Source organism: Tachysurus vachellii, chromosome 5 (genome assembly GCF_030014155.1).
Source record: "Tachysurus vachellii isolate PV-2020 chromosome 5, HZAU_Pvac_v1, whole genome shotgun sequence".
Taxonomy (NCBI): domain Eukaryota; kingdom Metazoa; phylum Chordata; class Actinopteri; order Siluriformes; family Bagridae; genus Tachysurus; species Tachysurus vachellii.
The window spans coordinates 31,865,656-31,937,533 of NC_083464.1; the positions used below are offsets into that span (position 1 = coordinate 31,865,656).

At 38.4% G+C, this 71,878-nt stretch overlaps 5 protein-coding genes across 9 annotated transcripts in view; 4 read left to right on the forward strand and 1 right to left on the reverse strand.

Moving 5' to 3' along the window:
- The first annotated feature begins 3,492 nt into the window (after nt 1–3,492).
- On the forward strand, nt 3,493–11,597 carry LOC132846463 (C-C chemokine receptor type 5-like). The gene is made up of 3 exons (XM_060871248.1): nt 3,493–3,627; nt 3,995–4,067; nt 8,267–11,597. Exons 2-3 carry the CDS (start codon nt 4,027–4,029, stop codon nt 9,306–9,308), a joined length of 1,083 nt encoding a protein of 360 aa, XP_060727231.1. The 5' UTR covers nt 3,493–3,627; nt 3,995–4,026; the 3' UTR covers nt 9,309–11,597.
- A 7,622-nt stretch (nt 11,598–19,219) lies between these two features.
- On the forward strand, nt 19,220–23,653 carry LOC132845430 (C-C chemokine receptor type 5-like). The gene is made up of 3 exons (XM_060869397.1): nt 19,220–19,328; nt 19,571–19,640; nt 20,964–23,653. Exons 2-3 carry the CDS (start codon nt 19,597–19,599, stop codon nt 21,997–21,999), a joined length of 1,080 nt encoding a protein of 359 aa, XP_060725380.1. The 5' UTR covers nt 19,220–19,328; nt 19,571–19,596; the 3' UTR covers nt 22,000–23,653.
- A 941-nt stretch (nt 23,654–24,594) lies between these two features.
- Nucleotides 24,595–36,591, forward strand: LOC132846464 (C-C chemokine receptor type 3-like). Of its 2 annotated transcripts, XM_060871251.1 has the most exons (4): nt 24,595–24,962; nt 25,903–25,965; nt 33,330–33,406; nt 34,506–36,591. In XM_060871251.1, the coding sequence occupies exons 3-4, from the start codon at nt 33,357–33,359 to the stop codon at nt 35,509–35,511; spliced, it is 1,056 nt and encodes a 351-aa protein (XP_060727234.1). In that variant the 5' UTR covers nt 24,595–24,962; nt 25,903–25,965; nt 33,330–33,356; the 3' UTR covers nt 35,512–36,591. The 2 variants fall into 2 exon arrangements, with proteins under 2 accessions (XP_060727234.1, XP_060727233.1); XM_060871250.1 differs by lacking the exon at nt 24,595–24,962 and having other exon boundaries at nt 25,776–25,965; nt 33,175–33,406.
- A 4,918-nt stretch (nt 36,592–41,509) lies between these two features.
- Nucleotides 41,510–47,022, forward strand: LOC132846465 (C-C chemokine receptor type 5-like). Of its 2 annotated transcripts, XM_060871252.1 has the most exons (3): nt 41,510–41,616; nt 41,929–41,978; nt 44,063–47,022. In XM_060871252.1, the coding sequence occupies exons 2-3, from the start codon at nt 41,956–41,958 to the stop codon at nt 45,081–45,083; spliced, it is 1,044 nt and encodes a 347-aa protein (XP_060727235.1). In that variant the 5' UTR covers nt 41,510–41,616; nt 41,929–41,955; the 3' UTR covers nt 45,084–47,022. The 2 variants fall into 2 exon arrangements, with proteins under 2 accessions (XP_060727235.1, XP_060727236.1); XM_060871253.1 differs by lacking the exon at nt 41,510–41,616 and having other exon boundaries at nt 41,694–41,978.
- Nucleotides 47,023–62,763: 15,741 nt separating this feature from the next.
- Nucleotides 62,764–71,878, reverse strand: part of triob (trio Rho guanine nucleotide exchange factor b) — a 110,068-nt gene continuing 100,953 nt past the window's right edge. For 2 of the 3 annotated variants that reach the window (XM_060871255.1, XM_060871254.1), the window contains 9 exons: nt 71,574–71,827; nt 70,735–70,840; nt 70,490–70,517; nt 70,219–70,381; nt 69,587–69,708; nt 68,484–68,556; nt 67,833–68,033; nt 67,042–67,180; nt 62,764–66,349 (listed from right to left, as the gene is read on the reverse strand). In XM_060871255.1, the coding sequence (XP_060727238.1) occupies nt 65,804–66,349; nt 67,042–67,180; nt 67,833–68,033; nt 68,484–68,556; nt 69,587–69,708; nt 70,219–70,381; nt 70,490–70,517; nt 70,735–70,840; nt 71,574–71,827 (1,632 nt within the window). In that variant the 3' untranslated portion in view covers nt 62,764–65,803. Of the gene's footprint in view, nt 66,350–67,041; nt 67,181–67,832; nt 68,034–68,483; nt 68,557–69,586; nt 69,709–70,218; nt 70,382–70,489; nt 70,518–70,734; nt 70,841–71,573; nt 71,828–71,878 lie in introns of those variants that run through there. The other variant, XM_060871256.1, reaches the window with a different exon arrangement.

The window sequence follows — 71,878 nt, forward strand, 5'->3', positions numbered from 1 at the left end:
TTCCATTTAGAATAGATTTTAAAGTATTGTTACTCGTTTATAAATCACTTCATGGCTTAGGACCGAAATACATTACAGATATGCTAACTGAATATAAACCAAGCAGACGACTCAGATCATTAGGATCAGGTCAGTTAGAGATACCAAGGGTTCACTCAAAACAAGGTGCGTCAGCATTTAGTTATTACGCCACCTATAGCTGGAATCAGCTTCCAGAAGAGATCAGATGTGCTTCAACAGTAGACACTTTTAAATCAAGATTAAAAACACATCTTTTTAACTCTGCATTTACTAAATGATCACTGTGCTGCTTCACACTGACTGCACTTTTTATCCTAATCACTTTTACTCCTGTTTTATTCTTTTTAACATATTTTAAACTGTTTTTATTAAAATCACATTTATTTTTTTTAATTGTTCTTTGTTTTTATTATGATTTTATCTTGTCTCTCTTATTTTTACATATTTTTTTTCTCTCTTATAAACTGTTTTCTAATTTCTATGTAAAGCACTTTGAATGACCTCTGTGTATGAAATGTGCTATACAAATAAACTTGCCTTGCCTTGCCTTGCCTTGCCTACTAACAAAGGAAATGATGGAGGAGACTCTGAAGCGAGTGGATCTGAATCGGACGAGCTGAATAACTCACACTCACTTACTTCATCACACACATCTCACATAATAGACCAAATCACTGTCATTGTTATACTGAGCCACTTTGCATAGTTTTTATTCACTATTGAAATTGTGGGAAATTCAGTGAATCACTTGGAAAAACGTGTGTGATCATAACGCATTACCACATGTTTTCTTGAGAAGTCAGTTATGGTGAAACATAACCACAAGCTGAGCAGGGAAGCATGAAATAACAGCCTTAGCTGCTAGCTGAGAAAAATAAAAGATTCATTAAAGCAGCGATTTGAGCTGATATCTCATTTCTCACTTCTTTCTTTTCAAAAAGTCGGTCTTTTATCAAGTTTTGCTAATATACAGAGGCACCATATTTATGTTTGTGTTTCTATATGCGTTCATTTTATAACTTTATGATTACTTTGGTCACAGCTAAGACTAAAAAACAGACTCTGTTGTTCGGCAGTTTACTGACTCTCTCTCTCTCTCTCTCTCTCTCTCTCTCTCTCTCTCATTTTCTACCTCTTATCAGAACTACCTCGGTTTACAGGAGTTTACTGACTCATTTATCAAATTCTACAGAAAATTGTGGCTCACAAAAAACAGGTGTCTAATCATGTCAGAAGTGCTTTACCCAGCAGAATGGATTATGACCTTATATAAAAACATTTATGAGTATGAACATATCACCGCATCATATATATAATAGCAGAATATTTTATAAAGTACATGAGCTTGTATTGACTTTTAGACATAATTTTCTGTTTCTGTTTTTTAATGAGCCATCATTTATTTCAGGGTTATGTTGTGAATCAAATGAAGTAGGTACCAAACTGAATGCTGTGGGTTCGAGTCTCGGCCCGGCCACGACTGACGTGCCCTTGAGCAAAGCACCGAACCCCAACTGCTCCCCGGGAGCCGCAGCATAAATGGCTGCCCACTGCTCCGGATGTGTGTTCACGGTGTACTGTATGTGTGTTCACTGCTGTGTGTGTGTGTGTGCACTTTGGATGGGTTAAACACAGAGAACAAATTCTGAGTATGGGTCACCGTACTTAGCCGTATGTCATGTCACTTTTAATGGAGATGTATAGAGATGGTCAGAAGGAGCTGCACTGCATCTTTGTGGATTTAGAGAAAGCGTATGACAGGGTGATGAGAGAGGAGCTATGGTACTGTATGAGGATGTCAGGAGTGGCAGACAAGTATGTCAGAGTAATTCAGGATATGTAAGACAGCAGTGAGATGTGCTGTAGGTCAGACAGAGGAGTTCAAGATGAAGGTGGGGACACATCAAGGATCAGCTTTGAGTCCCTTCTTGTTTGCTATGGTGATGGACAGGTTGACAGATGAAGTCAGACAGGAATCTCTGTGGACAATGATGTTTGTAGATGAATTGTGATCTGTAGTGAGAGCAGGGAGCAGGTGGAGGAAAACCTGGAAAGGTGGAGGTCTGCTCTGCAAAAAAAGAGGAATGAAAGTCAGTCATAGTAAGACAGAGTAAATGTGTAGGAATGAGAGGAAGGGAAGTAGAACATTGAGGTTACAACATTTTCTAAGGGTACCATCATTTTTGTCCAGGTCAGTTTCATTATTCATTCATCATTCATTCATCTTCTACCGCTTATCCGAACTACCTCGGGTCACGGGGAGCCTGTGCCTATCTCAGGTGTCATCGGGCATTAAGGCAGGATACACCCTGGACGGAGTGCCAAATCATCACAGGGCACACACACACACACACTCTCATTCACTCACACAATCACACACTACGAACAATTTTCCAGAGATGCCAATCAACCTACCATGCATGTCTTTAGACCGGGGGAGGAAACCGGAGTACCCGGAGGAAACCCCCGAGGCACGGCCTGTATGGTTTTACGACTAAACATCAGAAGCAGAAAGTATGGCTAGAAAGATGGAAAAAAAGTTGATTTGTGAACTAGACAAGCGATTGTAGCGTGATGTTTCATAATAAATGAATTTTCTAAACATACATACATAAAAATGTATTCTGGAACCCAGGATCTTTTTTTTTCCAGGGCCACTTGATAGTACATTTGGTTCCATTAACAGGAGTCAAATTGCATCCTTAAGATATACTGTAAGCTGGTGGTCTCTCGTTGTCCATTTGTTTGTAAATGCGCCATTGAATCATCTACTTATCTTGAGGTTCATGATAGTAACTTGAGGTTTATCCAGTTACTCTGTGGGTTCTGTAAGATCTTCGGTCCATATTGAATTTTTAAATGTAATATTTAATGTAATATTATATTTCAACTTAAAATCTATTGTTTCCATATAACTTTTAACATTTATATTTACTATTTGGCTTGATTTTTGAAATATTTATGTATATTTATATTTAAAATATGATATAAAGCTGAAAACCTTTATATAACCTGTCATTCTGGCGTTAGCTAATTACAAACAAGTATAGAATTTGGTTTTACCGTAACATCATTCTCCAAAGTGCTTATTTATTTTATACCAAGCGACTTTTATAATGTATAGGTCACAGGGCGTGAAGTACCGCTAACCTTCAGGAGCAGTGAATAACTGAATAATTGACATACCAAACCCATTTGAGAATTTATCCATGCTGTGAATTACATTTAATGAAATCTTACTGTATATTAGACCAATCACACTTGACAGCTTTTCTTGACCTGGTACGTACATTCCTTTTTATGCACTTCTGAAAAGCTTGAGAAATTCATCATGCTTTATCTCTTTTCATGAAAAAAACAAAATTGATTCATATCTTGCTACTGTAGCAACCGTTTTTCTCCAGAAGGCAGAAAGCTAAAAAACCACAACCTCGGAGCTGATGCATTACAAACCCATTATCTGTTAGCTGGGCAAACTAATGATGTGCCAAACGTCATGCATGTCTCCATACTCGTCACATAAAACAGAAGTATGCAAACCAGAAGCCTCAAACAGCAACACCACATTCAGGTTTGGTGTTGACTAACAAAGAATTTTCAAAGTTTGTAAGTATATTAGCAGGAATTTTATTTTGTCTCAGGCAGCTGATTATTCTATTTATTTACTATCTGCGATGTTAATGCTGATTGCTGTGCATTGTTGATTTTGTTGATTGCTTTTGATCTCATTTTTGCTTCATCTTCATTGCTAAGGCTTTCACACGTATTTGTTTAACCACTACAAAAATCTGTGGTGAAAAAAACAAGTGTGTTTAAAGCAGCTGAATGATCTTTTTTATTTATTTATTTATTTATTTATTTATTTGCTCATTTATTTATTTATCTATCTATCTATCTATCTATCTATCTATCTATCTATCTATCTATCTATCTATTTATTTATTTATTTATTTTTCTCTATTTTGAACTACAGTATGACTATATAGAGTTTCCTACCGAAAGCCAATGATGTCCAACAACAGCAGTGATTTTGACACAACACTCAGGTAAGAACTTATTTTTTTTTTTTTTTTACTCAGATTTTATGACCAGTTCGATTGCATGACTTTCAGCCCTCTTTTTTATACTGTTTATTGCTGTATTTGACGTATTTCTACATTAGCCCTTCATTCTGCAGCACATTTATTTGTGAAGGATAAACAATTATTAAAGGATTTTTGGATGATTGTTTTTACTTAAGAGAGAAACTTACATGTGGGTGTGACGGCATTGCTTTGATTATGTAACAGAACATTTCATGAAGTCTTGAGAAAAAAAGGTTTGCACATTTGGGGAAGTGGATTTACTACATTTGCTTGTAAATAAGTGCAAAATAAAAAAAAAGTTCTTGCTCTAAATCTAAGGTGGTTAGATTTAGATTAAGAACTAAAGTAATTATTTCATTTGCATTTATTATATTGTGCGTACCTTATACAACTGTCTCAAATAATAGATAAGGGGGAAAAAAGAGTTTACATTAGCAGCACTAATAAATGATAATCAAAACTCTATTCTTCTTAGTAAAAATAAATCATATTTATTTATTATTTATTTATTATCATATAAGCCTTTTTACATTCTCTTGCATTGCTTTATTAGAGTTTTATTAAATGAAGAAAGAGAAACTGTGAACTTCACTTCCTGTGTTTATCAGTTTCATGAATCTGATCACCACACACCAATGTGATGAAACGTACTGAAACGGATGTGGTAAATAAAATACTTTTTTGGGTTTATTTAAGATTAAAATTAGCTGATAAGAGATTCCTCTACTTTATTTATTTATTACTCTCCAATAATCTGTTATTATTTATTAGACTTTTTCTTTAAAACATTTAATTTGAGGTTTATATTTCTTTAAAATAATGTCATTTTTGTCATAGTTAAATGTTATTCCTAAAAATAGCTATTTTTTTTAGCAAGGAAACAAGGTATAAAAGGTATTATTTAATAAAGAAACTTAAAATTCGGTGTCATATTCAGAATGTGGTGACTTAAATTGAAAAGGTACAGCTATATTGATGCCTGGAACCTTTTTCATATTCAGAGTCATTTTGAACTGTTCAAATTCAGAACTATTCAGATTATGGATGATTTTTCTTGAGTAGAAGCATCAGTTCACTCTCACTCTCATTCATCTTCTACCGCTTATCCGAACTACCTCGGGTCAAAGGGGAGCCTGTGCCTATCTCAGGCATCATCGGGCATCAAGGCAGGATACACCCTGGACGGAGTGCCAACCCATCACAGGGCACACACACACACACTCTCATTCACTCACGCAATCACACACTACGAACAATTTTCCAGAGATGCCAATCAACCTACCATGCATGTCTTTGGACCGGGGGAGGAAACCGGAGTACCCGGAGGAAACCCCCGAGGCATGGGGAGAACATGCAAACTCCACACACACAAGGCGGAGGCGGGAATCGAACCCCCAACCCTGGAGGTGTGAGGCGAAAGTGCTAACCACTAAGCCACCGTGACCCCAGCATCAGTTCAATTAAATTCACTTTATTTTTATAGCGCTTTTAACAGTTCCCTTTGTCTCAAAGCAGCTTTACAGAAGTATGGAAACAGAAAAGAGAGAGAAAAATAAAAAAATTTATATATAATAATGAAGTAGCTCCGTAAGAAGAGACAATCAGGCTAGGAACTCGGAACACTGGGAGCTTGGGAGTGGCATATATAGCTCGAGAGAGAGAGAGAGAGAGAGAGAGAGAGAGAGAGAGAGAGAGAGAGAGGAGAAAAATTGTTAGGTATGATTGTAATCATGTGATGGACGATGTACATTATGTGCAAAGTGCAGACAGGGACTCCATCAAAACTAGCTATGACAGGATAACTAAAAGACTAAAGCCAGAAGGTGACACAGACATGAGGGCTTCCTGGGATGTAAAGCGTCTCACCACTCCACAGTCTGCAAACCTGTACGATTTGTGAGGGTGTTAAGGGGCTGCTGTGTTCTCGACTAACTGGAGCTTGTTTATGCTCCTACTGGAACATATCAATCACACCGAGGTCTTTTACTGGTGCACATGATGTAATAGAAAGACCATCCAGAGTTATTCTGTAATCAGAAAGCTTACTTCTGGCTGCCCTGTGGTCCTGGTACAAGAACTTCTGTCTTGTCAGAGTTAAGTATGAGGAAGTTAGTAAGCGTCCACTGTCTGATGTCCTTCACACAATCTTCAATCTTATTAAGCTGGTGACTCACATCTGACTGAGCTGAAACATATAGCTGGGTGTCATCAGTGTAACAGTGGAAGCTAATACCATGATTACGAATGATTGCACCAAGGGGTAGCATAAATAGGGAGAAAAGCATTGGGCCTAAAACAGAACCTTATTGTTGAGGACATTACCTGAACATTACCTTAGAATGTTTAGAGTAGTCACCATTATATCTACGAACTGAAAGCTATCAGTCAAATAAGACCTGATCCAGGAGAGAGCTGTCACATTAACACCAACAACATGTTCTAGCCTATTAAGTACAATAACACAGTCAATGGTATCAAAAGCTGCACTAAGATCAAGTAACACCAGCAAAGAGACACAACCCTGATCAGAGGTCAGTAACAGGTCATTTACAACTTATAACCAGCGCCGTCTCTGTGCTATGATGAGGCCTAAATCCTGACTGATACAGTTCATGAATATTATTCCTATGTAGGTCTGAACATAACTGATGAGCTACAACCTTTTTTAGGATCTTGGAGATAAAGGGGAGGTTTGATATTGGCCTATTGTTGGACAGCTGGGTTTGGTCGAGGTCAGGTTTTATAATCAAAAGATTTTGGCACACAGCCAGTGCTAAGGGAAGAATTTATTATCTTTAATACAGTATGTGTTGAATAGCTACTGGTAATAGCTGTTTAAAGCAACACATTGGTAAAGGATCCAATATGCAGGCTGATCATTTTGAAGAAGAAATCAGCGAAAATAGGTCAGTCTCTTGAAGGGGATTAAAACGGTCTAAATACCGATCAAAAACAGAAATATTATCTACAACAATATCTATCAAATTATTTGGTATTAAATGAATGGTCTGAATTTTCTGCCTGATGTTATCAGTTTATTCCACTGAAATAATTCATGAAGTCATTACTGTTGCAAATAGATAGTGTGATAGTGTGCGCTTTTCGACAGTGTTTTTATTCCTAGTTAATTTTGCTACAGTATTAAATAAAAATTTAGGATGATTTTTGTTATCTACAATTATTCTGGTGAAATACACCAATCTAGCAGCACTAACAGATTTTTTTGTAGCTATGCAGATTTTCCTTCCACGCTAATCGAAATACTGATAATTTAGTAGACGCCATTTACGTTCTAATTTCCTAGCTGATTGTTCTAAAGTTTGTGTGTTGTCATTGTACCAGGGTGCGAGTTTTTTTCTCTCTAATTACTTTTCTTTTAAGTGGAGCTACAATATCAAGGGTGTAGCAAAAGACTGACTCTAAATAGTCAGTAACCTGATCAAGATCTGTGGTTCAGATGGCGATCTAATCGTGGATGATAATTCTGGGAGACTGTTGGTAAATCTCTCTGCAGTAGCAGACTGTAGTAAATGTACGTATAACACGGTGATTTGGCAAATTGGAAATGTCATGTTCGAAGCGCAATTTAAACGAAATGAGATAATGGTCAGAGTCAGCTTCTGATTGAGACACTGACTATATTGTCTATATTTAATTCAAGGGTTAGAACGAGATCAAGATTGTGACTTCCATTATGAGTGGATCCTATTACATTCTGGTTAACCTCTACTGTATCTAAGATGGAATCAACTGCTTCAGTGTCTACATCATGGGATCTTATCAATTTTTTGATGTTTTTTTTTTTTGTCAAATGATTAAAAAATATGATTTTGGTTAACCAGATGTTTTCTCTTTGCTGTGGTTTGAAGGATAAGCTGTAATAGTACTCATCTGCTTCACTTGTACTGTACCTCAGTTAAGAGTCTCTAGTTAAGATGCTGTCTGCTAGAATGTACTCCAAGTGAAAGGGATTTTAAATTGAAGATGTTATTAAATAATGAAAGAATACTGCAACTTTTTATTATTCTATAGATTTTTTAGTGGATTTACAGGTAAAAGCATAAACATACAGAAAGCTTTTGCACAATTTCAGTATTAAATCTTTACTTAATGGCTTTTGTCTCAAAGCTAACTCTCAATTCTCTCAACTTGACTTTCAGCATCACCCCATCAACTGACTATCCTGAGTTTGTGATTGATGGAATATTATGTGAATACGGAGCCCATGCAAGTCATTTTCTCCCGGTTCTCTACTCTCTGTTCTTCGTGATCGGCTTCCTGGGCAACATGCTGGTGTTGTGGGTGATCCTGATAGGAGCTCAGATGAAAAGCATGACTGATGTGTCTCTCCTGAACCTGGCCATCGCTGACCTTCTTCTCATCTTCACTCTTCCCTTCCTGGCTCACCATGCTAGAGATACCTGGATCTTTGGTAATGCCATGTGCTGGCTGGTCCTCTGTGTGTACTACATCGGATTTTACGCAGGAATTTTCTTTATCGTGTTGATGAGCATCGACAGATACTTGGCTATCGTCCATGCTGTGTTTGCCTTGAGAATCCGCACAAAGGCTTATGGGATTGTAGCTAGTGTTGTCATCTGGATTCTAGCCATTATAGCATCATTTCCTGAGCTACTGTTCCTTGGAGTAGAAACTTACGGGACTGATGTAGCGTGCAACGCTTATCCGAAAAATGGAAGTCACAATGTGATAAGAAGTGCAGCTTTCTTTAAAATGAACATTTTGGGTCTGCTGATTCCACTGATTATTGTAGTATATTGCTACTCGATGGTGCTCCAGAGGCTTCAGTCCCTTCGTACATCAAAGAAACTGGCCGTACGTCTTGTCGTCACGGTCATAGTGGCCTTCTTCTGCTGTTGGATACCGTACAACATTGCAGCATTCCTCAAAGCACTGGAGCTGAGGGAAATTTTCAACGTGAGCTCACCCGAACAACAATGTGAGCTTAGCCAAAAAATCCAGCTGATGCTGCAAATCACCGAAGCTATGGCATACTCGCACTGCTGCCTCAATCCGTTCCTCTACGTGTTTGTTGGGGAAAAGTTCAGGAGGCACCTCGCCAGACTCCTTCTCCGGACACCATGCATCAAAGTGCAGTGCATAAAGTACTGCATGACCCAGACCGCATCCTCTGTGTATTCACAGACCACAAGTTTAGAAGAACGCTCAGCTGGCATATGAATGATGGAGGAGCATGAAATATTTTTTTTTTCTTTTCAGCTTAGCATTAAAATTTGATTTGATTTGATGGACATTCAGTTTATATGTACTAGTAAAAATGAGAATTTCTATTTGCAGGTGTTATATATCACTGCATTTAAGTAAATAAGGAGTAAAATAATAAATGGAGAGTAATTATATTTTAGATCAACCCTCTTGGACATTTCACAAACACTACCCTTACTGTGTACTTCTGTGGCTGAAAACGTCCACTAAATTAATGTTATATAAAATTATATCAGATTAATATTTTTTCACATTTTCCTACATGAATCTGTTAATCAACCTCAGTTCTAATCAATAATACTCAATCAAAAAAAAACTACTAAATAATAATTAAATAAAAATAATTACCTTTTAAATACTAATTTGCATACGTCGTTAATTTGCATGTGTGTGTTGTGCACACTATAGTATGCTGATATTGTAAACTCAATAAGTAAAAAAACTCAATGTAAAAAGCCTGAAAATAGCACAGACCTGTGTAATGGGGTTACAGTATGGTGCCACCTTTTCAGTCAACAGTAAATAGTCATAGCCATGCACTGGAAAATTGTGGTTATAATGGCACTCAATTTTGGCACTCAAAAAATGACGAAAAGTAATTGAGGGAGAAAAATTAAAATCTGCACAAAAACTAAAAATGCATAAAGGCGAAGGTTGCTAATAATCTTTGATATATCCAAGACTGATAAAAGGTTAAAAAAATCCAGTTTACTTTTTTTATATTAAAAATAAGTAATTTTGTGTGTAAGTAATAAGTAATTTATATTTAATTGGGTAATAAAAAGTAACAAAAATATATTTTTAAAAATATATAGTAGTTTTGATTAGAACTGCGGTTGATTAACAGCTTTATGCAAAAAAAAAAATAATAATAATGTAACAGTATTAATCTGATATATTTTTATGTAAGTTTATTTCAGTGGAGGTTTCCAGCCACAAATTACATGTAAGGGTGTACAATTTGAATACAGAAAATTATAGACCTGGTAAAAAAAAAAAATTAAATCATCTGTCCAAAGTATGTTATATAAAACATTTTGTGCCAAGGAAATCCTTCCTCTGGGGGGAAACTATGCCCCCTATCGAAAACATCCTGAAGTGTCCATAAGGGCTAAAGCATGGATTGCACTTGAAGTTCGATGCAAGATTGCTTTTGATGGATTGAAGCATTGTTCGTGCATTTCCTCAGAAATTATCAACATAAATTGTGTGGACAGTAAACCTCCACATGACTAAATCTCACAATTATATACTATTCAACACATTTATTGAGTACAAATGCTAATTATTTTCCTTCTCATGTAGCATTCAAACCTACATCCCAGTATCCCAGGATTATGAATCATCTATTGATACTTTCTAATAGCAGATCGAACTAATCTGAAAACACTGATAATCTCCAGTGATAAGTTTCGCTCTGACATGCTATCTAGTGGATGTCACATTCACAAATATATGATTGTCATTCAGACAGAGTATGTGTGGTGGTACTGTAGCACCGCAAATGTGTTAAATCATTGTAATTCACCCCATTTTTGTAGTTCTTTTGCTCCCGGCTGCCATCACCAAGCCATCTGATTTGTTCAGTATTATGGACTTGTTTACTGTAGAGATGTGGCATGAAATCAAGAGTCGATCCTATTTTAGTTCCAGATTGAAACACTACAAGGAGGGATAAATACTTATGCATTGTATTAGTAAATGAGTTGCTCATATAGCTGTTTAGGAATGCATTAAAATAAACGTAGTAAAGGTTTTAATATATTGATTTAACCTTCTTTTAACAGTTTTATTTTTTTAACACAGTTTTATGTACATAGATCATCCGTATTCACGAAATCCAAGCTTTAAGAGATTTCAGACAATAATATTGTTTTGTGTGTACAGTATGTTTCTGCAGTACCTGAAATCAAACTTGTACATCGTATCGTACATCATACTTTATTTCTTCTTTTTTTTTCTTAAGGTTACAAGGTGAAAGTTGTTTCATTCCATCTGTTGAGATGTTTGTGGTTTTATGCCAGACTGTTGCTTTATGGCTCCGCACTGCACAGCATAAGCCCCGGCACTGCCAAGCTGCCACTGTTGGGCAATTGAGCAAGGCTTTTAACCCTCCCTACTCCAGGGGCATTGTATCATAGCTCATAGTACCCCCAAACTCCTCAGTTGGGAAATGCAAAGAAAAGAATTCCATTGTGCTATAATGTATATGTGGCAATAATAAAGACTTATATGCCCCAGTTATCATTAGTATTGCATTCTGTTATTTTATTTTTTTTTTCTGAAAAAAAGATTATTACTTCAGAACTGTATGTTGCACTACTTCATTTAAAAATAATAGGAAATATTTCCAAAATTATAAAGCAAATCCAAAGAACAAATGCAAAGAATTGTGAAAAAGGCTGGGTGTTATTCAAACAAAGTCGTGAAAGTCGGGAAGTCGTGGCCTAATGGTTAGAGAGTCTGACTCCTAACCCTAAGGTTGTGGGTTCGAGTCTCGGGCCGGCAATACCACGACTGAGGTGCCCTTGAGCAAGGCACCGAACCCCCCCAATGCTCCCCGGGCGCCGCAGCATAAATGGCTGCCCACTGCTCTGGGTGTGTGTTCACGGTGTGTGTGTGTTCACTGCTGTGTGTGTGTGCACTTTGGATGGGTTAAATGCAGAGAACGAATTCTGAGTATGGGTCACCGTACTTAGCCGTATGTCACGTCACGTCACGTCACATAACAAATCCACCAATAAACCTGTAAACAGGAACGAACAGCTCATGACTTAATGGCAAGGCTTTAGGAAAAAAAGATAATGTGGGTGAGGGTGCCATCTGTTTGTTGGGCAAGGAATTATCCCAGACAGATGTCAGAACTCTCACGCCTTTAACGTGCAGGCCGCGACATTCTGGACAATTAATTTAATGTCAAAAAGAACATCTACATCTACTATGAGGACTGGAACCCGCGTGATGATACCGAAAATACAGTCATGTGAAAAAAAATTAGGACACCCCATTAAATATTCAGTTCTTTATTTAAAAAATGTCAACATGTTTTACAACATTGCTTGTAAACAACAAAAAATCAACAAAAATTAGTATTTGATCTGTGGAAAAAGTTTGTACACCCTGTGCCCTAATAGCTAATGTTTCCCTCTTTGACTAAAATAACCTCAATGAGATGTTTCTTTAGCCATCTATCAGTTTCTGACATCAACTGGAAGAAAGTTTCCCCAGTTCTCCCCAGTGTGATGTTTGAGGGGTTTCTTACATGTACAGTTTGTTTAAAAATCACACAGGATCGATCTCAATAGGATTTAGATCTGGGCTTTGACTTGGTCACTCCAGAATTCTCCATTTTTTCAGCAGGTCATTGGTGGATGATTTACTGATATGTCTTTAGCCACGTTCACACTGCAAGTCTTAATGCTCAATTCGGATATTTTGCTCAGATCTGATTTTTTTGTTTGGCTGTTCACTTTACCTTTTAAAATGTGGCCTATATCAGATACCAGTGTGAACTGTTTGCTGTTTCGAACTGACCCGAATGCGCAACCGAACAATAACAATGACGTCACACGCAGCACGCTAAAGTTGGCGAGGTTATGGAGGAAGTTAGCATTTTCGCTTTCCTTTCTAAATGTTTGTGTAATGGCAGCACAGAGACGCAGTGTTTTGATAATTTTCAAAATGTCGAGGGCAACTTTTGATTATTTGATCCATTTTGTAGGTGTAGTCACGTTTGTGTGTGAACTCGCCGGCGCATAATTGTGACGAACGTCGATGTAGATTGACGTAAAAGTCACATCAAATCCGCCTCGGTTGTTCACACTGCGGGCACATTGGAAAAAATCTGATTTGGGTCTGATTCAGGACCACATATGGAAGTGGTCTAAATCTGATTTGAAAAAATCAGATCTGGGCTAGATTTGAGTGTTCACACTACTCCTGAAGAAGTCTGACCTGGTCACTTGACCCCAAAAAATCAGATTTGGGCCACTTTTACCTGCAGTGTGAATGGGGCCTTTGTCATGTTTCAAGGTCCAGTTCCGTTTCAGCTTCAATTTTTTAACAAATGGTCTCACATGTTCCTCAAGCATCTTCTGATACAATTCAAAGTGGATTTTATGATGTTGAGCTGATCAGGTCCTGCTGCAGCAAAGCATCCACAAACTATAACACAACCACCTCCATGTTTCACAGTAGGTATGAGGTTCTTTGCTGAAGTTATGTATTTGGTTACGCCAAACATTCCTTCTGTTTTGGTGTCCAAATAATTCAGTTTTAGACTCATCTGTTCACAGCACATTATTACAGACGTCTTGGCCTTTATCTCTGTTTTTTTTTACAAACTTCAGTCTTGTCATGTTTTTTCTTAGACAGTAAAGGTTTCCTCCTTCACATCTTCCATGATAATTAAAGCTGTTCTGTCTTTTTCTTATTGTAGATTCATGCATTTTGACATCAACTGTAGCACGAGCTTGCTGTTAATAATAATTTGTTCTAATAATTTGCACCTTGTGTGATACACCTGTAGGTAATTTTATCAATTTTAAGTACAATTAAATGTGAATGGTGTCCTTACTTTTTCCTCACATGAAATGGCATTATTTTAAATGATATTTTACAGATCATTTAAAAAAAGACTTTTCTTTGGTTTTATTTGTTTAGTTATATCACTTGAATCTTTCAATATTGTTAAAATGAAGATCAAATGCCCATATGTTTAACTATCTAAAAAAAACACATACTTTGGGGTGTCCCAATTTTTAGTTAGGACAAGTGCTGGGTTCCATCTAAAGACATCCTGGACAAATAACCCATTATAAAATATCACATTCATATCACCAGGCTAATGTTTTCAATATTGAATTTTTTTGCTCACATACGCAATAATACACAGTATGACATGTACTGACATTGACCTTGTTGTATAAAAATAATCAGATTGTTATATAAAAAATGAAAAATGAAAAATGGAATAAAAATGGAAATAAAGTGAATAATAATTTGTAGTACCTGTGTAGAAGTACCAAAAGGATTAATTAATTAAGTAATGACAGAGAACGCTGCAGTGATGGCTTCCGTGACGGTGTATTAATTTAGAATCAACATGAATGTATACATAACAAAAACTCATTATCTGACAGTATCAATACATGTGTGTATCGCTGCTTCTTCACTGTAGTAACCAGAAATACAAACAGAACTGACTTAACACTTCCTTAGCTCCACATGCTCTTTGCAAGAATGGAATAATCTGAAACATACATATAATCATCAAGTATGCACAATGTTAATACTTCCTCTTAAACTGAGATAAAAGAATCAAATCATCTGAAACAATATAACAATATAATTATACTTTCACTAACATTAATATTTTAAATATTCATAACTGATAGCGTCTCTCACGTTGACCACGAGGTGCCCATACTACACATGTGCTCAGCCCTGCTAGCTCATGACACATTATCAAAAGTGTAATACAAACAAGTTTTTAAACAGTTTTTAACACACTTAACTCGATAGTATCGCATTAAATAGTGTTCGTTTTTAAATAAGTGTCTTAATTGGCAACTACTGTACCTGTGTAGAAGTACCGAAAGGATTAATTAATTAAATAATGACAGAGAACGCTGCAGTGATGGCTTCCGTGACGTCATCACGCAGGTGTGTCAAATAATTAGGATACTTAATCCAATAAATGTGCCAAATTAAACACCTATTTTATGTAAAGTACGACTTGAAAATCAAACACTATTCAATGAACACTAATGTGAATACTACAAAAATAAATGTAACATTTTTATAATACATTTAAATGTGAACTCGTTTGATAACACATTCAGTATATCACAAATTCACATATATACATATAACAATATATAATGATATATTAATTTAATTTATATCTACATACCATGTTAAATTAATATAATATTTTTATATATTGTTATAAAGTGTAAAATGTACAATGTACAGCAAATTGAAAACTGACATGTGCATATAGTCTGGCTGAGGTAGAGGGCATTATGTGAAAAGTCCAGAAAGTCCAGGCTCTACAGTAGGTGTTTTCCTGGTTTTCCTGGCCACAACAAAGAAAGGGTCCATTGTTGGAATGTCCGGATCAGAGAATTCAGTGCAGATGTATTGCTAAGCTGATCACGCCACCTTCTGGAGAGCTTTGCCATCTGGAATGCGGATGTACTGGAGCATCCTTAGCACCTGAGATGTTAGTTTCAAGTCCTTTAAATGTCTAAGGTGGTAAAGACAGGCCTTCTTCACCAGGGTTACACGTAAAAATGTGGCGAGCCAGGCAGGAGTTCTGTTGTAGGACAAGCAACCATAACTGAAGGTAATTAAAAAAATGTATAACTTGACTTCACAAGAAATTATTACTAACTGTATTGTATGTATTTTGTTTTTATATCACACTTGAATATGGCTATGCCCAAATACTCAAAACTCAAAGAGTTAAGGCACCGACAAAGTTTGAGTGGCAAGCTTGGAATAGCAAGGCTTAAAAGTCGTGAGCCAAATGTTGTTCCAGCTGGCCAGAAAGTTGTCCTTGAAGGCTGTGTAAACATAAAGTCTGCAGGTCATGAACATGTTACATTACTCGAGCAGCCATCAATTTCATCCTTACCTGGTGGGATCTGCACAGATAACTGTTTGATTTCTTTACCGGAGATGTCCCCTTATAAAATTCCTGTGCAAGTAAGAAACGAGACAGATCATGACATAACGATTCCTACTAACTGTGTAATTGCAGAGTTAACTGTTCCACAAGACATAATCGGAAATACCTACGTACACCAAACAAAAACAGCCGCTTGTTGCTCAAGTCAGCAAAATGCAGACAGAAGTTCAAACCTCAAGTTGACTTTGGTGATTAGGTTCTTTTGGAGAAGTGGAGAACACGGATAACTACCAAATTCAACAGCTATCCCAATGTTTTTGCACATTATGATTTAGACTTTAGACCCCCGGGTGTGTGTTCATGGTGTGTGTGTGTGTGTGTGTGTGTGTATGTGTGTGTGTGTATGTGTGTGTGTGTTCATGGTGTGTGTGTGTGTGTGTGTGTTCACTGCTGTGTGTGTGCACTTTGGATGGGTTAAATGCAGAGAACAAATTCTGAGTATAGGCCACCATACTTAGCCATATGTCACATCACTTTGGTCATACAAAAAAAGTCAAGCATAGAATCAAATTGTCTGATAAACACTGTTTAAGCAACGTCCCCACCACATACATCCACGAGATTATGAGGCCATTAGGAAACATCTCCAATCCCTTCTAAATGCAGGCATCTGCGTCTCCGAGAGAATCTGAGTCTCCGTTTTCATCACCTATAGTAGTGGTTCGCAAGATGGTGATGTGAGATTATGTGTAGATTATCGGAAACTTCATTTGCAAACCATTAAAGATGCTTATCGTCGCTGTCAGGGGGAATTCTCATATCTCCAAAACCGTTATTTTTCAGGAAATAAAAAAAACGCCGTACCTTATCTGCAGTACACAGGGTTTAGTCCGTGTTGCAGTGGATTGTCTTGCGCTAAATTCCTGTCCTCAGAAAAACACCAGAACTAGCGGGGGTCAAGATTTTTTTCTTTGAGCCCAGTGTTTTGAAGACATTTACCTCAGAAGACGTGTTGATTCGTTGCGACTCTTCTTGAGGAGAAATATGCCGTGAAGCTTTCCTGCGGAGTGAGGAAGAGGTGGACAGTTGAAGTGTCCAATGGAGCTATGAGATTTGCGCTCAAGCTATTTTCAAGACTTTAGATTGGTTAATAACTTGTAAAAATAACAGACCCACGTGGGGACTGACCAATAGCACCGATATGTGAAAAAATATGAAATTGACCAAATTTGGACATACGAGGTTTCCGCCCGACATCGACGATATGCATTACCTAACCTGGAAGAATCCTTCTCTGCCCTCAGCGGATCTCAATGGCACTCGGTGATTGACCTTGAGTCAGGATTCAATCAAATTGAAATGGAGGAAAGTGACAAACAAAAGACAGCCTTTGTATGTCCTCTAGGACTTTGGGAATGGAATTGCATGCAGCAAGGGATCACAAACGCTCCAAACACATTCCATTAAGCACTGTGATCCCTTGCGACATGCAATTACATTGATGACAAAGAAATTGAATAGTCATATTGTCTATTTTGATGCACATACACATATACATAATACACATACACTGATAAACATAAACCCACATCCATTTGGTTTTTTTTTTAATTTGTACTATTTCGTTAATTCACTAAACTTCTTTAAATGAATCTGTTTGTTGTGTTGCTTTGTCTTGCCTGAACTCTAAAGAACCCAGCAGCAGTTAGTTGGATGGGAGTTCACGGCATGCAAGCTCACAGCATGCAAGCTTTGCAACCTTTCTGGAGACCTGATGATGTTTTCATTGCGTGAGAGCTTATTCACATCTCAGGGATGGAAACTTTGCAAAAAAACATTGAGCATTGCTTTTATCAGGCTGAGCAATACAAGCTCAAAAGAGACTTTCAGGTATATGTGAGTCTAGTTACTCTTGTTCATGCATGGACATTGCTGGCGCATTGGTGTACAGGCCTGAATAAAAACCTCCATTGTGACTGAGTTTTGGTGGAGAAAATGAGGTTGAGAACCTAATGTTATGGTAGACAGATGGAGATGACAATGGAATAAAAACCAGATGTGTTTATTATAACATGAAACAATCAACTGGAATGTGAATAGAATGAACGTTAGCAGGGAAGAAGAAGGTGATGATGATGAAAAAGGCAACTCCAAAAACAGTCGTGTTTGTGTTTGGAGTTGCCTTTCTCATCATCATCACCCTCTTCATCCCTGCTATCCTTTGTTCTATTAGCCAGTTGATTGTTTCACGTTTTAATAGTTTTTACTCCATTGTCATCTCCATCTGTCTACCATAACACCTAATAGCTGGTCTTGAGGTGTGACGACACACAGTAGATCATGTACCTGTACTGTGTATATGTGAACAATGTGAAAATGACACTCAAGATTTCAAGGGAGAGTCCCCTCTGTTGGCATGGTGCTGAACTGAACTGTCACTGACGGATGTGACAAAAAAAAAGATTCTCTCAGACAGAAATGAAATATTCAAGGGGTTTCACATTTTCCACTTAATCTGAATGTTCCTGTATTGTGGTTTTGTCTGTGGTGTAGAAGATGTCAGTTTTTTTCCATACCTGTTGGTTTATCTCACTTCATGTGAACTTACAAAGAGACAGCCGCATTGACTCAATCAGCGGCATCCAATTTTGGAGTCTAGCCTGAATTACCTAGAGTAGAATCAAACCATAGACATCAGAGGTAATTTCTTGCTAATGCTAATATTTCTAATGCTAACCAACTTCTAAGAAACTAACAGTTTCTAAGCTACTTAACCAACTTAGTTACATTTAATGCTGGAAAGAAAGTGCTGGAAAACCTAAGGTTACTGTTTCTGTAACTGTTAAGTGCCACTTAAAACTTTGGCCTTTTTCCAAAAATAATCTTATGAAAATGGGAAAATTTATTAACAGCGTTTGTTGTGCTTTGAAAACTGATTCCACACATTGACCAATCCTATTTGAAAACTGATCTGCTGACATCCATTAATATCTGTCCTTTGTTAGACTAATCCACCAAGTTTTTAAATGGCTACTGAAATGTTTGGAAATTCACCTTGTCTCTACTGAGACAAAAATAAATATTACCTTCCACTGCATTACCGCAAGTTTCCTGAGTTTCAACTAGCTCAGTACATGACCACATAGTATGATGCATGCATGAGCATTAACTGCTAGCTGGGCAAATTAATGAACGTCATACCATCTCCATATAGCCCAAGACTCGTTACAAAAAACAGAAGTGTGAAAACCAGAAACCAAAAACCTTCAGAACAAGCTTGAGGATCTCACATTGCATTTGGCTTTGAACTTCAGACATATAGGGCTTTGTTATTGAATTCTGTAAGTATGATGTGACAGTGTTCTCTCAAATAACTAGCTATTTTATCTAACTTTTAACTAACTATTACTTCTATTACTACATTTTGTGTTTTTGTTGTATGATATATATTGCATTTCAGCAGTATACTGCCTCATATTTTGACCTGACATTTAACAGTGCAGGTGTTTTACCTGGCTTTTCAGATTGGTTCATGCTTTTTTCCATCTTGATGTTTTTTCTTTTTCTGAACATTTATCCACAGTATGACTTTAATGCTGATTAGCAACGATGTTGAACACCACAAGTGATTCTCTGGACATTGAAATATCCAGGTGATTACACATTTAATTCCAAATATCCAAGGCAGTTTAAAGTAAACAAGGGTATTACTCCAATTTATCATGTAAATTGATATTTTATTGCATTTTGTGGTCTATATTGTTTTATCAAATGTCAGTTACTCTGAGATGCTGAGGGATGTGGTAGCTTATTAATTAAGGTGTTGGATCACTAATCGGAATATACACAAAATTTAGGTACATACTGTGTTTATCTGTATTAAAGCCATTCTAAAGGGTTTCTGCAAATTCGTGTTAATCTTGTCCTCTTATATTTATGGGAAGTATGTATATCTGTCGTATAAAAAAAAAAAAAAAAGGAGGCACAGAACTGAATGTGGTTTATGTGGTTTAGCTGCAGTGCTGGTTGCATCCAAAAGTCATTGCTGTTCATATGTTCAATGTTCCTACCTTTTACCAATTTTTCAATGATTTTCAAGGTAAGAAAAAAAAATGTTGTTTTACGAAATGTGTGAGAAGAAACGTTTTATTCTTATATTTAGTTATTATATACTTATATATTTTAGTATTATTTTTATATTTATTTATTGTTTATTAAATATTCTAAAAGCATCTTTGAAACTTTACATGAACATTTTTTTTTTTTAAATAATTGTAAGTTTGTTTTGTTTTTAGCAAGCTAACACCCAAATGTCAAATAATCCTCAATAGTTGCAGCTATTATTTTTTGTTTAAAAATATATGGTTTGAATTTGTAGTTATGGTATAAGTCCAAAATTTATGTCTATTATTTATGTCACTTATATCAGTAGTAATCTGAAAGGAAGCATAATAATGTATTATAAAATATTTATGCATTCAGTCAAACAACAGCCACAATATTCTAAATCAAGCTTGTAAAATTGCATTGTGCAGGATGTGGGCAGTTTTAACTAATTTCAGTGCTGATACTATGAATAAATGAATAATAATGTCATGTTTATGTATGTAGTTTGGACTCAATTGGCATCCTGTATATGTTTAAGAGCATTTACAACAACAACAACAACAACAACAACAAAAAACATACATTTTAGTATGACATTGTCTATACACCAAAATATCAAACAGTTCCTTTGGACTTGATATTGCTCCTTACTTGAGTTAGTAAGAAACTTCAGTAGCTGAGAAACACCTCGATTTTTTCATACTTCACCACAGCATTCAAATAGCACGCAAATTTCATAAACACAGTTTTATATATATGAGATCTAAAGGTGTATAATTTCAGTATCATATCCACATCGCACTTCTCTGAATACCACACATCATGTGCTGAGGATCTCTTGTAATAACTCTCTTCTTACCCTTTTACAGCGCAGCATATGAGTATAACACGTACGACTATGATCAGTTAGGACCATGTATTTACAACAAAGCTGGAAAACATTTTCTCCCGGTTCTCTACTCTCTGTTCTTCGTGGTCGGCTTCCTGGGCAACATGCTGGTGTTGTGGGTGATCCTGAGAGGAGCTCAGATGAAAAGCATGACTGACGTGTCTCTCCTGAACCTGGCCATCGCTGACCTTCTTCTCATCTTCACTCTCCCCTTCCTGGCTCACCATGCTAGAGATAACTGGGCCTTTGGTAATGTCATGTGCTGGCTGGTCCTCGGTGTGTACTACATCGGATTTTACGCAGGAATTTTTTTTATCGTGTTGATGAGCATCGACAGATACTTGGCTATCGTTCATGCTGTGTTTGCCTTGAGAATCCGATCAAAAATGTTTGGGATTTTAGCTAGTGTGGGCATCTGGAGTCTAGCTATAGCATCATCATTTCCTGAGCTTCTGCATCTTGGACTTGAAAATGGGCCAAAGCTAGTTTGTAATGCTTATCCGAAAAATAGCAACCACAATATTGTTAGAACTACAGCTTTCCTAAAAATGAACATTTTGGGTCTGCTAATTCCATTGATTATTGTGGGATTTTGCTACTCGATGGTGCTCCGGAGGCTTCAGACCCTACGCTCTTCCAAGAAACTGGCCGTTCGTCTTGTTATCGTAGTCATGGTGGTCTTCTTCTGCTGTTGGATGCCATACAACATTGCAGCACTCATTAAAGCACTGGAGCTGATGCATATCCTGAGTCCATCTTGTATAGATAGCAACAGGATTCAACTGTCATTGCAAGCCACTGAAGCCATAGCGTACATGCACAGCTGCCTCAATCCTTTCCTCTACGTGTTCGTGGGGGAAAAGTTCAGAAGGCAACTCTGCAGGCTCCTGAACCAGACCCCATGCATCCATGTGCAGTGTGTGAAAGTCTACATGACCCAGGCTGCCAGCTCAGTGAATTCCCGTACCATAAGTGTGGATGAACGCTTTGTCAGCATGAATGCTGTAGGCACGTGAAATTTTATTCAACAAATAAATCTACTTATATATCCTTATATATATATATATATATATATCTATGCTGATATATTCCCTGCTTTTAGGTAAGTACAGATTTAAAAAAAAAAGGGATAATAAACTGTATGTTTCTTTTTTTTCCTGGGGTGATCTTATTGTATCTGTAAACTATATGGCCAAAATGTGTGAATGTAGACATTTGACCTTAACATCACCATGTACATCTTGACTATCTCCTTCCAAATCCATTACAGCGGTTCAGTTTGTGATTCTTTCTCCGGGTGGATTTTTTTTAGATTTTGTAAGACGTACTCCATTCACATATAAGAGCATTAGTGTTGAAAGAGAACAGACGCTGATGTCAAATAAGAAATCCTGTAATGCAGTCATTAAAATAAATGCCAAATAAAGGCATGTTAATGGCTCTTAATTCTTTGTGACAAGACCCAAATATAAATGTTACTGGATAAGCGCACATCTATATTTGGGTCTTTCTTGCACTCTTGTCACAAAGAATTAAGAAAGACCCAAATATAGATGTTACTGGTTAAGTGCGCACATCCTTTTGGCCTTTATAGTGTAAGGATTTAGTGTATGAACTATTTAAAGTATACATAACTGGACTGAAATTGTTTTTTAGATTAAAGCTTACTTCATATTTGCTTTTAACTATGTGTACATGCAGTCAATATTGCATTTAATTGTTTACATTTACATTTACAGCATTTGGCAGACGCCCTTATCCAGAGCGACGTACATAAGTGCTTAAATCTCTGACATTGAATACATTAATGCTGGATCACTAAGTTACATACTTAAGATACCATGAGTTTAAAACATTTGTTCAGAGTTACAATGAAATGTACAATGTTTAGAGTGTAAGGGGGGCACGGTGGCTTAGTGGTTAGCACATTCACCTCACACCTCCAGGGTTGGGGGTTCGATTCCTGCCTCCGCCTTGTGTGTGTGGAGTTTGCATGTTCTCCCCGTGCCTCGGGGGTTTCCTCCGGGTACTCCGGTTTCCTCCCCCTGTCCAAAGACATGCATGGTAGGTTGATTGGCATCTCTGGAAAATTGTCCGTAGTGTGTGATTGTGTGAGTGAATGAGAGTGTGTGTGTGCCCTGTGATGGGTTGGCACTCCGTCCAGGGTGTATCCTGCCTTGATGCCCGATGACGCCTGAGATAGGCACAGGCTCCCCGTGACCCGAGGTAGTTCAGATAAGCGGTAGAAAATGAGGGAGTGAGAGAGAATGTTTAGAGTGTCATTTGTATACTCAGAAATTACAAGTCTATAGAGTTGTGTCATATACATGAACTCAAGAACAACATAACTAGACAGAAAATAGAAAATTTTCTAAATCAGGTTGCTAGGCAATTTGCATCTTGCTCATACACAATTGCTGCATATGATACAGACGCTTCAGACTGTATATTTTTGGCTCTGATGTGCCATCTAGTGAATCCCCAGATATTCACAACATATAAAGATGAACTATTTCATATCATATTATGGCTTCTAGGTAAAAGTACAAAATGTGTACACAAAGGTATTACTCCAATTTATCAGAATGTATAAGAATGTATAATAATGTGTAGAACCTCTCCTGAATGTTTAACACTCCACTTTTTGGTAAATAAAAGTGTAAAGACAAACATTTTTTTGTCTTTGTCCAATCAAATATATTTTAAACACATGTATATCTATTGTGTATGTGTTATTATTATTATTATTAGTAGTAGTAGTAGTAGTAGTAATAGTAGTAGTAGTAGTGGTATTATTATTATTATTATTATTATTATTATTATTATTATTATTATTGTTGCTATTATTAGTAGTACTAGTATTTTTATTATTATTATTAGTAGTAGTATTATTAGTAGTAGTAGTAGTACTAGCAGTGGTATTATTATTATTATTATTGCTATTATTATTAGTAGTAGTAGTAGTATTTTTATTATTAGTAGTAGTATAATAATAATAATAATAATAATTATTATTATTATTATTATTAGTAGTAGTAGTAGTAGTAGTAGTAGTAGTATAACCCATTAGTATTACATTCTAGGATGTAGTGGTTTATATCACTTCATTTGATGTTGGTTTTTTAAAGGTTAACACTTTCTAGACAGAGCCACAAAATATGTGTGCTTATGTCTTTAAGAACCCCCTGTTTGTTTGGGGTTTACATGTGGAAGATGTGCTTTTGCCCTACATCTTAGGTTCGATTTATTTTCATAGATTGAGCTAGAAGAGAAAAAAACACGACTGATAGTAAAATAGACTACAGTACATGGACTGGAACAGACTGTGCTTTAAGCTATAGGAGTCAGACCGACAGATGGACAGAACTGAAAGTGCTCCTCAGTGATGGTTCAGAGGGAGAACAGATAGCGCTCCAGATCACCGTGAGGTCCTGGCGTTGCTCTGACTGTGTGTGAGTGGAACCTACATCTGCTACATGTGACGGCGCAGGGCGAGGATCAGTACGAGGACTGTGTGTGTGTGAGTGTGTGTGTGTGTGTGTGTGTGTGTGTGTGTGTGTGTGTGTGTGCGTGCGTGTGTGTGTGTGCGTGCGTGTGTGTGTGTGCGTGTGTGTGAGTGTGTGTGTGTGGTGTGTGTGTGAGTGTGCGTGTGTGTGTGTGCGTGCGTGCGTGCGTGCGTGTGTGTGTGTGCGTGAGTGTGTGTGTGTGCGTGCGTGCGTGTGAGTGTGTGTGTGTGCGCGCGTGCGTGCGTGAGTGCGTGCGAGTGTGTGTGTGTGGGAGTGTGTGTGCGTGTGTGCGTACGTGAGTGTATAATAGTCCAAATAGACTACAGTACATGGACTGGAACAGACTGTGCTTTAAGCTATAGGAGTCAGACCGACAGATGGACAGAACTGAAAGTGCTCCTCAGTGATGGTTCAGAGGGAGAACAGATAGCGCTCCAGATCACCGTGAGGTCCTGGGGTTCCTCTGGCTGTGTGTGAGTGGAACCTACATCTGCTACATGTGACGGCGCAGGGCGAGGATCAGTACGAGGACTGTGTGTGTGTGTGTGTGTGTGTGTGTGTGTGTGTGTGTGTGTGTGTGTGTGTGTGTGTGTGTGTGTGTGTGTGTGCGTGAGTGTGTGAGTGTGTGAGTGTGCGTGTGTGAGTGTGTGTGTGTGTGTGTGCGTGAGTGTGTGAGAGTGTGTATGAGTGTTTGTGTGTGTGTGTGAGTGTGTGTGTGTTTGTGTGTGTGGTGTGTGTGAGTGTGTGTGCGTGTGTGAGTGTGTGTGTGTGTGTGTGTGAGTGTGTATGAGTGTTTGTGTGTGTGTGTGTGTGTGTGTGGTCTGTGTGTGTGAGTGTGTGTGTGTGTGTGAGTGTGCATGAGTGTGTGTGTGTGCGTGTGTGAGTGTGTGTGTGAGAGTGTGTATGAGTGTTTGTGTGTGTTTGTGTGTGTGTGAGAGTGTGTGAGTGTGTGTGCGTGTGTGTGAGTGTGTGTGCGTGCGTGCGTGCGTGCGAGCGTGTGTGTGCGTGCGTGCGTGCGTGAGTGCGTGCTAGTGTGTGTGAGTGTGTGTGTGCGTGCGTGCGAGTGCGTGCGCGCGCGTGTGTGTGTGAGTGTGTGTGTGTGTGTGTGAGTGTGTGTGTGTGTGAGTGCGTGCGCGCGTGTGTGTGTGTGAGTGTGTGTGAGTGTGTGTGTGTGTGAGTGTGTGTGAGTGTGTGTGTGTGTGTGTGTGAGTGTGTGTGTGTGTGTGTGTGTGTGTGTGTGCGTGCGTGCGTGCGAGTGCGTGCGCGCGTGTGTGTGTGTGTGAGTGTGTGTGTGTGTGTGAGTGTGTGTGTGTGTGAGTGTGTGTGAGTGTGTGAGTGTGTGTGTGTGTGAGTGTGTGTGTGTGTGTGTGTGGGCCCAAAGTGTTTAACATTTGTTTATACCCTGTTATTCAGCACAAATTCAGCATTAGTACATTGAACCTGGTGCTGCTCCTTACTACACTGAGGGAACAGAAGGTAAGGGGAACTATAGTACTATTGCTGTTGGTTTATTTTATATGATGATTTATATTATTATATATAATATGTACACACCACATACACACACACACACACACACACACACTTTAATTAGTATATCACTTAAATGATTAGAACTGGGATATTAACCCTCAACCTTAGAACAACATTTCCACAGCGAAACAAGCAGAAGCTAGCATCATGTTTGGTTGATATTATAAATGCTGAAATGGGAGGCTAACTCTCAAGCTGAGAAAAGCAAAAAGGTTTGTGTAATTCACTGCTGTTGTATGTAGAGATGTAGAGCCCATCATTTTGTTCAGCCATTTACTATCAGAAGTCACATAGTTTATAGGTATTTTGTGTAGAGTGCTTACTTGTAGTGTAATTTACTAATATAAAGTTTTACTAAGCTCATTCTTACTTCTCATGACTTTTCCATTGCATGCAGGCTTGACCAATGAGCTGTGTATGTATGATGTATGATCATTTTACTAAAGTTTAATCTAAGTTCCGGGGGGTCACGGTGGCTTAGTAGTTAGCACGTTCGCCTCACACCTCCAGGGTCAGGGTTCGATTCCCACCTCCACCTTGTGTGTGTGGAGTTTGCATGTTCTCCCCGTGCCTCAGGGGTTTCCTCCGGGTACTCCGGTTTCCTCCCCCGGTCCAAAGACATGCATGGTAGGTTGATTGGCATCTCTGGAAAATTGTCCCTAGTGTGTGATTGTGTGAGTGAATGAGAGTGTGTGTGTGCCCTGTGATGGGTTGGCACTCCCTCCCGAGGTAGTTCGGATAAGCGGTAGTAGATGAAAGAATGAATAATCTAGGTTCCAGATATTTGTGGCTCATCTCTGTACTTCTTTGCGAATTCCAATCTTTCTGTTTCTTACTGATGATGAATGATTTCTGGTTTGCCTTTTTCATGTCTGTTCTCAAAATACTCTTTGAACAGAGAATTCTTTGGCCCTAGCAGGAACTGAAGACACCTTACTTATGATACCCAACAGGAACTGAAAACACCTTCAGTAATGATGCCCTCACACAGCATCACTAGGGAAGAAACCCAACATCTGTTGATATCTATGGGTTTCATACAATAAAATGATAAACTTCACTATAAAGACAACTGGCTGACTTGATTTATAGTAATCTACAAATCGGTAGTTCTGTGTTTAAAGAGTCTCCTAAGCATTAACGTTAACCGTACATATAATTGACTGCCCGATTAAATAAATGCAGAGAAAGTGTATACCTGCTATTTTATTGAAGATGAGAGTGTGAACCACAGCATGGACACTGTTCAGGTCTATTATTTCAGGTCTGTTAGGTCTGTTATCTATTAGGTCCTATCTATATGTCTGTTATTTCAGAACTAGCTTTCTAAGCTAGTTTATCTTACTAATCTCTCTTCTAAGCCAAATACAATAAATTCAGGGTTCCACGCGTCCTGGAAAACCTGGAAATCCTGGAAAATTAATGACCAATATTCTAGTCCTGGAAAACACATGGAAAATGAGAGAAAACATAAACTGTCCTGGAAAATTATTATTTTTAAATGTTCTTGATCATTTAAAGAACAGTTTACAGCCGGTCGAAACAATTAACGTTAGTAACAGAAAGCGCTCTCTTCAGGGACGCCGAGTTTTGACGGGTTTTTTGTTATGCTGTTTAATCTCGCTGTGACGGATGACGCTGTCTTGTGTTGGCGGTTTCAGGTGCTACTGTTGTTTTCAGCAAATGGTGACGGGGAAGCAGGTTATATTAACCTTGTTAATCTGAATATCATGTGCAAGGGGAATGTACAGCAAACTAAAGCATGCATGACGGCATTGGCCTGAGAAAGGAAAGGGTATTAATATGTGCAGTCTTTTTATTTTATAAATGTTGAAATTTCATTCACATGACAAATTGTCTTTAAAAGTATAGTTAAGTAATAGCCATAAAGTGTACGTTGTTTTTAAGACTTCTGGAGAAAAGAACATATTACTTTAGGCCGTGAATCTGTGATCCTTGTCTTTTTTTGCTAAATGTCCTGGAAATGAAAAGTCCTGGAAAATGATCTCTGAAAAAGAGGGAACCCTGAAATTGTTTTCAACCACCCCAAAAGGCCAAGTCCTCTTTGTTTAACTCCAATGGCTTCCTGTAGATTCTCCACATCAAATTCAAGGCATTAATGCTCACTTGCAGGACCTTGTCTGGATCAGAACCACAACTCACTCAGCACTTTTTATTGTCACTTTTTATAAATTGAGGTTTTATTGTCCCTCCCACTACCTGCTGTCAGTTAACAAGTGATGCCTGGTAGTTCCTACTCAGCGAGGCATGAGGTTCTAGCAGGTATGAGGGCCTCGGTAGAAACAACGGTGTGTCTTCATCAACAGAGTCAGTTCTGCAAAATGCTGTTGAAGGGAATCTGTTCAGGTACAGAGTGGTACCCTGGGTATGTGAGGTACAACATTCTTATCACTTTTCCTGACCTTGATGTTATGCAGTACATGAATTGCCACTGACCAGTCAGCTTTTCTTTTAATTCGGTCTTTAAGCCGGAAGAGGCTGAGCTGAATCTCAACTTAATTGATGATAAGATGCTTTTGATGATACTGTAGTTCTTTAAAACTGTGACAAAACCAGCCAAGAGTTTTTGCTTCATAAAAGACAGTGTGTTAAATAATTATGCTTATTTTGTTTAGATTTTCCATTTGAGGTCTTTGAACTTATTGGTGGATAGAAATTTATATGACTCCACTTTAATGACTGTGTGGTTGGTGGTGATGTGTAGGTGGTTTGTCATGAAGCTTTAATAATAACTTTATTAAAGTCAGTGTCTACAAATATGACACTGGCATAAGAGTATGAAGACATACACATAATTAACGTTGTACAGACAATTAATTAGACCTTAGATATTATTACATAGAATTAGATATTATTAAATTGACCCTTTAAACTTTCCAAAACAACTTATAGTCATTTTGGCAGGTTAAATTGTGCATCTTTTAAAATAATGGAGGTCTTGACAGTACTTTGCTTCAAGCAAAAGATCACAGTGATTAATCTGCCCTTCCGTGATGTTCATGATGTTCAGGGATTTGAATAATCTGCGAGCTAACTTCGTAAGTTCTTTGTCCATCAAAGCAAGTCAAACCGTTGATGAGCTGGTTAGCCAATTTTGGTCGAATTCTGAAATCTTTTTTTACACCCAGCGAGGGTTTGTGGGTGAAGTCTTTCTCAAGACCTGCTTTTTCAGGATCTTCTATCTTTGTCATAGAGGATTTAGAGTACAGAAAAACAATGGAAAGTAAAGCCGCTGTAGCTACAAGAACTCAAGAAGAAAACAAAATCGGAAGAGAATGTTACTTTAGAACAGTGTTTAGACATACACTACACTATATACAGAATTTATATTAAAGGAGCAACATCTTGTATACAGTTTAAAAAACAATCTAAAAAAGACCTCATTTAGGCCGAGCATATTTAAGAAAGACTAATATGTGTGTCATATAAAAACCTGGGATGTTATTGTGCGGCAAAACAGGAAGAACACGACGAACATAGATTCACTGTTGAAACGATATTTTCTTGAGATCATGATTTCGAAAGACATGATTAGACAAACATGATGTACATCATCAGTATGAATGCTTCAGCTTTTACTTTAATAACAGACTGCGGTATTGTTTTTGCATTACAGCTCCAAGGGACTGCCTTTAGTCCTGAGTTTGGCTTACAGTTTGGATTTTGACTGTATTTTCCCCTTGATCTCCACTTCAGGATCAATCAAGTACAGTACATCTGTCTATCTAGCCTTAGGTTCGTCAGTGCTAGATCATTTCCAAATAAGTATCTGTCACTTGATAAGGCAACTATAGCATCAAGGAAGTGAAAAGCGCTGCCTAAATTGTTGCCAGCTTGCAAGACAGTTTGGAAAAAGGATATAATCACTTCTGAATTTGCATCCATATATTTTTTGTTCTTATCTGATACAGGGTCAGAAAGAACCTATACCATAGGACACAGGGTACAAAAGCAGGGAACACCCTGGACGAGGTGCCAAACCATCTTATTAACACATTAAGATTTTTTAAGAGATTAAGACACAATTAAGAGACAATAATCCCAGCCTACCACGCTTGTCTTTAGACTGGTGGAGATAACGGTAGCTTGCGGAAACCCCCTAAACGTGACGAGAACATACAAGCTCTGCAAAAAAAGGCATAGATGAAAATCCAACACCCACCCTTAAAGGTACTGTAAGAGGCAAAGGTGCTAACCACTAAGCCTCCACTAAACACTAAACATCCACCACCATCCCCAACCCCCACCCCCAAATTTTTAATCATGAGAGAAAACGTAAAATAAATTGTGAACTAGAGAACTCGTGATCCATAATTGAGATAACAGTACAGGAAAAAAGTCTTTAAGAGACTTTAAGTGTACTCTCGTGACCTCATGAACAAGAAGAGGAGTTCCACTTTTACACAAAACTGCAAACACAGCTCTATTGGCACGTACTACTTTATGTTTGAGTTACTATTTCCCCTTTTTTAATTTTACAACCCCTTTGAAAGGAGGAAGCTTGTGCATATGCCAACATTCTTCTTATCATTTTCTAATTCTGTTCCTGTTATTCCTTGCTTTGTACAGTAACAGCTATAAAATGTTATTCACTCGAGCTACGCCCTGACTCTCTGCGTGCATGACTGGGTGGATTCATTGTGCGAAAGGAGAGTTTTACATCCTTTTTGCTCTTGTTTTCTCACAGTCCTTTTCTTACAAGTATGATAAAGATTTGTTCTGAGAAGTATATAGCGTAGTGTAAAACGCCTTCGTCTATTATACGTTGAAAAAGCTGTCGGTTGCGTAAGAGTCCAGAAGGAACAGCTGTGATTTTGTTAGACTGCATGTTAGAAAAAAACAAGAGTAAAGAGAACGCTAAGACAAACCAACTGAAATGCATGCTGATAAAAAACTGGACTGAACCCAATACAGCTGGAGACTCTGATAGTGACAGAGATGACAGTGGGGACAAACAAAGTAGGAGGAGGTCTTATTCTTATGGAAAGAGAAGTTTTTTTACTACACAGAAAAATATGTACTGACATATCTACATTTTAAAAATCTCATTTTATACAACTGAGCGTTTGAGGGTTAAGGGCCCAGCAATGGTACCTCGGTGGACCTGGGATTTGAGCTTGTAGCCTTCAAATCAGTAGCTCAAGGTCTTAACCACTAGGCTACCACATCCTTCACAGTGTGAACGTGGATTTGAAGGCCACTGAACATTTTAGGTCTTTTCCTTTCAACACAATTCTCACTGGGGGTGGCGAGGGTGGGCACCCTTAATCTAAATGGGGCATGGCACACATACAGCACTAAAGGACATGTTTGAGTAAACAAAATAAAAGAATATTGATTTTCTTTAGGAGACACGTAGTGACTGCCTTAATGAGAATGATTGGAAAAATGGATGGGAAAGAGATGTTGTGCTCATTCATTCGAGCTCCACTATAGGATGTATAGCTATTTTATATGACATGACATCTCATATGACATGCTCAGACTGATGGTTACTGAATAGTTGTTTCTTGGAACTGATTTTAATTATAGATTAAAACCATGCAGAACCTCATGATGATTCAAGTCATACCCAAAAGTTTTCACACATAACGTGTGTGAAATCTGGAGGCTGAATGCTGAAAACAATAGTCAGACATTGGCACATACCTCAGAGAATTTTGTCTCTTCAGCTAAATTGAATAGACTGTTGTTTTAAACATGATTTTAACATTGTGAGAAAGTGTGATATCTGTCCTGTTGGTTTTTTCTTTTTAAATCTGAGAAAATATTTAAAGATGTTTTCTTCTTCTTCTTCTTCTTCTTCTTCTTCTTCTTCTTTTTTTTGAATAACTACAAATTAAGAAAAGAGCGTTTTTGAAACTTCTGCCAGTGGTGCAACTGTGCAATTAAGTGAAATTAGTTAAATTACTGTGCATTATGTCAATAGTATAGATTCTGTTTGCTGGAGAAACCTTTGGCAAAGGGTGTGAGTAAAGATTCCTCAAATGACTGTGTACTGGGCCTCATTTCGGGGTTTTAATACTTTTCTTCATATGGTCACACCAGATTTAATGGTCTTTACTGGACTTATAAGGCTTAATACAAGGCTTAGAGTTGGAGAAAGTTGGCAGCAAAGTGATGTATAAATTCTTTGTTAAAATTTTCACCAAGGAAAATGGTGTGAAGGGAAAAAGGTTCAGCCAGTTTGTAGAGTGCGATACAAATCACATTTGCGTGAACGAGGTACTGTAATGAATTGACTGAACAAAGCAGGTTTTTTTTTGAAGTGCAGAGAAATATTTACTCCTTAGCAGCAAGATACAGTCAGAAACAGAAAGACAACGATTTTTTGGACAAGGAATATGTTCAGTCAAAAGTTTGAGGAGAAATAAAATGGAGAATAATTTGTTTTTAAGTTTTAAGTCTATTATTAGAACTAATATAAGCTAATGAATGACTTAAATTACAGTGATGTTACAAGAAGATGATTTGCAGTGTGGTTGAGAACTGAGTTTTAATATGTTGCTGTGTTAAAGGTGTTTGTTCTGTGTATTTTTATGTATGTATTCATTTGGAAGCTAAATGAAGTTTCACTTTCTCTTGAAAAGAAACAAAAAATGCAGCTTTTTGCATTATAAAAAAACCACAAAGCATTGCTATATTAATAATAAAACGACCAACGACTTGGCAGATTTAAGGCAATACTTTCTATTAATTTGCATAGTTTCAAACAGAAAAGTTTCAAATATTACCTCTTGTCTCATTAGCACAAGTTTTATCAGAAGTCAGTAAGGTACATTAAGTATTAGCTACCAGCTGGCCAAGCTTACCACATGCCGAAAAGCACATCTCCTCGAGCCCTGTTCTCGTCATTAAAACAGAAGTGTGAAAACCAGAAACATCGAACATCAGCATTTCATTTCACTTTGACTTAGAACCTCAAAGGACTCTTTTTAAGGATTATAGTTTCTTGACTTGAGTTTGTGAGTATACGGTATGGTGGAACTGTTGGCCCTGATTACTGTCAGGCTGTTTGAATGATTAGCACTGTATTCTGCACTGTAAATGTTAATTGCTGTTTTGTTGTTGTTCTTAAATGCTGTATGCATTATTCTTCATCTCTGCGTCATCTCTCGTCCCTTTTCACAGCTAACATTTTTGCAGACTCAGCAGTTGCAGTTCAGCAAGTGACTGACTCAGATTTTCAGCTGACTTCCAAATGCCATAGAAACCTGGGGTGTTTTTACCAGCATTAAAGATTCGTGACTTTTCCTTTTTTTTGGGGGGGGATTTTTTAACTGCAGGGATAACTGTTTAGTGTTTGATGCTACATGGCAACCATGTGGAGCAACAGCAGTGGTCTTTTGGACACAGCCTTCAGGTGAGAACATGTATTCCACATATTAAATTCAGTCGAATGGTCTTCTGTTCCCTTTATCTTCATATAAAACCTCTTCCATGATAGCTTTCAACCCATAATGTAGATATAAATATAAATGTGCATTTTTGTCACACTAAAGTAAAGAAGATTCTACTGAATTCCACCCACACTGTTGACTTTATATCATAAACTTTATATCAAAAACTTAAACGAACCCATAATAATTTTCTAGTCTTCATTATGCTGTAAGACACAGCAAATATCTATCACCTCAAATTCCACTTCAGCTTTATAAAAGTTTAATTTGTAGAATTAGCTGTAAAGTCTTTATGTGTTTGAACATGCTTGGACATGATTCCTGTGTTCATCTGATAGAATATTCTGAAAAGGATGTGTTAGAAAGATGTGCTACTCAGATATCCTATTGTACTCTGTTATTACTCTACGATAATCTGCTGTTATTTACTGGCGTTTAATGTAGCTGAAGCTGATATTAAAAGGGTGTTTTTTACTTAACGAAACGTTCCTGCAAATAACTAGCAGTCTGTTATCTAGCGAACAACAGCATAAGTCATTATTTATTAAACAAGATAAATGGGACATATTCATAGAAGTCCAAAAGGTTTCATTTATATTCAGAAAAAAAAAAAAAAAGCTTTTTTCAATATGGCTTACGACACTTGGGTGAACAGTTCGGTGAAACTTGGGTAAAGACATCTTACATATAACTTTTAGATTAGCTCATTTTGTGTTTCAACATTTTAAAAGTAACTGTATTCTGTTAAAGCATTGCATCATGTATGTTTGACGTTGCCATCTACCAACAACTGGCAAGCGATCATACTTTTCATTTAGTAAAAGCCGTTAGTGTTACCTTTAATACTATACTATACAATACTAGCCTTCTAAAATTTGTCCACCAGACCGTAGAATACATAGTGCACAGAGTAAATGTGTGAGGTTGTATGATGTTATTTGGGATGCAGCTTTAAGATTTTTGTTCAGATTATGTAAATTACCTGTGTGTTGTTTACACCTTTGAGATTGGCAGATTGTCACATGTCAGTAAATCAATCATCTCGATCATTTCTGTTTTCAGCACAACAGAATACGATTACAGCATTTTTAATACTCCTGAAATATGTGATTACGGAGCCCATGCAAGTCGTTTTCTCCCGGTTCTCTACTCGCTGTTCTTCGTGGTCGGCTTCCTGGGCAACATGCTGGTGTTGTGGGTGATCCTGAGAGGAGCTCAGATGAAAAGCATGACTGATGTTTCTCTCCTGAACCTGGCCATCGCTGACCTTCTTCTCATCTTCACTCTCCCCTTCATGGCTCACTATGCCAGAGATACCTGGGTCTTTGGTAATGTCATGTGCTGGCTGGTCCTCTGTGTGTACTACATCGGATTTTACGCAGGAATTTTCTTTATCGTGTTGATGAGCATCGACAGATACTTGGCTATCGTCCATTCAGTGTGTGCCTTGAGAATCCGCACAAAGGCTTATGGGATTGTAGCTAGTGTTGTCATCTGGATTCTAGCCATTATAGCATCATTTCCTGAGCTACTGTACCTTGGAGTCCAAACTTACGGGGCTGAATTACTGTGCAACGCTTATCCGAAAAATGAAAGTCTCAATCAGATGAGAATTGCAGCTTTCTTTAAAATGAACATTTTAGGTCTATTAATTCCACTGGTTATTGTGGGATTTTGCTACTCAATGGTGCTCTGGAGGCTTCGAACCCTACGTACTTCAAAGAAACTGGCGGTTCGTCTTGTTGTTGTGGTTATGGTCGTCTTCTTCTGCTGCTGGATGCCATACAACATTGCAGCGTTACTCAAAGCACTCGAACTGAAGAAAATCCTTATTCCAGGGTGTGAACTCAGCCAAAGGATCCAGATGATGTTGCAAGTCACTGAAGCAATTGCATATTTTCACAGTTGCCTCAATCCTTTCCTCTATGTGTTTGTGGGGGAAAAGTTCAGGAGGCAACTCGCCAAACTCCTCCACCAGACACCATGTGTCCAAGTGTGGTGTGTGAGGAGCTACATGACCCGGGCCACATCCTCTGTGAATTCACAGAGTGCTAGTGTTGGCGTCTGAATGGGCTTTTTTTTTTTATACTGTGTATATAAATTACTGAAAGGTTATATAAATATCCCTGCTTTTAGCTAAAGATTAGCACATCATACTCATATTTTAATCTTTTGTACATTGCTGTTCATGAAATTGCCGAAAACAATTTGGAAATTGAATTGACATTGAGGGGGTCACGGTGGCTTAGTGTTTAGCACGTTCGCCTCACACCTCCAGGGTTGGGGGTTCGATTCCCACCTCCGCCTTGTGTGTGTGTGGAGTTTGCATGTTCTCCCCGTGCCTCGGGGGTTTCCTCCGGGTACTCCGGTTTCCTCCCCCGGTCCAAAGACATGGATGGTAGGTTGATTGGCATCTCTGGAAAATTGTCCCTAGTGTGTGATTGTGTGAGTGAATGAGTGTGTGTGTGTGTGTGTGTGCCCTGCGATGGGTTGGCACTCCGTCCAGGGTGTATCCTGTCTTGATCCCCGATGATGCCTGAGATAGACACAGGCTCCTCGTGACCCGAGGTAGTTCAGATAAGCGGTAGAAGATGAGTGAGTGAGAGAGAGAGTGGTTATGATGTGCCATCTATTACACCTATCTATATGTGTATGGTTGTGGACCTGATATTATTCAAGTCAGCATGATCTCAAACTCAGGAATGAAGTATGAACAAAGATCTCATAGGGATTTCATGAAAGCCATAAACCACAAGCACAATTCCTTTGCCCACACTTTTATACATAGCTCATGTGAATTTCCCTAAATGTTACTCAAACTTCATGTGTTGTTGGAATGTCTTTTTTTTATATATATATATAAGTGTTGAATGTGGAAAATTAAAACAATAAGCAAACATACATGGTATGTTGATTTATTTAAATTGATTTATTTAAATTGATTTATTTAAATTGATGTATTTGTTGAAGTTTTCTTTATACTATACTACACTATGTTGTATTTTCATGTTCGTTGATACACATTTTTTTGTAATAATGCATGTTTCTACATTATTTATATAATGGCACAGTCTTCTATTTGATTTCTGTTGTAACTTGTATTAAATTCGATTCTGTATTTCTATAATAATGAACCTATAATAATAAAACCGTATTAAAAGCAAATCGGGAGGAATTTTTTGCCTTTAAATACAAACTTCAATATCATGGACATTAAATAAGGACTAAATAAGACATATAATTATATATTATTTAATTATATATTAAATAATAATGATTTCCCAGTAAAATAGCACTTGGTACAGGCCAAATTATTTTAAGGCCAAACATTTTGATTATTATAAGTCCAGCATTTGGATTAATTTGATGTCTCTAGTTCTGTCTTGTATTGTCCCCTCTGATTTGAAAAGGATTTTAAAGGAATGATACAATTAAATCTGTAAGACCCGAAATGTGCACAGTTCTCCTGTAACTCATGTAGTGACTCTCTCCTTATTTTATTTTCAGCACAATAACAGAGTACAATTACTATGATTTTAGTCCTACTGAACCATGCAAATACGGATTTATCCCGGTTCGCTACTCGCTGTTCTTCATGGTCGGCTTCCTGGGCAACATGCTGGTGCTGTGGGTGATCCTGAGAGTGGGCAAGATGGTGCTGTGGGTGATCCTGAGAGTGGGCGAGATGGTGCTGTGGGTGATCCTGAGAGTGGGCGAGATGGTGCTGTGGGTGATCCTTAGATGAAAAGCATGACAGATGTGTCTCTTGTTGTAAGACCCTAGCAGGTACAGGATGGAGTTACTGGTTCTCAGCCAACAAACCCAAATAAATACAAAGATACATCTCAACCAATTGTTAACTTATCCGTCAGAAGACAGACAGAAATAGATAGTACAAAGAGAAGGAAAAATAGGAAAAGAAAGGAGAGACGTAAGGCAAATAGACAAAGGAAAACCAATGTAAAAATACAAAAGGTTGAAGAGTTGGTTAAAGAGTTGAAAGACTTAAATATGAGTGACTAAAAGAAGACAACGAGGGATCAGACGCTGTACCTAGACAGCTGGAAGAAGATTCCAAAAGAAAAGAAGATTATAATGCATTAGGTTTTATTTTCAGAAGTTCAGGAGAACTCTGAAATGCTTTCCTTTTTCTTATGTTCATGTGTTCTCCTATAATAGAATTGATAAGATTAATATAGCTTATTTTTGACTGTAAACTTAAATGATTATGTTTCTGGTAGTGAAATATTACAATCCCAGTGTGAGAGAAGGTTTCAGTCATATTTAACCACAGATTTGCAGCTGCAGGAAGGTAACTGTGACCATATAACCATATATAGAATTGTTAACCTTTAAAGATGAGAAATAAACAAAAGTAGCACTCTGAGGGTCTCAGACAAAAAATGTTTTGAGGACAAAATTTGATGTTGCTGTCGAAAAAGGGGCGAAATCCAACTTGCAATATCAATGTTACAAAGTGTGTATAAGGCCCATGAAATGTCATCTGGGTGCATTCTAGTGTAGACAAGCTCAGTGCATGTGATACTCTGTGTGCATCAGAGAATAAACGCAAGCTTACACTTGGAGAGTGTTTCTTGGTAATCTTTGCATTCTAATAACTTTTACTTTTTCTAATACTGTTTGATTACTTGAAGGAGATTTTATTTGTAATTTTCTTTTATTTATCTTTACATATATTACACACATCTATCTGTATTACACTACTTTTAATAAAAACAAGGCCTCCCATTGTGAGGACCCTGAAAAGACAAAAAGGTCTAAGTCTGACTCCTTCACTTAAAGATTCAAACAATAGATTAGGTAGAAAAACCTGAAGAGGAGCCTTTGTTAGAAGACCGAGGGACATCGAAGGACACCTGCGTTCAAGGTAAGACCAACTCTGATAGTTGATCTTGTGTTTTCAAAACTAACCCGTGCAAACTAGGACACATCCTTTAGTGGGATTGTGGAAGGGTTTCCTATGCAATCCAAAAACATGTGTCACTAAGGGACACGTACGTCAGTATACATTACTTCATTGTGGCCCGTACGGGGAACGTTTAAAAAATATTAGTGAAAAATTCAACTAGGCACGGTGGCTTAGTGGTTAGCACGTTCGCCTCACACCTCCAGGGTTGGGGGTTCGATTCCCACCTCCACCTTGTGTGTGTGGAGTTTGCATGTTCTCCCCGTGCCTCCGGGGTTTCCGGGTACTCCGGTTTCCTCCCCCGGTCCAAAGACATGCATGGTAGGTTGATTGGCATCTCTGTAAAATTGTCCGTAGTGTGTGATTGTGTGAGTGAATGAGAGTGTGTGTGTGTGTGTGTGCCCTGTGATGGGTTGGCACTCCGTCCAGGGTGTATCCTGCCTTGATGCCCGATGATGCCTGAGATAGGCACAGGCTCCCCGTGACCCGAGGTAGTTCGGATAAGCGGTAGAAGATGAGTGAGTGAGAGAGAGAGTGGCTATGATGTGCCATCTATTACACCTATCTATATGTGTATGGTTGTGGTAGGTTGATTGGCATCTCTGGAAAATTGTCCGTAGTGTGTGATTGTGTGAGTGAATGAGAGTGTGTGTGTGTGCCCTGTGATGGGTTGGCACTCCGTCCAGGGTGTATCCTGCCTTGATGCCTGATGACGCCTGAGATAGGCACAGGCTCCCCGTATTCCGTAAGAGGTGATAATGGTCATAATATAACAGGGAAAGAAGTAGAAGGCTTTTTAACCAAACATGGAGTAAGACTGACAAAAGCAGTGAAATATCAATCTGTGACACGGTCTACATACAAAACTGTAAAGAACGGCAGATTTAAAGAGAAGGTAGGGCCCGTCGATACGGTAAAAGAAATACTAGATAAACAAACAGTTTTGCTAGAAAATAACGGAATAAACTACGAGATTTAATATGTCCCAAGGATCAAACTCAGGAGCTGTGATTTTTACCACAGCATTGGAACATATACATTCTCAGGCAGGATTAGTATATTTACTAATCAGACCACATAACATAGAAGTATCAGTCTTGATAAAGGCAGAAGGGTGTAGAAAGAGGGGGTGTAAGATGGAGACACCTGGAAGGGTAGATGAAAATAAAAGCCCATATCGCATAGAGAACCGTGTGTTCGGCAAAAGTCACACAACAAAAGTGATTGGGAATAGTGAGAAAGCAGTGAGATTTAAGTCTCACCGTGAAGATGATGATAAAGGAATCGGAGGTTGTGCCATATCTAATGTAACATGCTGTGGGGGGATGTAGGGCGAAGCACCCTAAAGTGATACTGATAGAGATGGAAGAAACCATTCCATGTGTCTGTCTGAAGTGTAAAAAATGCAAAGATTATTATGGCTTGAAGAGCCAGTGATGTCAATGCTCATGGGATGGAAGAAGTGTAGAGACATGTAAAACTTGTGTGAAAGTGCATGACAATGGATAGCTAAGGCAGAGAAGCTTTATGTTTTCAGTAAGGAAAACTGAAGTATATCTAGGGCTGATCACCCAAACAGACATCAAATGACCTCTAACTATAACAGCTGAGGAATTGTTAAGCCAAGAGTGGCAAGGGAGGCAGGGGCAAAGCCTAGAGGGCTATAATCCCATCATCCCATATATTGTAAAGAAAGGATATATACTGTATACTGTAAAGAGGAATGAATGGAGCAGAGGCTCCACAAAATTTCATTACTGGCAACAGGACTGTCCATCTGGCACCAAATCCTTTAAGTTGTGAGGTGGAGCCTCCATGGATCGGACTTGTTTATTTATCACATCCCATAGATGCTCATTTGGCTTAAGATCTGTGAAATTTGGAAGACAAGTCATCACCTCAAACCTGTTGTTGTGCTCCTCAAACCATTCCCGAACCATTTTTGCTTCTTAGAAGGGTGCATTTTTCTGCTGAAAGAGGTCACAGCCATCAGGGAATACCGTTTTTTATGAAAGGATGTACACAATGATGTGCACATGGTCTGCAACAATGCTGAGGTAGGTGGCACATGTCAAAGTAACCTCCACATTGATGGCAGGACCCAAGGTTTCCCGGCAGAACAATTCCCAAAGCATCACACTGCCTTTGCCGGCTTGCCTTCTTCAAATAGTGCATCCTGGGGCCATGTGATCCCAGGTGAACAAAGCACAAGCACCCAGCCACCCAAGTGATGTGAAAGAAAACGTGATTCATCAGACCAAGCCAGGTCACCTTCTTCAATTGCTCAATTGTCCAGTTGTGATGCTCATGTGTGCATTGTTCGTGCTTTTGGTAGTGGGCAGTGGACTTCTTCAGAAGTTGAGATACAGTAGCTCATCTGTTGGATCAGACCACACAGGCCAGCCTTGGCCACTCATGACCCTGTCGCCAGTTCAGCACTGATCTTTCCTGGGATCAGTTTGATAGATACTCTCCGGGAACACCCTACAATAGCTGGTGTTTTGGAGATGCTCTGAACCAGTCATCACAACTTGGCCCTTGTCAAACTCGTGCAAACACATCAACTTTGATGACAAAATGTTCACTTGCTGCTTAATAAATCCCACCGACTAACAGGTGCCGTGATGGAGAGATAATCAGTGTTGTTCACTTCACCTGTCGGTGGTCATAATGTTATGCCTGATCAGTGTATTTGCAACAACCACAAAGTATAATCCATAAAACATTTTACATTTCAAAGAGCAATTACTAATTGAAAAAGTATTCAATATTAAGATGATTACAGGAATATAAATCTTGAAAACCTACTGACAGAGCTACTGTTATAAAAAATTCTTCAATATATTCTGACAATCTGAATAGATTATGGGGTTCAATTCGTATTAATCACATGTTTGTCCACTTGATTGCTTTGCTATGCTAAGACAAGTTGCTTTTGTTTAGAAATTTTATCACCACTTAACTACCATGACGTTATTACTACAGTCTTCACTACCATGAGGTACTTGTGTCCCCAGTGCTACAAATCGTCCATAGAATGCAGCAAAGCTGAGTGCACAGAGACGTAAAAAACGCAAGCTCAGCACTTATATATACGAGAACATTAGCTGTAGTATCGACAGGCTTCATGCGTGTTTCCATAGAGCTCAATCAGATAAAACAGAAGTGTGAAAAACAGAGACCTCAAACACAACTGTACCATATGTGATTTGGCTTACTGAACCAAAGAGCTGTTTTTTGTATTTTGTAAGTATATGGTAGCTTTGAATAATTTATGGTCTGTTTACTTTATTAAATGCTAATTGCTGTATTTATTCATCTAGATCTCTATCTTGATCTCTGTTTGTCTCTCTCTGTCAAAGCTAACAGCTAAGTTTCACACTTTTTTTTACTTAACACCTCAGCAGTTTACTGACTCAAATTATTATGTGCATACTTTCTGAAACTTGTGATGCACAAAACAGTTCCTTATGCTAAACATCACAGATGGTTTAACCAGCCTTTCATATTGGCTTATTTCTATTATTCTGTTTTTGATTTTTGTTTTTATCACCCCAGTATAACTATTTATGCTGAAGAGCAACGATGATGAACATCACAATATTCAGGTGAGCACAAATTATATTCTAATTATAAACTAATTAACTAATTATATTAGTTATATAACTAATTGTATTAAAGGCAGCTGAACACTCGTTTAAAGCATCTGTTCTTTTCTGATATATATGTTGTATTTTCATGTATGTTGATTGTAATTTCATTGCATTTCATGTGTTGAAGGGTTTTTGTCACATTTAACTGACTTTAAATGATTGAAATCTAAATCCTCTGTATGAAAACTTGATTTCCTTTATTATATTCTATTTTAATGCACAACCAATCAATCATAAATTAGCACATAATAAAAAAATTAAAAAATTTTTTAAAAAAAACAGGTCATTACACTATTTAAATAAGCTTGTTTTGAATTCTATACATAGTGTTGTATTCATATGATATAGAAAATGAATCTACAGTAGTATTATTCATTTTGATGAAAAAGCCGAACACTTTATTTGACCTACACTATATCCTCATAGCACATTCATAAGTACAGCATAATCCTGAATTAAAAGAAAAACTGTACGCATTGAGTCAATTTAAACCTTATCTTAGATGTTATCACTTTATCGTAACTAACAGCACAATTATGAGATATAAGGGAATTCCTGTTATGAAGCACTATGCGTAGATATTAATCTAAAATACAGCTTTAACTAATCACTTGTAAAAAGAATTACAGTATTAAACACTGTAAAGCAATTCACGGTGGTTTCACTTTGAAATGAAAGTTAATGATCAACTTTGATTTTAACTCAAAGAAATCAAGACAATGTATTACTGTAAATTTCATCTTACAAAACATATAAACTTGAGTTATATTCAATATTCATATCTTGTAATGACAGAGTAAAAGAGTAGAAGAAAGTTCACCTAACTTCTATCTATCATGTTTTCCATTGCATAACAGAAATCAATGCCTTTCTCTCATCTTCAGAAAAAAATTAATCTCAAGTTTTGAAACCTTTTTAAAAATTCTTCTAAATGTCTTTCAAATTTTTTTATTCATAGCTTATGTGTTTTAAAGTGTTACCCAAAATGTCTAAACCTTTGCCTATTTATCTACATGAACTTGTTTGCCTTATACAAATGATGGAGATATAATAAAAGGCATGTGGTAAAATGAATACATGTTAATGTTCATTAATAAATCGATAAATATTCTAAAAACTAGTTTTAAATCAATATATATTCAACAAATGGACAAACTGTAATTGGCATAAAGATAATATTTGACCCTCAAGATAACAACCAAATCTAAAATGCAGTTGCTTTGAAGCGATTATTTAATAAATCATAATTTGAGTCAACTTTCCAGGCTTTTCTTTCAGATTATGCAAATAATCTACTTTTAAATCAAGCCTCAGAGACAAGCTTTTGAAACACAGATGGTCACAGCATTTACATCCAAACACTCACTTTTACTGTAAGACAGAAAATATATCATTGACATTAAATACAGACTGAAGATTGCATATATTTTAATATATGGCAAGCGTTGAAATCTAATAGGAAGCTGGAATGTTGCTGTGTAAATAATTCTAGTTGTAATTAGCACAAAATATTACTGCAAAATTGTAAACTTTAACAATCTGGCTTCCATACAGTAAGTATTGTTTGCCAGCTTATAAAATAGCACGTCGATCGTTTTGATTATCATAAGCCCAGTATTTGGATTAGTTTGATGTGATGTCTCTTGTTTTGTCTCTTGTCATGTAATGTCTCATCTGATGCTCAAGGGATTTTAAATTAATGACACACTTAATTACAGATGCCATATTTTATAATGTCTTTAAATGACATTTTTATAGCTATTGACTGTTTATACAGACCAACACTTCATTTATAAGCCTGATATACAAACCACAGTGTGTTTTACTCAAAATCTAAATCTCTAAATGTGTCTAAGATCTGAAATGTGCACAGTTCTCCTGTAACTCTCATATAGCGACTCTCTCCTTATTTTATTTTCAGCACAACATCTGAGTATGATTACTCTTCTTTTAGTTCTTCTGCACCATGAGATTCTGCACCAGATTTTTCTTGATTAGCTTGTCAGTAATTCAATCATCTCGATCATTTCTGTTTTCAGCACAACAGAATACGATTACAGCATTTTTAATACTCCTGAAATATGTGATTACGGAACCCATGCAAGTCGTTTACTCCCGGTACTCTACTCTCTGTTCTTCGTGGTCGGCTTCCTGGGCAACATGCTGGTGTTGTGGGTGATCCTGAGAGGAGCTCAGATGAAAAGCATGACTGATGTTTCTCTCCTGAACCTGGCCATCGCTGACCTTCTTCTCATCTTCACTCTCCCCTTCCTGGCTCACTATGCCAGAGATACCTGGGTCTTTGGTAATGCCATGTGCTGGCTGGTCCTCTGTGTGTACTACATCGGATTTTACGCAGGAATTTTCTTTATCGTGTTGATGAGCATCGACAGATACTTGGCTATCGTCCATTCTGTGTGTGCCTTGAGAATCCGCACAAAGGCTTATGGGATTGTAGCTAGTGTTGTCATCTGGATTCTAGCCATTATAGCATCATTTCCTGAGCTACTGGACCTTGGAGTCCAAACTTACGGGGCTGAATTACTGTGCAACGCTTATCCGAAAAATGAAAGTCTCAATGAGATGAGAATTGCAGCTTTCTTTAAAATGAACATATTAGGTCTATTAATTCCACTGGTTATTGTGGGATTTTGCTACTCAATGGTGCTCTGGAGGCTTCGAACCATACGTACTTCAAAGAAACTGGCGGTTCGTCTTGTTTTTACGGTCATGGTGGTTTTCTTCTGCTGCTGGATGCCATACAATATTGCAATGTTGCTTAAAGCACTCGAACTGAAGAAAATCCTTATTCCAGGGTGTGAACTCAGCAAACGCATCCAGCTGACGCTGCAAGTCACTGAAGCTATAGCGTACTCACACAGCTGCCTCAATCCTTTCCTCTATGTGTTTGTGGGGGAAAAGTTCAGGAGGCAACTCGCCAGACTCCTTCGCCAGACACCATGCTTCCGTGTGCAGTGTATGAAGAGCTACATGACCCGCGCCGCATCCTCTGTGTATTCACAGAGCACAAGTGTAGATGAACGTGCCACTGCCTTGTAAATGGTAGCAGATTCAAGGGGAACAGGAAATCTGATGTTACCACTCATATAAGTGTGTAGAAATGAATGTACATACTTCCCCCTGTTTTTAGATACGGTACAGATTATGTATTTGCCAATATTATCCTCTGTTTCCTAAAAAGACCTTTTCTTTTCATCTCGGTGTGTCACAAATTCATTCATTCATTCATCTTCTACCGCTTATCCGAACTACCTCGGGTCACGGGGAGCCTGTGCCTATCTCAGGTGTCATTGGGCATCAAGGCAGGATACACCCTGGACGGAGTGCCAACCCATCGCAGGGAATGTGTCACAAATCACAAACATAATTATTTTGTACTAACACTAACCAGTTTCCCTTTAACAGTTAGTGTTTTATTTTTGATTGTAAGATCTTAGTTTTTAAATGAAGCCTCAAATCATTCTAAAAACCACAATAGTGGTGGAAAGATCTGAATAGAACCATTCTGTGCCATTTAGTGGAAACTCCTTTAATCCTCTAAATGTACATATGGTATATGGAACGTTTATTGGATATTGTATGGATTTATGGATTTAAAACAACACATTTGTTAACTTTGCATACAAAATAATTTAGGTAGCTTTATGTAAATTCTGAATGCTCCTTCAAGTTGTGTTGAAGCACTTTTTTTTTAAATAAAGCGTTAGACTGTAGAAATTGAGTTGATAAATAAATAATAATTTCATTGAGTCAGTTTGGACGGGGGGGTGGCTTAGTGGTTAGCACGTTCGCCTCACACCTCCAGGGTTGTGGGTTCGATTCCCACCTCCACCTTGTGTGTGTGGAGTTTGCATGTTCTCCCCGTGCCTCGGGGGTTTCCTCCGGGTACTCCGGTTTCCTCTCCCGGTCCAAAGACATGCATGGTAGGTTGATTGGCATCTCTGGAAAATTGTCCGTAGTGTCTGATTGTGTGAGTGAATGAGAGTGTGTGTGTGTGTGTGTGTGTGTGTGTGTGTGTGTGTGTGTGCCCTGTGATGGGTTGGCACTCCGTCCAGGGTGTATCCTGCCTTGATGCCCGATGACGCCTGAGGCACAGGCTCCCCGTGACCCGAGGTAGTTCGGATAAGCGGTAGAAGATGAATGAGTGAGCGAGTTTGATCGTGTAGCTGGAACTGAAATATAGTTCCCGGTTCATGTTGCATTGCAGTTATGATGGTGGTTACAAATAGCCTGAGAATGAAAATGGAAAGGAAGGAAAAATATCTTATTCATCTGGCCAAAAGTATATGGACACCTGTCCATTGGCTCTCCTATAATCCTTTATCCCTCTAACCCCTCCCACCACTTTCTAGGAAGGTTTTTTTTTTTACCAGACGTTGGAACATGACTATTTGCCCATTCAGCTACAAAACCATTAGTGAAATTAGGCATTGATGGTGGTCGAGAAGGCCTGGCACACGTTAATTCATCCCAAAGATGTTCAGAGACGTTTAGGTCGTGGTACTTTGGATTCTTCCACACTAATCTTGGCAAACCAGAAAAAGGAACTCAAGACTCCAAGACTCACATATGGGTGTGTAGGACCGTATACCTTTGACCTTATAGCTTATATAACTGAAATACATAATTGGGATATTAGCCCAATTAACCCAATAGAACACCTTGTGCTTCATTGTAAATAAAGCTTATAAAAATATGGAATAAAAAATACAGTAAAGTTTATAATATCTTCTTTTAATATTTGGCTTGTAATGCACAGCTTCATCTTTATTATGCATCAAATACTTCAAATGAACGCCTTGCATCAATTGTTCAATAATTCTGTGATGCCATTTATTAATGCAGTTTTAATTCACTTATCAGGCTACATATGATAACGTTTAGTGATTTCAGCTAATACTGTTTATATTTTAGATTTTATTTCGGTATTTTTTTATGTATTATGAAATGAAAGCTAATAAAGCTTTAGCTAATAAAAGCTAATAAAAAAAATCCTCTCTTTTCTTATTTTACCTGATGTTCCAATCTATATATATAAAAATTTAAGTAAAAAAAACCCTCTACATCTTCCTATTCTTATACACTTCAAATTTATGCTTAAGACTTAAGATTTTTTCTTTTTTGCATGTGAAAGCTGTAACATATTAATGCTTTACAGGATGAAATGAATAATTTTATCACTTTTCTCATCTGTTCTGTTTATTGAATTTAGAGAATTTTAATGTGAATATAAAAAGCAAAACACAGGGTGAGAGAGAGAGAGAGAGAGAGAGAGAGAGAGAGAGAGAGAGAGAGAGAGAGAGAGAGAGAGAGAGACAGAGAGAGAGAGAGAGAGAGAGAGAGAGAGAGAGAGAGAGAGAGAGAGAGAGAGAGAGAGAGAGAGAGAGAGAGAGAGAGAGAGAGAGAGAGAGAGAGAGAGAGAGAGGCAGAGAGAGATAGAGAGAGAGAGAGAGAGGCAGAGAGAGATAGAGACAGGGAGGAAACCACTTGGCTTTTAACAGCTGATATAAATAAACAGTTTGTCACTTTTCTACATCCTGTTGCATTGAGAAAGAAGCAGCCAAGAAAACCAACATATAAACTGACATTTTTTCTTCTTGAGTGAATAAACAAGTTCACACAGTGAAACATCACGTGTAAGGCTCTGCTGCTGTAACACTCACTACTAAATAGTATGACGACGTCAGCTCTTTAAACCCGTTGTTAGTTTAAGTGTAATTTAAAGTGAGAATGTGGGACTTGATACTTTTCTCAGCAGTTTTTTTTTCTATGTGAGAAACAGAAAGATATTCGGCTTTAGCATTCGCTTCCATTATCGATCTTCTACAGTACATGGTAATTGTTTGGATTCAATCGTAATGTTGATTTCGGTTCTGATTTATTTCTTTGTTTGATTTCTTAGTTCAGCATTATTTGTAGTGCTTTTAAAACAAAAAAAAATTCAGAAACAGAAACAACAGAAGGAAACACAGAAGCAAGGAAACGGAAGTCCTGTTTCTATGCATAGTTCTGGCCTGAATAATTTGAATTAGATTTAGACTGCAGCAAATCATGCACGACTGTCAGATACTTGATTAGAACATGTTAGTAAAAAGATGTAACGCAAGATAAGATATTGGGCCACCACAAGCTCCCAGAACAGGTTCAATTCTCATTGCTACTGTATGTTTTTTTACGTCTCTAGAACTCGACTGGTCGGATTAACACCGTTCGACACAAAAGGAATTATTTCATTTGATATTTTGATGAAGCTTGTTCATAGAATTTTATGAATTTTCCATTGAATTTCCATAAATTAATGAATATATTCACTAAAGGAAATTTTCAGTAGTGTAGATGCTACTGAAAAAAACAAAACAAAAAGAAACTTAGATATGAAAAATAACTTGCAACCTCAGAGGTAAAAATGACACACAGGAGATAGAGCACCAAAAAATATACTCACAGATTTGCACCACAGGACTGTTTAAAACTTCCCATTTCTAAATATTTCAGCACAATATCTGTAGTCTGTTTGGGGCATGTGAAAGGTTTTCTAAGGTCTTATGACTCTTTCATGCAGATCATGTACTGTTCTGTGAAGTGGTATACCAGACTCCAGTGAAACTTTCCGTACGATGAATAAATAGTATTAATATCGGGTGTTTGCTTTGATTTCCCGACCTGTAGATTTCTTTTTGCTTTTTAAAGACGATTGAAGATGATTAACATATCCTTGTAACTTGCAGTTAAAAAAAATCTTTTAGTCACTGATATGACGTGGTATTGTGTCATGACCTCACAGCTACATGGTTCATGTTTTACTCTATGCCTAATAAATATGTCTGGGGTAGTTTCTTATAGAACGTCTCCAGCGGCTATAGAGCTATCGATACTCTTAAATGTTAACATCATTCTCTGAAATCCTACCCAGCAATTCTAGAGAATATAAAAAAAAAAAATTATTAAAAATCCCTGCATGTAATTTTGAAAATCATTTTGTAGTTTCATGTGCCGCATTTAAATGAGAGGAACACACCAGTGCAAATGTGAAATTTTAGATCTATTTGAGTCACTAAGGTTATTATAGATCATTTTAAAATGCTATAAACAGGATGTGTAGGAATAGCAAACATTCTACTTTTAGAGAGAGTGTGTAATAATGAGGAATTGGGAATGAGGAAAGGAGTAGTTATCTCATAAAAAAAAGTAAAAAAAAAATAAACCACGACTAAAAAAAATTAATTTATATTAAACTCCTACATCATTCAACCACCTCAGTGACTGGAACATTCTGTGGTTTACATCTGAACTCACACATTAGTCAACAACCGAAGCTGTTTACTAGCAGTAAGTTGGTTAAAGATCACATGAATTTCTGTTATGAAATATGGAGATATCTCCCAAAAATCTTACCTGGGTGGTGTTTTATAGGGTCATGATGCTCTTTAGAAAATCTATTTTATTAAACATGAAAACGCAGCAATGTAAGAGTTTCTAAATAGTTGACTATCGTGTCGTTTTGTAACATTTATTTTTAGACTATCTGGTGGAAGTGTCCCTCCTTAAAAAGAGGAAATAGTGATTATATGTTGACTTTCAAGATCTTTAGTTTCAAGGTTAAGATTTTGTGCAGGCTACAGTACTTAAAATCATCCCGTTTAATTCGCACTCGATACGAAGCACAACAGCATAAAACCACCTCCGTGAATGAAGCGGTATAAGAAATCGGTCCAGGAAAGTTTTCAGAATGACGATAATGACAATGTTTTACAATATGAGCAATATGAAGCTTTATTTCCAAGAATATTTCATTTCACAAATATGATTTCATTCATTTGTTTATATTGTTTAAGCACTTTAACCTGAGCTCATGGTGGATTCAGCACTGTACTACAGCAGGGTTTTCCTCCTATTTTGTTTGGGGTTTTTTTCGTCTGTTTTGTTTTTTACTTTTTTTTTGAGAGAGAGCAGGAATGGAACAACTTGGACAAAACCCAAATCTCTTCACATAACAGGGGCTCAAGATTGAACTAGACACACACACGCACACACACACACACGCACACACACACACACACACACACCAGGTCACTGAAAAGTAAAAATTTCTACTTAAAACTAATTCTAATGGTAACGTACAATATGCAGAAATAAAAGGATAAAAGAGTAATTGTAATTTGGATAAATCAGGAAATTGTAGCTCAGTAGAAATTTGTAGAAAAAAATGTAAACATTTAAATATTCAAAACAAGAACAAAATTCCTACATTCATAATTAATGTGCATGTAGATATTATACAAGCAAACAAATGAATACATAACCATGTAAAAGAAACCAGAGAAAAACTAAGATTGTGAACTGCAGTTGTTTGTGGGAGGAAATTCCACAGTCTGAGTCTTTGTGTGTGTGTGTTTGTATGTGTGTGTGTTTGTATGTATGTGTGTGTATATGTGTGTGTTTGTATGTATGTGTATATGTGTGTGTGTTTGTATGTATGTGTGTGTATATGTGTGTGTTTGTATGTATGTATGTGTGTATATGTGTGTGTGTTTGTATGTATGTGTATATGTGTGTGTGTTTGTATGCATGTACAGTATGTGTGTATATGTGTGTGTGTGTGTGTGTGTGTTTGTATGTATGTGTGTGTATGTGTGTGTTTGTATGTGTGTGTATGTGAGTATATGTGTGTGTGTTTGTATGTATGTATGTGAGTATATGTGTGTGTTTGTATGTATGTATGTGTGTACTTTATATGCGTGTGTGTGTTTGTATGTATGTGTGTGTGTGTGTGTTTGTATGTATGTATGTGTGTATATGTGTGTGTGTGTTTGTATGTATGTGTGTGTATGTGTGTGTGTTTGTATGTGTGTGTATGTGTGAGTGTGAGTGTGTATATGTGTATGTGTGTGTGTTTGTATGTATGTATGTGTGTACTTTATATGCGTGTGTGTGTTTGTATGTATGTGTGTGTGTGTGTGTGTTTGTATGTATGTATGTGTGTATATGTGTGTGTGTGTTTGTATGTACAGTATGTATGTGTGTATATGTGTGTGTGTGTTTGTATGTATGTATGTGTGTGTATGTATGTGTGTATATGTGTGTGTGTTTGTATGTATGTATGTGTGTGTATTTGTGTGTGTGTTTGTATGTATGTGTATGTGTGTGTATATGTGTGTGTGTGTTTGTATGTATGTATGTGTGTATATGTGTGTGTATATGTGTGTGTGTGTGTGTTTGTATGTATGTATGTGTGTATATGTGTGGGTGTGTGTTTGTATGTATGTATGTGTGTATATGTGTGTGTGTTTGTATGTACAGTATGTATGTATGTATGTGTGTGTATGTATGTCTGTATATGTGTGTGTTTGTATGTATGTATGTGTGTATATGTGTGTGTGTGTGTTTGTATGTATGTATGTGTGTGTATATATGTGTGTATATGTATATGTGTGTGTGTGCGTGTGTGTGTTTGTATGTATGTGTGTGTGCGTGTGTGTGTGTGTATATGTGTATGTGTGTGTGTATATGTGTGTGCGTGTGAACCAGCAATCCTACTGACTGAAAGTGTAAGTGAAACTTCTCAGCAGTGAGAGATAAGCGCTAACTGGCAGTGATCATATAGTGTGTATGTAACATCCTGTGTTAATAACTAGACACCGTCACCTTTACATCACTTACTGCTTCAGTTTGATTCGCTTGTTCTTAACTGATCAGTAACCATGGCAACAAAGCTGCAGTCAGGGGACGACGACCTCTGGTGGTGAACTGGGGCAAAAAAAAATTCCACCTCCAAATCCACAATCCTATACTGTACATACACACACACGCACGCACACACATGCACACACACACATACATACATAAAAACACACACATAAAAACACACATACATACACACATACAAACACACACATACATACATACACACAAACACACACACACACACATACATACATACACACACAAAAACACACACACAAACACACATACACACACACATACATACACACACACACACAGACACACACAATACTAAAGATTCAAAAGTGCAATGAAAATTATGCTATTTTGATTTTCTTTTTCATGCAACAATTTTTATTACAAATTATATAACTGTCAACTTGAGTGAACAGAAGAATATTTTAAACATTTACATTTCTTAGTATGTTATAAATTCACTTTATTTTTAATGATAGCATGCACTCAAGCTGCCATGGACTTCCCATGTTTGTACAGAAAAGTCCATCAGAGTGTGTGAGATTAGGCTCGAAGAGAATTAGAAGAGATTTTGGCATGCAGAAAATCCAACGTCGTACACAATGCTTTTGCTTTTTGTTTTAAATCATTTAAAATTCCTTGTCTGTCACGTTTTTAACACGGTGCATATAAATGCAATACAATAATATATATCTGATATGTAATTATTTGCATTTCTATAGTCTACAGCCTAGAAATAACTCAGAAAATCTCTGCGAAATAGAGGAAGTAAAAATTATTCAAAGATTTCAATGAAACAGGATGTTTAGGACAAGGGTCATTGACCAAGTATACAAATTTCCTTGGAAACCGTACAAGGTCAAAGCCTCGCTCAACAATCTTTACTATTTTTGTACATTTTTTTTTTTTTTTTACTTAAGAATGTTTCTTACATGGGATTTAACCTCTATCTAACACACTGAAACTTATCCTACTGGGAACGTGGAGTCTATCCCATTAGATTCAGGGCCCAAGTCATGCTAAACCCTGGACAGGTTTCCAGTTTATCACAAGGCGCACACACACAGACACACACACCCATACACACACAATGTACAAGTTAGAGATGCCAGTCAGCCTTCATCGCAGGTCGCTGGACTTAGGAAGAAACTCAAGTACTCAGAGGACATGCAAACTAAACACACACACATATGACGGAGGCAGAAATCACACCCTCAATACTGGGGGGTTTAGGGGCAAACATGGCAACCACCAAACCACCGTGCTCCCTGGAATTATACAGTCATAACAAATAGAAAGTACACCTCCTCCTCCTCCTCCTCCAGGTCTATGTGTTATCAGCACCTGAACAGATAAAGGTCAACCAACATTTAGATACCAAGTTAAAAAAAAATACAACAACACAGCCCCCCTTCCCCCGGTTAATAGGGAACCACCACCACCATGATTCACTGTGAGCTTGGTATTATGAATATGATTATAAACACAGGGCTCAGAAGTGTCACGCATTGAGAGTGACAGTCAACAGTGACAAAAAGATGGCTTTTCCTACATAAAATGTACAAACACTGTTGATTAATGACATAAATCCAAATTAGGTTCGGTTCAGCTCCCGGCTGTAAAGGAAAGGGGATACTTTTTGTTTTCTCTGTGGGTAACTAAACGAATCAGTCCACTGAATCTACCTTAACAAGAGATATGATATATCGTTAAAGATAACCCTTTACATAGCCATTCATTTTAGGCATCACACAAACAGTGACTTGAAATAACTAGCTACTGCTTCTGAATGTGTAGGAGGTGAAACCAGGCACTGGGGCTTACACAGTTAATATAGGGTTGTGTTTTCAGGAAGATTTGTCTAATATACAGTCAAATCCAGAATTATCATCGGTGTTCAAAGAAACAAAAGAATGCATTCAAATTGAGTTTCAAAATGACTGGACACTTGTATTTAGTGAAACTTTTCCTGGAGAGACATGAAGATCTCTTCTTGTAATGTCTAACTGGGGGAACTTGTAGAGGACAATGGGGACTTCAGACTGAAACATGATTCTAGTTTTAGTTCTTTGTGAAGTTGAAACTTGCGCTGCTGTGCTAGCTCAGGGTTGTCAAATGTCATGCATTGAGAGTGACAGTCCCTCATGTCGGTCTTTAGTCACACTCTCCAGCCACACATTGTATTTCTCACACAGAAAAACTGACTATTTATCATATATTTAATAAGCCTCAGCGCCCAAAACGTATCAGTCCGCACCGCTGTCTCTATGGGCCCGGGCAGGAACCAAGCGCGTCTCCCCTGGAGCTCTTAGTCGAGCCTGACACTTATCAGCCAATCAAAACAAGAGGCTACACAACAGCCAATCAGAAAACAGCACTATTGTATCTGGGTTAGATTTAACACAACAACCAATGAAAAAAAAAAGCAGATCCTGGAATTGTTCATCATCATCCTCGTTCACCCACAGAGAAAAGCTCTGGAGCTGCGAGCATCACTTTGAGCACAGAGTAAGTCATGATCTCCTGTTGTAATGTTACAACAAATTCACAACTTGTTTGACACAAACAATGACATTGTGACTGCTGTTAGAGACGTTTCCCAGATAATCAGCATCAGGGGGCCCCGGTTCACTGACACCACCTGCTCAGAACAAGTAGTCTGGGGCCAGTGGTTCTCAAAGTGGGGGCCCTGAGATGGTGCCAGGGGGCCCCGGTTTTATGACATCTTATAAAATAATGAATTTATCATAAATTAAAATTTTAGAAAAATAAGGCTACTAACCACCAGCACTACATTATATAATTTAATATGTTTTGTTTAATTCAAATATTAAGTTTTGGAATGTTTTATGTCATTAAATGTGCAAGTAGGGGGCAACCCCATTGTTGTGTTTGGGTGTTGGGTGGATGGAGATGTCACTCTTGCCTGTCTTCAAAACTTAAGAGCCCTGCTAGCTTAGTCAGGCATTAGCAAATAAATCAGGTTAACTTAGATAAATATTGACACTAAATGATAGTAAGTTAACAAAATGTACCTCAATGTGATTTTTCAAGTTAAATACCTTTATTGGGTAGCAGAAGATAGCACCTTTTTTTTTTTAATGAGCAACATACTGTATTAAGACATTTACTAACCTTTCAAGCTCCTCACTGCAGTCCGGTTTAATCATACTCACACACATAGGTAGCATCAGTGCTAACTACCTTGTGTAACATGACTGCAGATTTTTCTACATTGTTCAGTTACACTGTTCAGATAATCAGTCACTGATGAGTGAAAAAGAGAGAAAAGAAAATGGCGAGTTCTTTTTTTATTATTGTAGAGTAAAATAAAGTAAAGTAAAGTAAAAACACACGTATCAAGTTTCCTTACCATGTAAAGTATAAATCATACTTAAGAATAATTTTAAAATAATTAAAAAAAGTATGTTCCATTCCTTGCTAGTCATAATGTTTCTGCCCAATTACCTCCTGGTTCATGCAGATGTAACACTAACACACACACACACACACACACACACACACACACACACACAAACACAAAATGACATTTGACTCAAAAATCCCCTTAATACTCATATTTTGAAGCTCAACCAGTCATCTAAAACTTGTCATCTCTTAGTTAAATATCAATATGAGTCACACAAACATTCTTAGAAAGTCTTAGAAAGCGGGAAATCTGGTCTGAGATTAATATTGGACACTGCACATTTTTGTCTTATTAAACCACCCTATTTATATAAATATATAGTAGAAAGAGCAAGTAGACGTGATGCTGGAGATATGATCAAAGTTTCACCTCATGAAATCACAAAGTCCCTGTATGATAAATCTCTGTTCATAGACACAAGACAATAATGTGGTTTATGATACAGCTGAAGGTTTTTGTCTGAGGCACTTTAAAGCAATATTAATCAATGGAAAATTAAAATGGATGTCATTTGTAAATTGGGTAAGAACAACTGGAAATAAGTTGTAAATTGTTTCCAGGCAAGTTTACACAAGGACATTAGAGGTAAAAAAAATCTTTTAATTATTGTCTCCACTCACTCTCTCTCACTCACTCATCTTCTACCGCTTATCCGAACTACCTCGGGTCACGGGGAGCCTGTGTTTATCTCAGGCGTCATCGGGCATCAAGGCAGGATACACCCTGGACGGAGTGCCAACCCATCGCAGGGCACACACACACACACACACACACACACACACACACACACTCTCATTTACTCACGCACTCACACACTATGGACAATTTTCCAGAGATGCCAATCAACCTACCATGCATGTCTTTGGACCGGGGGAGGAAACCGGAGTACCCGGAGGAAACCCCCGAGGCACGGGGAGAACATGCAAACTCCACACACACAAGGCGGAGGTGGGAATCGAACCCCCAACCCTGGAGGTGTGAGGAGAACGTGCTAACCACTAAGCCACCGTGACCCCTGTTATTGTATCCACACTGTGGAAAAAAAAATAATAATGCAAATATCAATATTATAAAGATATCGACTGACATATGAAAAAAATATCAATTGAATTTTTCACTCAAAATGTCACATTTCTTCTTGCATGAGTTAAAGTTAAAAGTTAAATGCTAGCCTGGGATTAGCAAAGAAATCAGGCTAACTTTGTTAAATATAGCCAGTGAATATTAGTAAGTTACCTGAACATGCATTTTTAACTTAAATACCTGTCTTTGGTGTCATATTGAACATTTCACTCACCTTTCCAGCTCCACACTGCAATCCGGTAACTTAATCGTACTCAGACGCACGTGGCTAGCATTAGCACAAACTACCATGTGTAACATGACTGCAGATTTTCCTACATTGTTTAACACATTAAGTGAAATAGCTTTCTGTTACTATGGAAACAATAACATATTAGAACGAGCATATTAACGTTAACCTACTAACATTGTTCATATTAGTATGAATGTTTGAGCTTTGATGGTAAAAAGTAAAAGATACAAAATCTTCTGACCGATCAGACTAATCTCAAATTTCAGATTTTTTTTGGTTAAATCTGTGGATTAAAAGTCGACTTACAGACAGAACTTGTGTTGTGCTGTTACGGATACAGGGTTTTTTTTAATTCAATCAAAATAGAATACTGCCTATCAGTGAGCAAAGCATGAACACGAAGTACGTCAGAAGAGCATCCGTAGGAAGAAAAAAGAACAATAATAGGAACCAAAAGTTAGCGGTAAAGTGTGGGTGTCCAGTCAAGAGAAATCATTTAGTTTAGTTTAGTTTAGTTTAGTTTAGTTTAGTTTAGTTTAGTTTAGTTTAGTTTAGTTTAGTTTAGTTTAGTTTAGACCAGACAAACCTCTTAATGTAGAAATAATACAACCACAGACATTCTAAGAATGCAGTCTAAATAAAATAATAAGTTTGAAATGAAATACAGGAAATCTTTATTTGTTTAAGAGTTTACATTAGTTCTGTTTCAGTTGCACGTTTGTGATATTGTGACGTGATGATTTTATTCACTCCTTTTTAAAAACAGTGGTTTTTTTTAATTTTTATTCTTATTATTAAAGCGTTCATCACTCTGACTGTCAGGTTTTTAAGCAAACTTCTATAGTACGATATACACCAGCTGTTGTTGGATTGTTGTGTTGACTGGAATAAATCAAAGGCATCATAAAAGAGATTATCGCTGTGTAATCAACATTAATTTAGATTTTTAAAAAAATTAAATAGATTTGAGGGGGGCACGGTGTCTTAGTGTTTAGGGGGGGCACGGTGTCTTAGTGTTTAGGGGGGGCACAGTGTCTTAGTGTTTGGGGGGGCACGGTGTGTTAGTGTTTATAGGGGGGCACGGTGTCTTAGTGTTTAGGGGGGCACGGTGCCTTAGTGTTTAGGGGGGGCACGGTGTGTTAGTGTTTAGGGGGGGCACGGTGTCTTAGTGTTTAGGGCGCCCGGTGTCTTAGAGTTTCGGGGGCACGGTGTCTTAGTGTTTAGGGGGCACAGTGTCTTAGTGTTTAGGGGGGGCACGGTGTCTTAGTGTTTAGGGTGGGCACGGTGTCTTAGTGTTTGGGGGGGCACGGTGTGTTAGTGTTTATAGGGGGGCACGGTGTCTTAATGTTTAGGGGGGCACGGTGTCTTAGTGTTTAGGGGGGCACGGTGTGTTAGTGTTTAGTGGGGGCACGGTGTCTTAGTGTTTAGGGTGGGCACGGTGTCTTAGTGTTTAGGGGGGGCACGGTGTGTTAGTGTTTAGGGGGGGCACAGTGTCTTAGTGGTTAGGGGGGGCACGGTGTGTTAGTGTTTATAGGGGGCACGGTGTCTTAGTGTTTAGGGGGGCACGGTGTGTTAGTGTTTATGGGGGGGCACGGTGTCTTAGTGTTTAGGGGGGCACGGTGTGTTAGTGTTTATGGGGGGGCACGGTGTGTTAGTGTTTATGGGGGGGCACGGTGTGTTAGTGTTTGGGGGGGGCACGGTGTCTTAGTGTTTAGGGGGGGCACGGTGTCTTAGTGTTTAGGGGGGGCACAGTGTCTTAGTGTTTAGGGGGGGCACGGTGTCTTAGTGTTTAGGGGGGGCACAGTGTCTTAGTGTTTGGGGGGGCACGGTGTGTTAGTGTTTATAGGGGGGCACGGTGTCTTAGTGTTTAGGGGGGCACGGTGTGTTAGTGTTTATGGGGGGGCACAGTGTGTTAGTGTTTAGGGGGGGGCACGGTGTCTTAGTGTTTAGGGGGGGCACGGTGTCTTAGTGTTTAGCACGTTCCCCTCACACCTCCAGGGTTGGGGGTTCGATTCCCACCTCCACCTTGTGTGTGTGGAGTTTGCATGTTCTCCCCGTGCCTCGGGGGTTTCCTCCGGGTACTCCGGTTTCCTCCCCCGGTCCAAAGACATGCATGGTAGGTTGATTGGCATCTCTGGAAAATTGTCCATAGTGTGTGATTGCATGAGTGAATGAGAGTGTGTGTGTGTGTGTGTGTGCCCTGTGATGGGTTGGCACTCCGTCCAGGGTGTATCCTGCCTTGATGCCCGATGACGCCTGAGATAGGCACAGGCTCCCCGTGACCCGAGGTAGTTCGGATAAGCGGTAGAAGATGAATGAGAGAATGAATCGTTTTCTACGTTTGTGGATCAAACATAGGTCTGGATTCTGGTCACCTATTGATTAGAGGCTGTTGAGCACAGAGTAAGTTCTATCAAATTTTGTGTTATTACAAAAATGCTGCATCTGCTTTTTTTGTCTGTACAAGCGACTTGGATTAAGCATTATAAGGGTATTATAAGGACTGGTCTTATGAACCTGATAATTAATTTGATTAGAGTTTTTTTATTGTTTTTAATCCTCAAGGCTTGAAAATGACCATGAAGGTGGCAGAATTTTGAAAAACTTATCAACCTGCATGTGTCTGATTAACAATAAAAGATTAAGAAAATTTATCATTTAAATGTTTGATAAAATGTAAAGAATAATGAATAAAGTTTTATTATATGAGTTTAGGGGGCACGGTGGCTTAGTGGTTAACACGTTCGCCTCACACCTCCAGGGTCGGGGGTTCGATTCCCACCTCCACCTTGTGTGTGTGGAGTTTGCATGTTCTCCCCGTGCCTCGGGGGTTTCCTCCGGGTACTCCGGTTTCCTCCCCCGGTCCAAAGACATGCATGGTAGGTTGATTGGCATCTCTGGAAAATTGTCCGTAGTGTGTGATTGTGTGAGTGAATGAGAGTGTGTGTGTGTGTGTGTGTGTGTGTGTGTGCCCTGTGATGGGTTGGCACTCCGTCCAGGGTGTATCCTGCCTTGATGCCCGATGACGCCTGAGATAGACACAGGCTCCCCATGACCCGAGGTAGTTCGGATAAGCGGTAGAAGATGAATGAATGAATGAATGAATGAATATATGAGTTTATATACAGGTTCAGATGATCTGCAGACATCTCTGCTTTTTTTTGGTTGATTGAACAACGTTCACCAAAAGATGACGAGCGCCACCTGCTGTTGAAACCTCTCCCTCTTCAGCTTTATCAGAATGGTGTCAGAAGATTTTTTTGAGTCTGGTTCCTTTCAAGGTTTCTTCTTCCCTCACCATTTTACCTTTGGCTTTGTACATTAAGGATAAAGTGATTTCCTGAATTTGTTTATTTCTGTAAAAAGCGCTCTACAAGAACTTAATTTTAACATAAAACTTCAGACAGCACTCAGTCAAACCTGCTCCCTGAAAACATTGATGCGTTTGAAATATTTACCAGTCGCATGAAGTCACATCAGTAAAAATTTCTTGAAAATCCCTGGAAGAAATTTCTCATTTTTGTTTTCAATCATAAGGGTTTTTTTTAAAAAATTCTGTTACTCATTTAAAGTTCATGATGCAGCCTGTTAGTAAAGAAACTTTGGGAGAAAGTTTATAGCCTGAGATTTTGTTTTTTACAGTAAACATCTTTTGTCTACAGCTCACCATGTTAAAACACCTTCAGCACGGTTCACACCAGAAGTTGCAGAGTGAATCGTCGCTGCTCTGTAACACTTCACCACTCACACTATGAGTATTTCAGGGAAGCTGTTGATGCCTTTTTTAAAAACCTGCTACTTTAACAGCACGAAAGTTGTAACGGAACCTAAACGCTTAACACAACAACAAAATAAACAAAAAAAAAAAACATTTGGGCTTTATTTTGTTTACTTACAGTAATAGAGTAAAATAAGATCGATTTTTATTTCATATTTCATTCTTAATTAAATAAAAATGAACAAAAATGCCACATCATAAAAATGTATATTTGAAATAATTATTTTGTGTGCTAAAAAAAAGTCTTTTTTTTATTTTATTTTTTATGCAAATAAAATAAAAAACAACATTGTTTTTTTTTTGCTTTAACAACAAAAAAAATTCCCAAAACTTTTCCACCACAGAATCCGACATATTTTGAAATAATAACATTTATTTTAAGCCGCCATCTTACAAGACGGTTTAATGTTTTTTATGTAGACTTTCTTCCCTGAGAGTTTTGAATTAAAACATTGTTTTACGTGTTTGCGTGCAATGACGACTTGTTTGTCTGATCGTGTGAAATAACGATCTTTCACAACCCCCATCTTTGTTCAGGTGTGAAATGTGAAGATACCACAAGTCTGTGTGTGTTTGTGCGCGCGCACGTGTGTGTGTGCGTGTGTGTGTGTTGCTTTGCATGCACCCACAGCTATCTTTACCTTATCTGAATCCTCAAGAGAGAGACTCAAGTCTCTTGTTGAACTTTCTGGCTTTCTATGTGTACACAGGTGTGCGGCATTCAGGAAACCAGCCCTTATGTACAAGACCATCTATATGAACTCGACGTGATCCCGAGAGCTGCGAGCCTCAACCGACCATCATTGTGCTTTTAAAATTCAGCTTTACGTACGAGCAAAAATAGCAAGAACACGCAGTGTTTTTCTTGTAACCAGGAAATTCATTCTAACTTTAACAGAAGGTTTTTGCAGAAGTTCTCACTTTATGGACGTAGACTTGAGTCCTCATCTACAGTCCAAAAACATCTCAATGCTTTCTAACTGGTATCGTCCACAGCGGTATCTTCAGACGTAATGAGACTAATGAGGGCAGAAAACACATCTTTTACTTTTACGTAGATATTTATGAACATACACCACTTTATGTTTGATTTGATTGCGTATTAAAATAAATAAATTAATGCTGACCTTCTGATTTTAGTTAGAGGTCAGATTTAGGAAATTAACACCAGTGTCACACTTATTTCTACCCCAACAAATATTTTTCTAACCATAATCTACTTTATTTATTTATTTTTTTAACAATAAAAATTACTACAAATTCTACATGTCTATTATTCACTCCTATTAATAGGTCCGGTTTCAAAGCCTCATGCATTGTGACTATAATCTACATAAACTGCAATATTAAGTGACAGAAATAGTTTGTACAAAAGTTCCTTCACTGCAGATGAACTTTGGAGCAGAATACGTGTCTTTGTTCCACACGCACTTTCCTACGAGGGTGTAGATAAGATCAGATGTGTGTTTTTTTTCAGGTCTTATCTTGATATCTACAGATGAAATGGCTGCCTGCAGTTTTCACACCTTTCACACTTCCGTACACATTATGGGCAGGCTGCTAAAAAGGCATGAAGGTGCCTTCAGCACAGATTTTAAAGGGTAGACATCCAAAACACTTCACATCATATAGTATAACAAATCATTCTAAAATAACACAGCTTAATGCTTAATGCTGCATAAGGTTTTTGCATTACTTTAACTATTTTTGTTTAAACTTGAGAAAACAGTAATGTAGTCTTACAGTATGTGATTAATTACTGCTCATCTTCATTAAAGCATTCATCTTTAATGCTTTAATTAGAATCTGTAGTTAGAAGATTTAAGAGGTATTTGAATGAACACATGAACTTTTAATCCTTTAAATGACAATAACAGGTTAACTAACTGACTGTCTCTAGAAACACCACCAGTGAATCCTAGGTGTTCTGTAGTTTGGTAAATTAGAGCAACAGCACCCTCTGGTGGGATGTTTTTTATATTTAGTTTCTTAATAACAATTTCAACTCAAAATTTAATGGTTGAGTTAAAAAAATAAAAAAATATTCTGCCGTATTACGAATTCATTCTAACCTTCATTAAATGTGTAGTGATCTAGAAAAATCCGTCAGCTGTCTCAGTTATGGGAATCGACCAAAAGTTGTTTTTCTCAGTAAAATAGCAACATCATTTCTTTTAAAAAAAGTAAAAGAAACAGAAATAAATAAAAGATTAAAATAAAATATATCTGCTACCAAAACACTAGTATGGTTTTTAAACGTATTTGTTGTCTGCCTGAAAAGTCTTTAAATTTGTGTTTTCACAGGCTGAACACAAATAACTAATGGAAATGAAACTAGACCGAAGGAAACTCAACGTTCTTAAAAGTGGAGGTATTAAAAAATAAAAAAAAAACACACAAGCTAAAGGTCCACATTAGTAATTTCCATAAAACAACAATGTTCTGGTTTAATCTTAATCCCATTAATATTATGGATCCCGGTCGACTGAAACAAGACAAAAATAAAACAACAGGCATAAAATTACCAATAAATTGTTTTTATGTGTTTAATCTCAATAAAATATATACAGCACAGAATGTGCAAAGGCATGGGTTTCTGTACAAAGAAATTTACACACAAATGTGAGAGCCAAAAGCATTCAAAATGGAATTTAACTGCATGTATAAAATAGGATGTAGCCATGAAGGTCCTCATGGTTGTTCGAATCTTTACAGCTATACATAAGGACAAAATAAATTAGAACGAAACAAAAGAACCGACCTTGTGTTGATCCATGCTTATTAACACGGCTTAAAATTCAGTAAAATCACAACAAACCGGACTTTAAACAGGAAGTAAATGACATTAAAACAACTATAATTAGAGATTAGCCTTGTTTTACAATCTTGAAGGAGCGAATGACAGACATCGTTTATCCATGCAAATATACATCTTATACAAATATTAAAATGCTCAAAGAATGCGTTGAAATTATTGTAGAATGTATCACTACCTCAATTATCTTAGCAATTAAAACAAAAAAAAAAATACACAACAAGACAATAAATAAAGATTAATCTACACAAATGCCTGCATCGTCATTCTTTTTTTTTTGTGTGTAATCATTACTGTGAAACCAGGTTGACTTTGGTATAAGAACAAGGAGAAGTTGTAACATTCAAATCTAAACGAGTGCGACACAAATACAAACAACTTAATACTGAACACAAAGAACTTAGCGAGAAAGAGCCACAAACCGAGACGCATCTGAGACGAGTTTATAGTGGCTTATACACGCATCAGCAGGTTTTAACACCACTGCCAATAAATAACTGCTAAAATCTCAAACATTGCACACAGACAGTTCCAACAGAATACGAGTGCACATTCACGCGACACTCCTGTGTACCTGGTAAGTCAAAGGGCCGTTTCAGTCAACGCAAAAGCATCTGAAAACAAATACATCACCGCAAAGAATTATGAACACTGCCTTAATTATGAACACTGTTAATTTCTTATAATAACTGAAGGTTTATGTTAACAGGGTCATGACACTGTAAAGCAGCAGGTTAATTATTATGAACAGTAAACTACACGAGGAAATGTTTATGATGGAATATTTGCGATTTATTGATTGAAGAAGAAATTCCATCGATCCCAAACATAACTACTAAAGTATCAGGTTTGTTGTTAGCTCATCATCCTACAGCTGCTTTCAATGTCAAATTAATGAGAAATCCAATGTAGAAGAAGTCAAGAACGCGAACAGCGGACGCGACAAGGAGCTAAGCGAAAGAGACGCAGCTAGGCTAGTTAGCGATCTATAAAATGACAAGCATGATGGCTAGATCGAGACGAACTAAAGCGCTGCTGGATCGCAGTCTTTCAGGAAGGATGAAGTAAAGACAATATCACTACAATCAGCGAATGTCAAAAATTACCTACCAAATTAAAAGTTGACCAAAAAGACCATGGACGGTATCAATGCTCACATTAAGCAGACAGATCGATGTGCAAGTCGTTTAGGGTCAAGTTTTCCTCGTTCATTCATTCACTCATTCATCTTCTACCGCTTATCCGAACTACCTCGGGTCACGGGGAGCCTGTGCCTATCTCAAGCGTCATCGGGCATCAAGGCAGGATACACCCTGGACGGAGTGCCAACCCATCGCAGGGCACACACACACACACACACACACACACACACACTCTCATTCACTCACACAATCACACACTACGGACAATTTTCCAGAGATGCCAATCAACCTACCATGCATGTCTTTGGACCGGGGGAGGAAACCGGAGTACCCGGAGGAAACCCCCGAGGCACGGGGAGAACATGCAAACTCCACACACACAAGGTGGAGGCGGGAATCGAACCCCCAACCCTGGAGGTGTGAGGCGAACGTGATAACCACTAAGCCACCGTGACCCCCCCCGTCAATTTTTCCTTTAAGATGGAAATTCAAGTAATGTGTAATGGTGAGAAATCATCAACAAGGCAGATTAAAAACAATACTGAAACATCCAAAGTTTGTAGGTGCAGCTTTACAGCTACAGTTTCTTTATTTCCAACGGATAAAAACGAAATTTAAAAAAAAAATGTACGGATTTGTTCCTCTTACGCGCAGTATTTCCATAAAAACTTGTTCGATGATTCCATACTGTAGCTACAGCAATTCCAGGATGAACAGGAAGCGTGACGCGGAACCAGTTTCATTTCTCTCGCTTTATATATATCATTTTTTTTGTACTCCAAAGAACGTCAAAGATCTCCTTTGCTGTGCTTCTATACATAATTTATACAAAATTCTTTCCTGAATACAGCTATACAGTACTGCAACAACCTGATTCAAAATACTGTCAGAAACAGAAGGCTTGCCCTTTTACTGGCTCATAGAAGAAAACTCTCGAAAAAGTCTCGTTTGTGCTTCTGTGCATTTTTTTTTTTTTTGTACAAAGAGGACATGGAAATGAGGCTGATGTGATCTGGATTCATTTCCAAATTCAGGGTCTAAGGGATTTCAAGGGTTGGGTAACAGTTGTACGAGCAACAGCAGCAGCAGCAGTGTATGAACATCATGCCACTTTACGTGGCTTTAAATTAAAAAGGGCAGGATTCCAGTTGGATTTCCATATAGGAAAGATTTTTGCTCGCATTCTTCCTTCGAAGCTTGGAATTTTCTCCATTTTCAGGGCATCACTGTGGACTCACTCCATTCTATCCAGAGGATAACGGGGTTTCTGGTCATCCGAGTTCCTCCATTCTCCCTCCATCTTCCAAAATCTTGTTTCATATTCATGAAAAAATGTAGAGATCTGGGTTCCTGATGGACGAGATGATTGCTGTGTCTTAATTGCAGTCTCACTCAGACTGAAGGCTCAGAGTCACCGGTTGGCTCCTTTAATTCTTTCACCCTCGAGGAACATTCAGAGCTTCAGGCTTCCTTCCTGCTCTAGGCTCCCTCATACCTGCCTCAGGAACCCGTATCAGTTACACCATTACGTCGCTCAATAGAAGAGGACCAGGACTTAAGGGAGAACCCTCCATTCTCTGTCATGCCTTACCCAGCAGCCGGCTTCTTAAAAATGTCCTCAGGTTATCCATTGGTCTCAGGTCACTCTGGTGCTTTCGCCTCTCAATGAAGGCCACGAGTCGTGCTGTGTCAAGGCGGACCAAACCGGAGGCAGCTCGGGGACGGAGCCATGGCTCACCCTGCAGGCAGGCCTGAGCTGAGGGTCGCCTGGCAGGATCAGAGTGTAATAGCAAGCACACGAAATCTCGTGCTGCTCGGCTCACGCCTCCAAAATAGTCTTCGGGGAAGCTGAAGTCCAGGCGGCAGATGTTCAGGCACGTCTCCTCTGCACTCTCGTCTAAGAACGGGGAGGCACCACTCAGCAACACATAGGCCAGAACACCAGCACTCCAGAGATCAGAAGTCAAAGCCACTGGCTCGCCCAGAACCACTTCAGGTGCGCTGAACTCAGGGCTGCCCACCAGAGGGTGGATGTAGGGGGAAGAGGACAGGATCATGGCATCGCCGAAATCCGTCAGCTTGACAATGGACTGAGCAGATGCCTGCTCCACCACCACATTCTCTGGCTGTAAAAGAAATATTAGATATTATTTAATCTATTGTGCCACCAGGTATTTTCCGTGTTAGTCGTTATCACGACATGGCAAAGACTAGAAGGTTCTGATCCTAAGGTATATATCATCTACACCAAGCTGCCACTATGTGTTGAATGTTAAAACTGGTTTGATATACAAACACATCGTCGCTGTCGGGCGGAAACCTCGTATGTCCAAATTTGGTCAACTTCATATTTTTTCACATATGGATGCTATTGGTCAGTCCCCACGTGGGTCTGTTATTTTTACAAGTTATTAACCAATCTAAAGTCTTGAAAATAGCTTGAACACAAATCTCATAACTCCATTGGACACTTCAACTGTCCACCTCTTCCTCACTCCGTGTGAGAGCTTCACGGCATATTTCTCCTCAAGAAGAGTCGCAACGAATCAACACGTCTTCTGAGGTAAATGTCTTCAAATCACTGGGCTCAAAGAAAAAAAAATCTTGACCCCCGCTAGTTCTGGTGCTCGTCTGACAGGAATTTAGCGCAAGACAATCCACTGCAACGCGGACTAAACCCTGTGTACTGCAGATAAGGTACGGCGTTTTTTTAATGTCCTGAAATATAACGGTTTTGGAGATACGAGGATTCCGTCTGACAGCGACGATATACAAATAATCAATACAAAATACCAAAAATATCTGATCAGACCCTTACCTTCAGGTCGAGATGAGCTATTCTACAGGTATGCAGGTAATGTAAAGCTTCTAATATGTCCCGCAGGTAGAGAGCCACCTTCTCCTCAGTCAGGTTGCCCCAGCACACAATGTAGTCCAGGAGACGACCCTGATCGGCCCTGCAGAGCAACAACAAATTACTTATTTGTCTTATTGATCCGTCCTCTCGCTGATTGTGTTCACTTGTTGCTTGTATTTTTCTCAGTCTGCCAGTTTATACTCTCTGTCTCTCTGTGCTGCCTGTCATTCATGTTTATTGCTTTATCTCACTCACTCATTTAATGGCTCTACACATAACATAATGTTGCACTGCTAACATACTGAGACTACACATCCATCTGTACTATTTCATTCATTCATTCATCTTCTACCACTTATCCGAACTACCTCGGGTCACGGGGAGCCTGTGCCTATCTCAGGCGTCATCGGGCATCAAGGCAGGATACACCCTGGACGGAGTGCCAACCCATCACAGGGCACACACACACACACACACTCTCATTCACTCACACAATCACACACTACAGCATGCATGTCTTTGGACCGGGGGAGGAAACCGGAGTACCCGGAGGAAACCCCCGAGGCACAAGGAGAACATGCAAACTCCACACACACAAGGTGGAGGCGGGAATCGAACCCTGACCCTGGAGGTGTTCTGTACTATTTTACAAACCTAAATGTACACTCACTTTTATCGGCCTTTGCCTTTAGCATGTCTTGAGACTAAAACGATGACCAAATCAGTCAACTTGAGCGATTTGGAGTTCTTACATTTCCAGTACGAGCACATAGCTGGTGGTGGTCTCGAATGTATCGAGCAGGCCCACCACGTTGGGATGCTGCAAGCAGCGAAGCACGTTCAGCTCCCTCATCACCTGCTCACGGCGCATCAGCTTCTTGTTCACCAGCTTCGCTACCACCGAGCGCCGTGAACCTTTCTGCTCGCACCACTTAGCCACGGAGAATCTACCTCTGGAGACACGGTAACAAAATACATAAAAATTGTAACCTGAGTTAAAATAAGCGGCATGTAAAATACAGGGCCATGCAAATATCTTCATTTAGCACTTTAACTTACAGTAGCCTGGAAAATGATATTGTTCTCTAGGTTTACACAATCATTCCTCACAGTGACCAAACTACTGAAGGGGAGGCTACTTCGAACAGAACATGGAAAAGTGGCATGTGTTGAGTTTTAGTGTAAGAGATCGACTCTTCAGTGAGTATCTTAGAGGCACAAACTCATCTGGACTAACAAGTGAGAACCCGATTGAAATATTGGTTACTATGGCTACTTTGCATTTGACATAATTCATGCAAATATTCATTGTAAATCACTTGCAACACACTGACAATTTGTGTGGTCTTCAGACTTTGGGCCTGACTGTGCTTCTGTCAAAAGGGAGATTCGATTCGTCTCACCTTCCGAGCTCCATCACGTCAGTGTAGAGCGACTCAAAATTCTCCTTCCAGATGATTCCATCACCGTAGGTACCTGTGCAAAGCAGTTAAGCAGTCATAAGGCAATGCAGAACTGCTTCACCCTCGGTGATCCACCTCTACGCATTTACTAGAAATTTTGCAAAAAAAAAGAGACACCGTCCATCTTAACTAATTATTTAACTAACTAATTAACTAGTGTCAGGAAATTCTATTTATAGCACTTTTAACGATTCACGTTGTCTCAAAGCAGATTCACAGACGTATAGAAACAGAATGTTTTAGATCTTGAATAAGAGATTTACTTGAATCGTTTTGTGCATTTCGACATATAAATTGAAATATATTTATTTATTTCTCAAGTTTCCTTTTGTGGTTGAAATGTTCTGCAAGCAGACGTGTTTCTGTTGAAGGTTTCCATTAGCTAAATGTCAACACGATGTAAAACACCATCTCGTTATTTGCCCAGAATTAGAGCATTTATTTTGGTAACTTCCTGTTCAAACATCGGTTAGACACTTTTGCTAATGCTTTATTTTATTTTGAGCTTTGAGCACAGGGAACTGACTGAATTCCTCCCACTGCAGACTGGTGAACTCCATCCTGTTGATCCACACTGCAGTTGCCTTCAGTCATCAGTTCGACACTGAAGCACCACAGAGTCCATGTTGTTCGTTCTAGAGTTCGTCTTTGTCTTTGTCCGACCACTGCTATGAGCTGGAGATTTCTGATTGGTGGACTATTCTTAACTTTTCACACTTTGGCCTGGGTTTGAAGACGAAACCCAGTGATGTGGCCTGACATGAAGTAGACTTACTGTCACCATGCCAAAGGTAATTAGTTTCCAGTAGCAGAATGTTCTAAAGTGTTTTTGTCGTCTCTTTTATACCACAGAAACTGGCCAACATTAACACTTTCCATCACTGGCTTTTCTGTTTAAGAACATCTGACTTCTGAGGACGCCTTTGCATCTCCTAATGTTAGATATAAATACGTAACCATGGTGACAGTCAGGCCAAAATTAATTATGACATTAAAATCATAACCATTGTTTTTTGCTACGTGACGATCAAAAGCACCCGCACCTTGCACTCTGAGGCAGGCGGACGTAGTGACCGTCCCGACGTCGTTAGTGGCGGTGCAGGTGTAGGTCCCTCCGTCCTCTGGTGTCACGGGTGAAACGCGCAGGGTCACTTCGCCTGTCTCACTGTGAAGACGGACAGAAGGAGGAAGCGAGAAACGTCTTTAAAAATATTATTGTGAGAACATCAGAAATTTTAGAGAATAGGTTTTGTGGCTAAGTGATTCGTTGGTAGTTCCTTTTACAGCATGGAAGTCAAATGTAGATGCGTGTGATGTGGTAAATATGTTGTTACTATAGAGTGAAGTAATGACCAAAGAGTTGCTTCTATGTCTGTAGAAAAGGAACGCAATAAGAAAACAAAGTTCTTATAAGAATAAGAGGGAAACTATGTGTTTAGATACTAAAATACTATGTATTTACTTAACACTATATCTCACTGGACCAGGGATCATGTGGAGTAAGAAGGAAATAGAAGATTAGAAGATAATAACTGCATGGTGAAAAAAAAATACATGCAGCTCTTCAGTTGAGCTCTGCAGCCACCTAATGGACAAGGCGTGTAATTGCAAGACAAACATTTACAAATGAATTACAGCTGCATGAGTTATGTGACTTGTGTGTCTGTGTGTGTACCTGTGTGTCAGTGTGTATCGTCCTCCGTCGCTCACTGTGCTCTGATCTGGTCCTCGCCAGGAGACCAAGGCTCTCGGCTGACCTCCGAGCTTACAGCGTAAGGTCACGCTGTCTCCACTCTCACATACCAAATCGCTCAGAGGCACCAAGAACTCTGGTGGAACTGAGACACCAAACAGAGAAACAGAATCAGTTTGGCCGTCTTCATCTTTATTTTTCTTCATCTTCTTCTTATTATTCATTATTAACAATTTTATGTCATCGGACCTACCGTCATAGATGTAGTTTGGATTTAGAAGCTAAAAGAGAAAAAAGAAAAGAAAAGTTTTACACATTATCATATGCTGCAGCACTAACTTGAACATCTCACCCTTTCTCTGATGTGTGGCAGAGAAAGAAACTAAATATCCAACACTACTGTACCTGAAGTCCTGTATTCGGTTAACAAGTGAATGTTAGAGGATTGTATAAAATCATTAGCTAAATAAAGATGAAGTTGAACAAAAGCATGAATACCTTTACAGAAACCTTATTCTCCTGCCGACATTCTTTCCTTCCCTCTTTTTCTCTCTTCTCGGATTTGCGGCGGATGCGCAACGCTGTGTGCCAAGACGATGACTTCCTGGGGTTTTTAATGAGAAAGCGAGATATTGGAATGCAAAAAAATTGCATGTCAAACTTTTCATTCATCTTCTACAGCTTATCTGAACTACCTCAGGCGTCATCGGGCATCAAGGCAGGATACACCCTGGACGGAGTGCCAACCCATCACAGGGCACACACACACACACTCTCATTCACTCACACAATCACACACTACGGACAATTTTCCAGAGATGCCAATCAACCTACCATGCATGTCTTGGACCGGGGGAGGAAACCGGAGTACCCGGAGGAAATAGTGTTTCAAAACAGAATTTCATAATGAAGAAAACGTATCTACTCAATTTCTATATAAGTTTTTATCCCCTTATTCTGGGACACATTTATTCATGTTTATGTTAAAACACCTTTTGCTGTTGTTGTACTCGCGGTCACGGACAGACTCGGAAACCTCACATTAAAATTTTGTAATCTATAGTTAACTCTAACTCCGTCCAGGGTGTATCCTGCCTTGATGCCCGATGACGCCTGAGATAGGCACAGGCTCCCCGTGACCCGAGGTAGTTCGGATAAGCGGTAGAAGATGAGTGAGTGAGTGAGTGAGTGAGTTAACTCTAAGTAGAATTTAATACACAGCAGGTCATTTTGTTGTGCTCGCGGTCATGGACGGACTCGGAAACCTCACATTAAAATTTTGTAATATATAGTTAACTTTAAGTAGAATTTAATACACAGCAGGTCATTTTGCATACTTTAGGGTGCTGTTGGTGTAGTCAGAAGCACGGATGGAGGTGTGACCTAGGACGTGGGCGGGGATCCATCCCTCTGCTGCTGGGCCCTGTTCGGTGGGAGCTCGGAAAACCAGGAACATGCTCTGCTGGTTGGAAGCCAGGATCTGCACAGCCTCGCCCTGATGCACGCTGATCTCGTCCTCTTTTAAAGCCACGTAATCCTGGGTCACTAGCATGGTGGACACGCTGCTACTGCTGCTGCTGCTGCTTTCACTCTGACAGCACAACATACACAGAACATTACTAAATATCAGCTTGGTTTGTTC

Bases quoted from the DNA above. Each gene is read 5' to 3' on its own strand.
- LOC132846463 (XM_060871248.1), top strand. From the start codon at position 4,027: ATGATGTCCAACAACAGCAGTGATTTTGACACAACACTCAG. The intron at 4,068-8,266 runs GTAAGAACTTAT...CTTGACTTTCAG, and splicing joins GATTTTGACACAACACTCAG to CATCACCCCATCAACTGACT.
- LOC132845430 (XM_060869397.1), top strand. From the start codon at position 19,597: ATGTTGAACACCACAAGTGATTCTCTGGACATTGAAATATCCAG. The intron at 19,641-20,963 runs GTGATTACACAT...ACCCTTTTACAG, and splicing joins CTGGACATTGAAATATCCAG to CGCAGCATATGAGTATAACA.
- LOC132846464 (XM_060871251.1), top strand. From the start codon at position 33,357: ATGGCAACCATGTGGAGCAACAGCAGTGGTCTTTTGGACACAGCCTTC. The intron at 33,407-34,505 runs GTGAGAACATGT...TTCTGTTTTCAG, and splicing joins CTTTTGGACACAGCCTTCAG to CACAACAGAATACGATTACA.
- LOC132846465 (XM_060871252.1), top strand. From the start codon at position 41,956: ATGATGAACATCACAATATTCAG. The intron at 41,979-44,062 runs GTGAGCACAAAT...TTCTGTTTTCAG, and splicing joins ATGAACATCACAATATTCAG to CACAACAGAATACGATTACA.